The sequence below is a fragment of the Mus pahari genome, chromosome 13, assembly GCF_900095145.1.
Source record: "Mus pahari chromosome 13, PAHARI_EIJ_v1.1, whole genome shotgun sequence".
NCBI lineage: Eukaryota > Metazoa > Chordata > Mammalia > Rodentia > Muridae > Mus > Mus pahari.
Genome location: NC_034602.1, coordinates 37990400 through 38062122, shown reverse-complemented (window position 1 = coordinate 38062122; position 71723 = coordinate 37990400). Strand labels below are relative to the sequence as shown.

The 71723-nt window shown below is 44.5% G+C and overlaps 2 protein-coding genes across 2 annotated transcripts; one reads left to right on the top strand and one right to left on the bottom strand.

Moving 5' to 3' along the window:
* Window positions 1-13029: 13029 nt before the first annotated feature.
* Window positions 13030-23961, bottom strand: Clrn2 (clarin 2). The gene is made up of 3 exons (XM_021211310.1): window positions 23649-23961; window positions 17741-17920; window positions 13030-13498 (listed from the first exon to the last, which is right to left on the bottom strand). Exons 1-3 carry the CDS (start codon window positions 23899-23901, stop codon window positions 13233-13235), a joined length of 699 nt encoding a protein of 232 aa, XP_021066969.1. The 5' UTR covers window positions 23902-23961; the 3' UTR covers window positions 13030-13232.
* A 3220-nt stretch (window positions 23962-27181) lies between these two features.
* On the top strand, window positions 27182-43552 carry Qdpr (quinoid dihydropteridine reductase). Its single transcript, XM_021210795.2, has 7 exons — window positions 27182-27394; window positions 29778-29870; window positions 32650-32746; window positions 33610-33750; window positions 38174-38282; window positions 39661-39744; window positions 42915-43552. The coding sequence occupies exons 1-7, from the start codon at window positions 27299-27301 to the stop codon at window positions 43018-43020; spliced, it is 726 nt and encodes a 241-aa protein (XP_021066454.1). The 5' UTR covers window positions 27182-27298; the 3' UTR covers window positions 43021-43552.
* Window positions 43553-71723: the final 28171 nt, after the last annotated feature.

The following is a 71723-nucleotide window of genomic DNA, read 5'->3' as shown; positions in this document are numbered from 1 at the left end:
TGATACAGAGTTTAGTGTTCGGCGTACTTTGAGTATCTGAGAGAACTTGGTGGATGTAGCTGACAACGGCTGTGTCTGTGAAGGTGTGAATACAGCACCGTTGACTCTGGCTCATCCTTTCCACCCCACCCTATAATGCTGACACCTTCACAGTATTTTTCAACAGCAGCTACAGCATCCGTGGCAAACATGTACAGTTGTAACTTCTACCAGTATTACAGTTGGTATGGACAGCTGTCTTATAGACATATATAGAGTCTCAAGGGAGGAGAGTTTGCTGGCATTTTGTTAACATTGGGGGTTTGCATCAGCTTAGATGTTTCTTGGTCTTGAGAGCATGCTCTCTTGTCAATGTGAGTCACAGTTCTCCGCCGTGGGTGGCAGACACTGGAGATCAGGCCTCCACACTTGGGAGGCATTTTCTTTGGCTGCAGTTCAATAGGCAGTTTGCACTGCATTCTTGTCTAGCCTGGCGTGTTGCTTGTGCAATGGGAATGCTCACAAAGCCAGCCTGTCTTGGGGGCTGTTAATTAATCCATCTTCACTCTTTGGGAGGTGACCCAGGAATGTGTATGGAGTGATTCTTAATAGGCAGAACCACATTTCTCAGAGGAAGCCATGTCCAAAAGCATAATTTCACTCAAGTGTTTACTGACTGACTTTCCAGTTTCACCCTAGCCCACTGTTCTGAACCTCTAAAGTAGCCTGGAAATCTGCTACTTTAAAATATTTTGTAAGGCCAGTTTAATACTTGTTAACTCTGTCCGTAGTTCTGTAAACTCTGGTTCTAGTTAGAAAAATCAGTGCTGGACAATGTGAGTGGAATACAGCCATAGACAGAAGCAATCACTTCCAGCTATGCACGGATTCAACCCAAGGAAAAGGGATGTGTGTGCGCATGTGCGTGTGAATGGTGTGTATCCAGTAGGGCACACTTGGCACAGGGCAGGCCTGACTATGTTAGAGCACAGGAGCATGTCATCTGGCCTCTGAAAAGAGACAGGCTCAGAAAGATAAATAAATTCTATGTTTACTAGTTACCAAGAAGAATGCAACCTCACACTTCCCTCCTGGGCCCTTGAGATCTGTGCGTTTGGCTGAGGTTCGTACTAGAGGAGGCTTCTGGTCACTTACAGATTTCGGTAACTGCACTTAGATTGGAACAAGCAGGCTGAGGGTCGGTCCTCCTGAGTTTAGGAATACGTTCATCACAGGCATCCTTGGTATGGCGCACAAAGCACTACCCTCTATACTAAGGCAGTACCTCACAGGTGTGGGGAGACTTAGAATACCTAACTGCAAGGAGGTACAGGTGTTGTCTATTGGTCCTGTGAAGATACACTTTCTGATTCTGTAGGACTGGGGTGGCCCTGAGATGCCTTTACAGCAAGTTCTCTGCTGCCATTGCTGCTGCCACTGTTGCTGCTGCTGGCTCAAAACCTCACTGAATAGTGTCCTTGCTTCTTCTTTCTCCTTCCTTTTAGCATTTCTTGCTGTTTTCCTCCTTTGCCCATTGCCCCCACCCCCACCCCGTGTACATCTGTCTGTCTGCCTCTGCCTCTGTCTCTGTCTCTCTCTGTGTCTCTGTCTCTCTCTCTCCACCCCGTGTGTGTGCAGTGTATTTTGAATGCACCCCTATAGTCACAGGTTCAGAGACCAGTGCCTTCCTCTTTCAACCCCCACCTTAGTTTCTGAGACAGGATCTCTCAATGAACTATAGTTTGTTTTCAGAAGCATTTTGCTGGGACTGGATGTAGTTTAGTGGTGGTTCAGAATTTGGCCAACATGAGCAGGGCCTAGTATTTGGGTCTTATAATCAAACTACTCCTGATAGATAATTTTGAACTTTAACCGGGGCACTTTGAACTTTGTTACTGGAACAAGTTCTTGTGCTTCCATATTGATTTCCTTACTCTCCCCAAATGATGAAACATATTGACTTGTCACAGTAATTTAGGAAACTGAGAATTTAAGAAAATAAATAAAAAATACAGGCAGTGCTTTAATCTTTATTTTTTCTTTTAATTTTGCATTTTATTAGTTTTGTATTATTAGACTGACAGGGACCCCCTCCCAAAAGGTGGACATTTATAGGCAAAATATTGAGCCCTGTCATTTGTCATTATGCCTGATGGATTGTCATTTTAGGTCCCTCTGTTGCTGCAGAAGATCAGAAAGACTTTTGTTACGTACTGATGACGAATAAGATGTCAGATCTCTACAGTCCTTTTTCTGACCCCATGGTCCTGCAACACCTTGAGAAATGACCCCCTACTGTACATAGAAATAGTGCATAAAGTGTAAAAAGGGTTTTCCTTATTCAGTTGAGACTGGAAAGTTTAAGTTAGCATGTTAGAATTATGGTCTATTGGTCAACCAACCATCCTGCAACTAAGGAACTAAGGATAATGGATTGATAGGCAATAGTCTGCTTCCCCCTAGTGGTGAAGATGGCTCTGGTACTTGAGTTCTGCATGTGTTTAAGACCCGAATTGTTTATGAATTATTTTGAATTAGTGACATGGATTGCTTTTATTATGACAGTGACTGTGTGTGTGTGTGTGTGTGTGTGTGTGATGTGTCATAATGCCGAAACCGTTTTGCAGTTACTTAACAACCAAATCAATAGTATCTGTGGCAGTCAAAGGTCGTCGTGACCCATCTAATTTCTTTCTGAATCACCATCTCAACTCATAAAACAAATGAATTCTGATTTGCTGCAAAGTAATCTCAAAGAAAGAAATTCATGTGATTGTGTTATTTACTGTCCTAGTAGGTAGATTTGTTACCCTGAAGTGCAGTCACCCAAGAGGAGAACCTGAACTCAGGACTCTCCTTCCCAACCCTTTTCCTTCCCCAGTCAAGCTGGTGTCCGACGTTACTTAGGGGAGGTTTGTTATGCTCTGTCCAGCTGACCAAGTTCCAAGAGGTGGCCGTGTTTTCACATGTTTATCCAGTTTCAACCTCACTGCAGTAACTGTGCCCATCCTTTCTAACTTTTAAAATAAAATCAGTCAAGCATTTCCATACTGGCAATTTCTCTGGAAACTCTCTCTTACCCTGGCACATGGTTACTGCTAATTATTTCATTTTTAAACCTACCACTGGCAGAGCAAGGCTGTGTCAGGGTGGGGTTGGTCCAGTGCCCAACCTTTTGCTATGAGCCAATGAACTATTTGTGCTTCTGCCTCCAAACAATGTCATATTCATCTTTGTATCCTCAGGACCCAGCAGCATGCAAGGGATAATGTAGTGCTCCCAAGATATCCAGAGTGAATCTTAAATAGTTGGATTTAGGAGAGAACAGAGCATGTGCAACACAACACACATCTGATGGCATTACATTAAGATCGGGTTTGCTAAAGGACAGGGAGAATAGGGTACAGGGTTCAAGGTTTGGCTGAAGGAAGAACAAATCAAGCTGATTGCAAACATAGTCATCGGCACACAGACTACATTGTTGCAGTCTCTCTGCTTTTAACTGTATTCAAAATGTTCCCCCAGCAAGAAGTAAAAAAAAAAAAAAACGAACCCACATCTGTTTGAGATCCCCAGGCGCAAGAAGGAGTCTGTGGAGTGATAATGAGCCAGGATGTCACTTCTGCCTGGAAAAGCTTGTTTACTTTGCATTTTGTCACATGAACCCTTTGTGGGGAACAATGATTATGATACCCACCTCTTCTAGGGGAGAAGCCAAGATGAGGGTGCTGACTGCCTTGGCCTCGGTTTCCAAGGGATAAAATCCCCATTCAGCTGTGAGAAGTAACAATCAGATCATAAACGGAGCACGGTCATGAGTCACCCTTTGGCTCAGATTCTGTAAACTGATTCCTCTTTAACAATGGCCGGAACAAGAGATCACAGGAACTGATGGTGTTGCCTGATGTGAGACGCCTGGAAATTTCCACTACAGGGGGATGATGTCATGGAACTTGATACCAAATTTAGCCATTAAAGAAATTTAAGGATGCAAACTACATACAAGTGAGAAGTAGATTTGATGTTTTCTTTCATGTGAAGAGACTAAAAATAAGTACTTGGTGTACCTATAGATGTGGAATACTGTGACAGTTTATCTACACGAATCAAAAGGTTGAGGTATACAGTACTACACCAATGGATGAGCCTTCAAAGCATTTGGCTGAATGGAAAAGTATAACCATAAAAGGACATACTCTTAATATTGTATTTCTCTGGAATGCCAAGAATCCTCAGACCTATGGAGGCAGCTAGAAAATGAATGGTTGCCAAGGTGTATGGAGAGAGGAGAGGAGAGGAGAGGAGAGAGAGGAGGGCAGGGGAGGGGAGGGGAGGAGAGGNGAGAGAGAGAGAGAGAGAGAGAGAGAGAGAGAGAGAGAGAGAGAGAGAATATGAGGGTTTTTGTTTGGGGGTGATGACTATGATTCTTGAAACACACTGAAAGTGACCGAGTTGTCCATTTCATTTTAATGTAGTTTTTAATTATATCCTTGCATGTGGTCCCTATGGGGTGTACGAATCTAAGGAGAGTTGCCTCCAGAGTCCAGAAGATGTTGGGTTTCCTGGAACTGGAATTGCAGGTGGTGGGGAAGTTCCCAACATGGGATCTGAGTGCTGAACTAGAATCCTCTGCATGCACTTGATACTGACGATGGTGAGAAAAGTAGTCCATTGAAGAAACGTGGCTGTGCCACTCAGTGAATGTCAGTGCCACGACGAACTGGAGGCGAGGGTTCTGTGGGTCTTTTGTAGGATGGGCACAAGTCACTTTGCAGATAGATGTCTGTGCCAAGGATGCAGTCCAAGTCTGAAGGGGAAGAGCAGGAACTCTAAACTGAAGGACACCCTATTAAGCAGATCTGTATTATTAAAAAAAATCAAGGTCATCAACAATGATCCAAGGGCTTTTATGTGTAAAGGAAAGGAAAGAACTGCACAGCCTAGGTGTAACCTGGTCCCTTCATCAGGAGAAAATATATATAAAAAAAACCACAACCCCACAGTTGAGGCCATGGCTCAGTGGATATTGTGCTTAATACGTAAGCCTGGGGACAGTTAGGATCTCCAGCAAATTGGAGAAAACGCTACAGGTAAGAGAACAGAACTGTGGCAACATTAATTTCTTGAATTTGATCATTGCACTGTATTTATTTAGCTTTTAGGAAACACAGACTGGAGTATTTATGGGTAAGTAACATCTGCACTTAATGCTCAAATAGTTCAGTAACAAAGGTGTGTGTGTGTGTGTGTGTGTGTGTGTGTGTGTGTGTGATGCACAACCACACAACACAAGAAACACTATCCTTTAAAAATCCCTGTAGATTAGCCTGATTGAAAAGCCGAAGTGCCCCTTAACAACACAGCAGGGAGACAGCAAGCACATGAAGAGGCACCTCCTAGATGGGACCCAGGAGGAGAACATCCCCAGCATACACAGACATCCCCGAGGACAGTGCATTTCTCTCTCCAGAAGTGCCAAGAAGCCTGCTGTTCTCATGGACATCCGTGCACGCTCTCCGCCCCATCCCTGCTGCACCGCACTACTAAGGTTGTAGTCTACCATGTCTGGACAGCTTTCCGAAGCACAAAATTTTCTAAGTGGGGCTTCCTCTTCTCTGCTTGATCTCTGAAATGCCTCTCCTTGCAAATGAGTTATCCCTAGAACCTTAAACCTCAGCCAATGAAAAAAATCCCCCTAAGGAGAATCCCTTCCCACTTTCAAATGTTTATATAGCCCTTGATTCACCCCAATAAAAGGCAGGCACATGAGCTTAGTTGACTAAGAGAGCTGTTTTTGGTTTGTTTGTTTGTTTTTATTAAATTATTTCATTTATTTACATTCCAAATGTTGCTCCGCTTCCCAGTCCCCCCTCCCATAGTTCTTCACCTACTCCTACCTCTCCTTTGCCTCTGAGAGGGTGCTCCTCTAACCATCTCCACTCTGCTATCCATCCACTCCAACCTTATCACTCCCCCAGCATCCCCCTTCCCTGGGGCATCAAGTCTCTACAGGATTAGGCACATCCTCTCCCACTGAGGCCAGACAAGGCAGTCCTCTGCTATATATGAGCCTGGTGCCACAGACCAGCCCCATGTATGATCTTTGGTTGGTGGCTTAGTCTCCCGGGGCTCCCAGGGGTCTGGGTTAGTTGATACTGTTGTTCTTCTTATGGGGTTGCCCTCCCCTTCAGCAAGAGAGCTGTTTTTTTAAAAGAGCTGTAACACTGAAGAGCTATAACTCTGAAATCCTTGGAGACCTCCTTTCCTGCAGCATTCACTGCCAGATAGGGATCCTGTTGACACAACCATTCCTGACATCGCTTTCATTTTTTCCTGCCTGATGTGCTTCGAACCTCGGCCACTTCAGGGAAGAGGTGAACCTTGGAACTCAGCTCTGCCCCATCCTTCCCCACTTGGTGTGCAGCAGCATCCTGACATCCCGAGGGAAGAAATGGAAAAATGGAACCACACCTACCTGTTGAAGTCTCTAAAGTTGAGAAAATTGTTGTGAAATGAGAAAAAGACACTTGGCAGCCAATGTATATTCTTATCCAAGAGTTCAAGAGCAGAAGAAAGATTGCTTTTGTTGGACAGTCATTTGTCATTTAGATTACTATCCTGCTTCATTTCCCCCACCTTAAAAAAAAACTCTGGGGAAAAATAATTTCATATGTTTTTATATCAGCTTTATTAAGCCAAGAACTCAGCTGTAAATATTACAGACCATATAATCAATATATAATAGAGATGATGGTGGGAATCTTCCCACAATGTTGAATTTCCAGAACTTCCCTCTTCCTGTCCCAGATTTTGCTAAATTTCATGTAAGACTTTCTCCCATGGTATTTATGAGAGATGCTCTTTCAGATTGAACTTGATTCTCTTTGGAATGTTCGAAACTTCCCAGAGGTTATAGATGCTTCTTTCATTCTTTCAAAAGCTATAGGTCCTGTCACTAGAAACTCATGGAAGCCTGCATTCCCACACACCAGAACACATCCACCTTGATGCAAGCCAACCCTACTTCTAGTCTTTGAAGCAGAACTGAGTTCACTTTGCTGCTTTTCCCATAAGGTGGTATGCACATGTCTGATGGCAGTGACTAGTCAAACACCAGACCAATGCTAACTTTCCTCGAGTCCTGGCACTCCGCTTATGAATGAATTGCCCCGCCCTCAAAGAATGGGGATTTTGGAAGGTAGAGACTTGTGCTTGCATGTTCACTGCTGTGTGCTGACTGTCTAGATCAGTTTCATGCTTGTTGAATACATGGCCCTAGACCCTCAAATACTTACCACATAAACTGTTTTCAGATTCTTCTTTGTTTATGTTTTTTGTTTGTTTCTTTAAAAAGCCCTGGTCAACAGATTTTTGCATTCAATATAACATTTCCTCTTGTTTTCAATGCAGTATGGCTGTCTGTCTTAGTCAGGGTTTCTATTCCTGCACAAACGTCATGAACAAGCAGCAAGTTGGGGAGGAAAGGGTTTATTCAGCTTACATTTCCATACTGCTGTTGATCACCAAAGGATGCAGGACTGGAACTCAAGCGGGTCAGGGAGCAGGAGCTGATGCAGAAGCCATGGAGGGATGTTCTTTACTGGCTTGCTTCCCATGGCTTGCTCAGCCTGCTCTCTTATAGAACCAAGATTACCAGCCCAGAGATGGCACCACCCACAAGGGGTCCTCCCCCCTTGATCACTAATTGAGAAAATGCCTTACAGCTGGATCTCATGGAGGCATTTCCCCAACTGAGGCTCCTTTCTCTGTGATAACTCCAGCTGTGTCAAGTTGACACAAAGCTATCCAGTACAGTGCCCATTGCTTTCTTTTGGATCCCTTTCTTGTCAGAGTCACTGTCTCATCTAGCCATCTACCAACTGTCTGTCCATAGAAAATACAAATAATATTGAACTCTGGACTGGGCTAGGGATGGAGGGATAGAGAGGAGTCAAAAGCATTTAGAACAGAGAAGAAACCATGAAATCTTCCTGAAGTCTGGTAGGACTCCACTGCTAAAGACACCCTGTGCTGTTTTCAGGAGATAGGGAAATCAAGCTGAAATTGTATCGAAAGCTTGTACCTCACAGATGCTACCTGTGACGGCTTGACTGAGATTGTCCTCCACAGGCTTGAATGTCTGGATGCTGAGGTCCCAGTTAGTAGCAGTGTTTGGGAATGTGTAGGAGATGTGGCCTAGCTGGAGGAAGTACTTCACTGGGGCTGCCTTTGAGGTTTCAAAGCCCCTGTGCTGTTTTTAATTTGCTCTGTCTGCTTTGTTTTATCACAGGAGTAGAAAAGTGACTCCTATACTCCCATAGTGCTGGAAGGTGCTTTAAAGTTGCTGTGCATGAGCTGTTGTCTTACCCAGCATGCAACACTACTGAGAGGCTAGTCAAAATGCTCCCGCTGGTATAACAGCAGCAAGTCTGTGTTTTCAGGGATAACCAAGCACTCAGTTCTTAATTTGAGGTCCACTTCACTGGAGGGAATCTCCATCTGGTTCTGCTAACCTACTCAAAAGACCGTGGCTTGTGATATCAAAAGTCCTAGTGGGGAAAATATTAATACGATTTTGCTAACTAGATGTCTTGTGGCCATCAAATTACTTTCTAAAGAACCAAGTTTATACTGAAAGATTATTGTTGCTGTCAACTTTGATCAGAGAAGTTTCACTATGCAATGAGCGTCAGTGGCTACAAATTCTCATAATTGGCCAGTGTGATGAGAATAAATAAATGACAGCTTATAGGTGAACATTTGATCACTTGTATCCTATGTCTCAAGACACAGGGATGCTCACAATACAAGGGAATCCTAGTTTGTTTTCTCTCTCTCTCTCTCTCTCTCTCTCTCTCTCCTAACCCTCCCTCCCTCCCTCCCTCCCTTCCTTTCTTTAGATTTATTTACGCATGTGAGTACACTGTAGCTATACAGCTATGAAGGTAGTGAGCCTTCATGTGGTTGCGGGAATTGAATTTTTAGGACCTCTGCTTGCTCTGGTCAACCCCACTTGCTCTGGTTGGCCCAACTTGCTCAGTCCCTGTTTGCTCTGGTTCAAAGATTTATTTATTTATTATACATAAGTACACTGTAGCTGTCTTCAGACACACCTGAAGAGGGCGTCAGATCTCATTACAGGTGGTTGTGAGCCACCATGTGGCTGCTGGGATTTGAACTCAGGACCTTCAGAAGAGCAGTCAGTGCTCTCAACCGCTGAGCCATCTCGCCAGCCCCCATAGTTTGTTTTCTATAGCTATGATAAACCAACTTGGGAAGAGTTGGGTTTTTCTTTGGGGGGGGTGGCTTTTTTTTTTTTTTTAAGCTTACAGTCCATCATGAAAGGAAGGGAGAGAGGAACTCGAGGCAGGAACCTGGAGGCAGGAACTGGAACTGAGATTGCAGAGGGATTCCGTTTACTGGCTTGCATGGCTCAGTCAGCCTGTTTTTTAATACGATACAGGATCACCTGCCCGGGGAGGGGATGCCATCACCCACAGTGGGCTGGACCCTCTTACACTAGTCTCTAATCATGAGAACGTCAGACCTGCCTACAAGCTGATCTGATGAAAGCGTTTTCTTAGTTGAAGGTGTCTCCTCCCAGCTGACCCTGGCTCATGTCAAGTTGACAAAACAAAACAAAGTAAACAAAAATTAACCAGCACAAAGGAGAGGGAAAAATTTAAGAGTTAGAGGAAGGATGAAGGGTAGTGTGGAATGGATGGGTAGGAATAGACGGTGATTACCACACAAGATCCGTGTAAGCCTGAACCTGCCAACATCCTGTCATGGAGGGGGAGGAGCTCATGAAACCTCTCTGCTCCCTGAGGACTTTATATGCAGTTAATGGATGTCAAGGGAGGGAAAGATGTTTGCTTCAGTGGCATAGTCACTGGTAAGGTTCCCGAACTCCTGCAAACAATTCCTCCACTCTTTTATGAGCAACCCTAGTGTAACTCACCATGTCATCAAAAGACGAAAGAAATCATGTCAAAACCTTAGTAATATTAGTTGGGTAGAGGAAGTGGGTTCATGGATGTGGGAAGGGGCATGAGAGAGTGTGACCAGGAGTGAATATAATCGAAATGCATCATATAAATGTGAAAATATCGTAACAGGATCCAGTACATGTAACTAATATTTGCTAATAAAAAATCATTTGGAAACAAGAACAACCAAATTATAAATAATAAAACAAAGCAACAACCACCTGGAGCAACCATGTACAGACTTCCTGAAGTCATCAGGTAAGGTGTGAGTTTGTTTTTTAAAGAGGTCGGTAGTTTGAGAGACAGATAACCTATGCCTAGCCCAAAGGTAGGATACTGCAAATATGGTCATCCTAGCTAGGTTGGATCATTGAAAAAAGATGAATGGATATAGTTAATAGTAAAGCTTCTCCAGAAAAATAAAGCCAATAGTGTGTGTGTGTGCATGTGTGTGGTGTGTGTGTGTGTGTGTGTGTGTGTGTAGTCAAACCGCCATATGTACAGTTCAGCAATAACGCATTTAGCCAGCCATAGATCGTAAATGGATTTGAGTCTGCCATGATTGTGTCTGTACTGAACAAATGCACATTTTCCCTTTCTCTTCATCCCTTAAGGAACACAGCATGACAAATGTTTACAGGGCAGTTACATTTATTAAGTATTCTAAGTTACCTAGAGAAAATTTAAAGAATATGCAAATATATGAGGTTATATGTGAACATTATGCCATTTTATATAGGCCATGTGACGGAAGAGATTTGGATGTCTGAGAGAGATCTCAACTGATCGATTCTTAGGAATGGGTTCATACGATCATGGAGGATGATGCATCCGAGCTCTGCAGGGTTTGCTGCTGAAACCAGATAGGTCAGGAGCTAAATGTGAGGGGTCCAAGGAAACGACAGCTGGGTCGTGGGAGTTTGTCCCTGGGCAGGCTGGGAGTTAGCTGTCAGAGAACCAAGGAAACAGCACAGATCTTGGTAGCTGTCTCCTGATAGTAAGAACTCCGCTTGGGTGTGTGTGTGTGTTAAATACACCACCTTCTGTTCTTTGTTCTATATAAATAATCGAGTCACTTGGGCACTTCCCTCCATTGACACACACACACACACACACACACACACACACACACACACACACACACACACATGCACATTATGATCTTCCTTGCAGCTTCCAAGACTACCATGGGAAGAGTTACCCTGCAAAGGAAGGTTTGGTCTCCCATGATTTGGGACAGAAAAGAGGTCATCTTACCCCCATGAATGTAACATCCACTTCATAAGTATTTATAAACCTCCAGTGTTTGACCTATAGGGCGGCTCCCTCCTTTGGGATGGTATACTCCATTCTCTGTTTGGAGTATACATATTACTGTGCTTTGTTAAATAAATGCCTGCTTAAATTGTCTGTACCTCTTCCTCGAATCCTTTGCTTGAAGAAGACAAGAACTGGGAAGAGAACCTTTCACCTGGTAACATCAGTGGCTGGATGGAGACTCAGAGATCCAGTCCAAAGGGAGAATTCTCTCTCCCTTAGGGGAGGTCAGGTTTTTTTCCCATTAGGGCATTCAATTGGCTGAACGAGGTTCTCAAACTTGTAGAAGGTTAGATGCAAATGTTAACTTTATCAAAAAGTATCTTCAAAGAAGCATCTAAAAGTTTGACTTGTTACGGCCTATGTGAGTTAACAGAGTAGATTAACTCTCGCAAGCTGCTTCGAAAACGTCACTCAAAACAGGTCCATGAAGGCCACATTCTCATCCCATGCCTGGCCTCCCTGGCACTTCATTCCCGTGTTTTCTCTCATTACTGGTTCATCTTGGGATCCTTTATCAACCTTGCATCTCTCACCGCTGGAAAAGGTGTACTCATCTTTCACAGTTCAGATCAAATGTTAGCTCAGAGACACTTCAATGCCGCACTCCAGTCAGAAGGCTTCCTTCCTTCCGGTCCCTCTATGCTGGGCTAGTTTGCATTCTTACATTGCCTCCCTTGTACACCAAACTGCAGATCATCAGCATGGGTTTAAAAGTATAATGGGATCTCCTGAAGGTGGCAGTTGGAGGGAACTACTGACCCCAAAGAACAGGGGGAAGACATTAAAATTGTGAGAACTTAGAAGCTCAAAAATGGGTTCCATGAAGCTGAATGACCTATAGAAATGGCTACCGTTGGTCTGGTTCTGGTTTGCCCAGCCTTGCTGGATGGGCCACACGAACCAGAGACCCTGACCTAGAAAGAGTGGGCATCAAGATGTTGAACACACCTTACCTGTCACAAGTATCTAGAGGTGGGAAATTGTAAAGATATTTTGCTTTGCTTTGCTAGCATGGATATATACTTTGTTAGTATGGATATGTATCTTCTGTATTTTCTTCTGTCTTTGCATAGCTTCTACAATAATTGAAGTAAGAGCTTATATTATTTAAAAATAATATAGATTATAGTACTGGACTTACTAAATTTCATTCCTCACCTCACCCATTTCATATAACGCATCTGTACCTTGGTTTTCCCATCTGTCAAGTGAAGCTAGAATGGCACTGGCTACTTGGGAATATCAAGAGGATCTAGCCAGTTAACAAGTGGGAAAGTCTTAAAAGAGTGCTCTGGGCTATTCTCAGAGTGCTTGCTTTGTGTAGGCAAAGTATCATCGGCATCATCAGGAACCCCGTGCCCCCCCTCCCCAAAAAGTTAAGCAATCAAGTCAGTGTCCAACACATGGTAGCTGCATAGAAACTCACACTTATTCTGTTCTTTGATGCTTGATTTCTGTGTCATGTGAATACATTATTACTTTTCAAGGGCAGAGACATGATCATCATGGTTTTCTTTGCACACCTCCAATACTATAGAGAACAGAGCAAGGTCCTACTGAATCTTAATGGGGTATATATAACTTATTTGCAGAGAGCCATGCTTGATGCACCACCTGCTGCACCGCTGGAACAACAGAGCATGCAACATTGTTATTACCTCCACTTTTGACAGATGGGGGAACTGAGAATTAGTGAGTGAGTTGTCTGGTGTCAGACACAGCTGACGAGTTCAGGAGTCTCCAGTTCATCTCCAAGGGCATCAAAAGGAAGCACAAGTACCCTGGTCATCAGGAGAGGTTTTTTCCTTTCTGGCCCAACCACCCCTTTAGTCCCTCCATAGCCTTCTTTTTACTACCAAGAATGGGGACATTGTGGAATGAGAAAGCTGGAAAATGCAAACCTGTTTCCCATTGACGTCATGAGGTGTATGCAGGAGTCAGTTATCAGTATAAGATGTCCTCCGGGGTAACTGTGGCCTCTTCCATTTTAGTCTTGATTTCTGGAAGGGGAATTTGACTGATTGCCACCACAACCAAGTTTGCTGCGTGGGCTGCGGCGCTGGCCACGCAGATCCAAAATGATTCTTCATACTGTTCTTCCACCACTACAAACCGAAAGAGCCTCTCCTGGAAGTTGGCGATCCTTTCCGTCAGGTCGTGAAATTTCACCGCAGCCATGAAGCTGCCGATGGCTAGTGCCACGACTCCCCCTGAAACCCAAAACATATTTACTATATGTCTTTGCAGGTATAAGGTCTCTACTGAGGTGGCACTTCTATGCCATGTGAAAGAAAATCGTTTTTTTGTTTGTTTGTTTGTTTTTGTTTTGTTTTGTTTTTTGAGACAGGGTTTCTCTGTGTAGCCCTGACTGTAGACCAGGCTGGCCTCGAACTCAGAAATCCTCCTGCCTCTGCCTCCCAAGTGCTGGGATTAAAGGTGTGTGCCACCTATCACACGAGATGCACTTAGACACCGTGATTTCACATAGCCAAGCTGTAATCCCGGCAGAAGCTCTGTGATATTCACTGGGAAAAGTCTTGTATGACAAGGCTATCTAAGATGGAACTCGCTGTGAGACTCCTTGGCCGGAGAGATCTGAGCTGAATATTCTCATGGCAAATTTTGCCTGTGTGACTCTTCTCTGATCTGTTCCTTTACTTACGAGATGTTCTTGATAGCTAGAGGTGCGAGCATCCAGGCGTGAAGGTTCACTAGGAGTTCATCCTTTGAACTACAGCACTGGCCATGATTGCCTTTAAGAAGATCCCCTGCTTTGCTTTTGATTAATTATACATTTATTATTTAAATACATTGGAATAATAACCTCCCAACAATATATATATTCATATGGCTATAAATGTGTGGATAAAGAGGGTTTTGACACTCTGGCATGAAAAGCATCAGTTACCAGTTTTAAAGTGTGCCCGAAGACTCTCAGTAGAAGGAAGTTAGGTGATAAGGATCACAGATGGATAGTCATCAATGGAGCTTAGACCCAGGGACCTTAACTGAATGTTCCTGCGAACTTTTGAACCTTTGAAAGTTTATCTTTAATTATGGATGTAATTACGGATGTTCTGATTAAGAGATGTGATGTTCTGTACCTGTTCTTCGAAGTCTTTGCCTGATTGATTTTGTATTTTCCTGTGCCAGAAAATTTAGTTAATTGCCAGTTTTTCTGTATATAACTGCCTGCCTTTGAACAGTAAAACGCATTCAGACGCATATAGCTTTACTGTGTGTGTGTCTGTCTGTCATTTCGCACCGTGACCAGTGCCTTCCTGCATACCAAAAGACCCTGCTTCCCCCACGGGTGTGTGCTTTGACTGAGTCGGTCCGTGGCACCACCACTGCCTCCAATTGGGTTTTAAGAACTGGTTGAGCATCATACATTTGAATTCGAGATTAAAAGCCGTGGATAATTGACACAGTGTGAAAGGCAAGAGTGTGGGTTTTCTGAGAATAAGAATGACGACTGATTGACTTGCATCTACCTGTCTCTCACCTCTCTTATCCAGCAGTATCCCCGTTAGAAGGCCACTCTCTAGGCACCTGTACCTCTGTGTAGATGGTGAGTTGCAGGGTGAGGTTCACACTCTGGCTCACTGTTCTATGGAAGGTGGGAAGTAGCAAGGGAACTTGGGAATTCCGTTTATCTCCCTAGCAACTGAGGAAAACTTTGAAGTTGTTGGGTAGGTCTGTTCCCCCCCATTTTGATTTAAATTGATAACCAAAAAAGACATGTTGGATTGAGTCTGGTAGTGCATGTCTGTCATGGCAAGGCTTGTGATACTAAGACAGGAGGATGGCAAATCTGAGGACAGTTGACCTATGTAAAAAGAATCAGACAGAAAAAAAGAGAGGCTGGTCAAAGTGGTATCCAGATCTCTCTCTCTCTCTCTCTCTCTCTCTCTCTCTCTCTCTCTCTCTCTCTGTTTGAGAGTAGCTTGTAGCTTGATCTATAGAGAGAGTTCCAGGTCATCCAGGTGGTGAGACCCTGTCTTGAAAAAAACAAAACAAAACAAAAACCCATTCTTAGCTGTGTGTTTAGGCTCAGACCTGAATGTTAACGCTTGGGAGACTGAAATATGAGTGTGGCCTTGAACTGGCAGTGATGGTGGGATACAGGGTAAGACCTTGTCTTTAAAAAAATAACAGTATGACCAGACATAGCCTTTGTGTTTTTAAAAGGTTGTTACATAGTCACTAAAGAAAACTTGAACAACAGAGACAACTATAAGCACCAGAAATTCAAACTTTGTTTCACCCTGAAGGCCAGACATACTTTGTACACATTAGTATATTTCTTTTCATTTCATTCTTTTTAATACAATTTAAAGTTCTCTTAATTAAAATTTAAATTTGGTTTCTTTTTCCCTTCACAGAGACATTTTCCTGTTTTGTTAAACATCCCATAAAGGCATGACTTTAAAAACATGTACACTATCTTATTCTTGAGCCTTACCTACTTCTTTGAAGGATGGCCTAGCTTCTAGGACTCTAGATAATATGAACGGCTGCTGCAAATCTTGTATCCTATGTATCTCTGTATTCCCTTCCTTCCATTTTCTTTCTATAAGCAAGGAATCTCTGGAATTCTAAACCCCATTTATCTCCCTAGCAATTAAAAAAAGCTTTGAATTCCTATATGGGATTCTTAAATAAAAGAATCTAAAAACATAAAAGTCTATCTACATCTTTACTTTTTTTTGACAATGTTTCCTCTGACCATCTATTTGTTACAATCTCATCAGTGAAGTTAGGGCAGTGGTTCTCAACCTTCCTAACACTGACCCGATAATACAGTTCCTCATGCTATGATGACCTCCAACCATAAAATTATTTTATTGCTACTTCATAACTGTAATTTTGTAACCGTCATGAATCATGTAAGTACATGATATGCAGGATATCTAAAATATGACCCCCCCAAAGGGGTTTCAACCCACAGGTTGAGAACTCCTGAATTAAGAGAGTCTCTGAGGAAGGACATGCATGGAAATAAGTATTTATTTAGCGAGTAGAATACTTTTTATGCTGAGAGTCTGCACAGATAAAAGACACCTGCAATCCTGGTGACCTTTGTGCACAAAGGCAGATACAGAACAGCTGATGCACTGTAATATATATGTTATCAAACCAGCACCCGCCTTTATACTTTATCGTCCTCTTAGACAAAGCAAAGCACGGGAGAGGTTGTTACCACACTGGAACCTTGACCATCCAATATGGGTTTTTTGAGAGAGTTCTGTTTTCATGGGCTTTTGTTATTTTCATTATAGATGATTTATTAAGTACAAAATTAAAGGTAAATTCTTTGCTAATTATTATTAATAAATTATTAGCTAATCAATATGAACACATACTGATATACTGCCCCTTTCAGCAGAGAAAACATTCATTTCCACCAAGGTTATGGACCCAGAGAGATGCATAGGAAGGGGTGGAGCATAAATATTTTAATTTCTTCCTACTTTACACCCAACTACTTATGTTTCAGTGCTTGATGGCCTTGGAGGCCATTGAGGTGGACCCTTCCTTTGTCGTCAGTTTTGGACGTCCCCTCTCCTGGTTGTCTTTGCACCTCTGTCTTCTGTCTCCCTAGTAGCACTGGAAAGGGAAGATTCTAAATGGCTTAGCATCTAAATGGCCATATGGGCTGAGGTACTCAGTTGAGACCCGTTAAGGGAAAGCCACTTTTTTTCTGATCAAAAGAATAGAATTTAAGTTCTACCTCTGGCCCTGGGTGGAGATCTGTCATTCTAAATTACCCCCGAACATTACATTTTAGTGTCCCTTCAGGCGAGGAGTTATCCTGCCAGGCCTCTCAGTGATCCGATTAGATGTCCACCCTTCCATGTCCCTTAGGAAAACTGACTTCTGTGAGAATCTGCTACTGGGATGGAAGAAGTAATTGTCTCCTTAATTAGATCATTCTCTTACCTTTCCCCAAAGCCTGTGTGTGTGTGTGTGTGTGTGTGTGTGTGTGTGTGTGTGTGTGTGTGTGTAGTCACTTACGCAGCCTGCCCACCCTGCTGAAAATGTAACCTTTCCCCCCTCTTTTCACTGTTTGGATACTGACCACTGCCAAAGGCCTGAGCATTCTTGCCAGGACACCTTGGGCTATCTCCGTCATTCTCTGAAGGTCCCCCTTGGACCACACAGCTTACTGACCTCCATGGCTGAAGCTGCTTCCTTGGTATCATGGACTTTCCCTTCTCCATCTCCCACCTCCTGGCAGCTGCCAAGGTTTACAGCTTGTCTGCTCTCTCATTTTTTCTCTTCCAGACCACAATAAAAGTGCCCTTTAGCTTCCTTCTGAGTCTGTTCTTAAATTCTTTCATTAACAAGATTAAGAACTCCCCCAAAGAACTCCCAGATTCCCTGGTTAACACTTGGGAGCCCAGCCTAATGGCGTGGACACCAGTTTCTCTCTCTTGGGGACTTCTTACCTGCGAGGACATTCCAAAGGCAGATGCCACCAGGGCCATTGACTGCTCTGTAGGGGACCTGAATGATGTTGAGAATAGCAAAACCCATGCTGACCAGAGCCAGGGCCAAGGCCAGGAAGAGGAGCATGAGAATCGTGACGTGGAGGCCGGCATTGAGCTCCTTCACCAGATGTGGGAAAACTGCAGAGAGAAATGATATTTCAAGGTCAGAGTGTGGCTCCTTTCACAAATGCCAGAACTTGCATAGCCCAAGGTAAGTAAGTAGAGGGTGAGAGCAAGACACAAGAATGCTCAGTGTTCAAAAACCAAGAGACTTCCTGACAGGTCCTCGGACCCTAGAGCTGCCACTTGTTAGCTGACCAGCAATCTTCTCTGTCTTGGAGTGGACACAAACTCTGGATGTGCCTCACAGTTGACATTACACTGACCCTGCAGTTCTGGGATCTGATGTCGACTGCTGCACTTCCCACAAGCCCAAGGCATTGGCTTGGCAGAGTAAATGTTATTGTCACCAAATATCAAGAACACATAATACTCTCCTTGTGTACTACTTCATGAAAATATTGATTTTCCATATGAATGTAGCAGGAAGGTTTAGTGAAATACTCATTTGTGTTTTGTTTCTCTATGCTTGCCTCTGGTGCTAGTAGAGAAAATGACATGATGTACTAAGAATATTTCAAAGACTGCCCAGGACAATCTGTTCTCAGAAATGGCATCTGTAGGTATTGCTGTCATTAGTCTTTACTCTCTAACTTGGGAAAGGCATGTGGCCTCTCAGAGCCTCCTGTCGTTGCCAGTACATCTAGTAATGGTTGTGTGGGATACAGTTTTGCTGAGCACAGTTATGGGTTGAGTGAGCTCGTTAGGGTCATCACTTCATTCAGTGTTTGTGATAAGGCATCTGGTAGCGGTTCCCAGCTCCCTTCACCCACAAGCTTGACGATATGAAGTTCATTGTCTTTGGGCAAGGCAACCCTGAACCCTACATAAAATTACAGGCCCATGCATGATGTGGTATCAAGAGTTTAAGGTCAGCTCTTAATGATTCTATATGGGAAAGTTAAAAGGATAAATACTAAAGAATCCCTGAGCACACTCCAAGGTTGGCATCCCTCAAGCCTGAGAACCAGAGTCTATTTTGACCATTTTAGACAGGGTCTCATCATATAGCTCTAGCTGGCCTGGGATTGGCTGTGTAGACCACGCTGGCCTTGAACTCACAAAGATTCACCTGCGTCTGCCTCCTGAGTGCTGGAATTAAAGCATGCACCACCACACTGGGCAGGAGTGAGAGATTTAGTTCTCACTCCTGTACTGAGTCCTCCCCATCCATCTGTTTCCAGCCACTGCCCACACTTACATCCTAGGTTCTGAGTCAACTTTCTTTCCAGTTCTGTTTCCATTTGTCACTATCTCTGCACAGTCATTCCCATGACTTTGGAAACTTTGTCCAGGAAAATGGGCTCCTTTCCAAGGAGTTTGCCTTTCTCAGGCATGTCACTCCTTTTGTTTCCATCCCAACTCCCTCCTCTCGGAGACCCAACACCCACTTTTCAAACCCTGAGCCTCTTGTTAGTCCAGATACAGTAGCTTATACCTACTTGCCTGTCCCATCCTCCCCTTTTCTTGATCCTGAGGTCCCGAAGACACGACTAGCACCGCAACCCTCACTAAATCCTGAAAATCCCAATCAGTCACTCACATGATTGGCAAAGTTCAAAACTCCTCGTTGACGGCGGTGTAGGAGAAAGGCACTCTGGACTCATGTAGGGATGCTTATTCCTACCTCCCCATTAAAAAGCAACTTGATCAAGGGCAACATCAGGGCAATTTCATTGGTCGTTATTGTTCAGACCAATGTATTCAGTTGAGTATATAAACTGGCTATTCATAACAATAGCAGAAGTTTGAAGATAGAGTAATTCCTTCAATCAACAAACTGGCTGAATATATTTAGGTACTATATCCCAATGCAGACTTCAGAAAGAACCAGCCATGAGCACATGATAATACAAACCTATATTTGGAGTTGACGAAATGAGAAATTGAGAGTAAGGAGGTAAAGAGAACCCAACTCAAGCCCGGCGTTGAAGTGTCTTGATTTCGCGTACAGTCTATTAGTATACAGTGAATCTTTCTAACTCTCACACTCATAGATGGTTCTTCTAGCTCAGGACCCCCCCCCCATGGCTTTGATTACCTTTTATATATTACCACTTAGAACTTCAGGTGTTTCTTTGGGAGTTTCAATGCAACAGCCCTTTCCATTAGTTTTTGAGAGGAACTCTACATTGGACTCTGTTGTACAGTACAGTGCCCAGAAAGCTGTGGCTCACTCACTCTTCTTGTGTGTTTGTCCTACTACCAAGAGTTTTAGGCATCTCTAACATAATGAAATTGGAGTTTAGCTTGTAGCTTGGAATCCACAGCTATGAGTACAGCTGGTCCATGGCTCCATTGATAATCAGGTATAAGCTCTGTGCAGGCAAATCATACACATTCCTTCTTTTGCCTCTCTCTCTGACTCTGTCTCAGTCCGCCCCCCCTCTGTGTGTGTGTACACATGAGTGTGTACATGTATGTGCTCGTGCATATGGAGGCCAGAGGTCAGCCTCAGGTTGTGCCTCAGATGCTCTCCACCTTGTTTTTTGAGAGTCTGTCCCTGGGACCCAGGGCTCTCCTATTTAGTCCATGCTTGCTGGCTAACCAGCCTTAGGGACCCTCGCATCTGTAGGACCCCAGCACTAAGATTACAAAGAGGCATGCCACCATACCTGACTTTTTACATAGGTGGTGGGGACAGAACTGATCATGACTGCATGTGCTGACTGAGCTCCTCAGGTCACCCTCTTGCATTCTTACAGATGAAAAAACCGAGGCCCAGGTGAGTTAAATAGTTTAGCCAAGACCACACAGCCAGGAAGTAATGCCTTAACTATTCTGCTAAAGGGCTGGCCGGAGAGAAATCAGAAACCTTAGATAAACAAGAGTTTAAAAGTTTAATCACAATGCAGTTCAAATTCTAGAGGGCTCACTTTGACTTTAAACTCTTTTTTTTTCTTACATATGGAAGTGATATCTTGCTTGAATATCAGAACTGGTTATGCTACCAACATCTAAAGCTTAGATGGTTTGTTTCTTCCTGATTCCAGGGACTTATGATCGTTTGCTCTGGCGAGATATATAAACGGGCAAGGAATTGGGAGTCTACCCAGGTTTGAGCACTTAGGGGAATGCTTCTGGGGTAAGCTATAGGGAGGGGCTGTAGATCTAAAACTGCAGCATACTACGTGTTAGGCACATCCACAGAATCCTCCATGTCTTGGTTTCTCTGTTTCCCATCTTTTCCTTTAATAAAATGTTATGATAAAATCAGGACAGAGGAAATGAACCACAGAGGTGGCTTCAGAGAGGAATGTGTCATGTCTCTAGTAACTAGAGTCTAATTCAAGTATGCTTCATGACTCTTTTGCCACACAGCAGCCTTCTCTGGGCAGGCCCTGGTCTTCTCCATTCATCCCTCTCCTGGTGGTGCCTGGCTTGTATCTACTGAACAGTACACCCAAAGGCCTGCACGTCATTACTTAATTTAATGTTTGTTGCTTTCTTTCTGCAGCCACTCAGACATTACTTATTTCAGATGTTCTAGATATAAAAAGGACCTCAGTGGTTGGTGGTGGCAATTTTCTTGGTTTTCCCATGACTAATGTGGGAGTTGAGTCTCTCAGATGAATCTCCAGGTAAGGCAAGCAGTTGCATGTAAATGAGACTCAAGAAAAACCTCCCTATTATAAGGTTTATAATGTGCTTGCACAAACTTCTCTCTGATGATTTGCGTACAGCCTTGAGAGCAGGGATCTGTAGACCTTCAGAAAGTGGGAAATTCTGTTAAGGGTGGGAGATGCTAATATACCCCATAGCTACTTCGAGTTTACATTGTACTGGGCTTGAGAGCTGTGACCCTGAAAGAGAGGTAGTAAGACATACAATGTCCTTAAACTACAGCATGCAAAGTGAGCTGGTTACAGGAAGAAGCTGCCTCAGGCTTCCTGAGACCTTTCAAGCATGGCTTCTTCCAAGGTACTGGTGAATGAACACTTACTACCTCCTCTGGGATGACCAGAGGGTAGCTGAAAAGAGCTTTCTCAAATATCGCCGAAAATGAAATACCTTCTATACATCTCACACAGCTGTGATGCTTAAGACCATACTAGGGGAAGCAAGGATGTGGATATCTTTCTTAGAAGGAAGGAGCAGGAAAGAAAGAGACATTTGAATTTTCCTAAAGGGCAAACAGAAGGTACTCATTGTCACAGCTCCCACTAGAAGCGGCTTAATTTCTGGGAGCTGAGGGTGGCAGGGCTTTACCGTTCAGGTACCAGTAGCACGTTAAAGGACCACAGACACGTGGCTGCCCTGCCATCCTCCGACATATTAAACTTTTGTAAATGTCCAATAGATGTACAGCAGAGCACACATAAAGTACCATCATCATCATGGTCTCCTTTTAACATATCCTTTTCTTTATTTGTTTGTGTCATTATTTTTCAGTTTAGACGTGTGTGTGTGTGTGTGTGTGTGTGTGTGTGTGTGTGTATAGTTTGCATATCGGTGTGTGGACTTTCAGAGACCAGAGGTAGACATTGGATATCTTACTATATCAATCTTTGGCTTACTACTTAGAAACAGGGTCTCTCACTGAAGTCAGAATCTGTCTGTCTCCATTCTCGACAGCTCTGGAGTCCCAGGCATGCACGCGACCATGCCTGAGCCACCCCGCCAGCCTCCTCCGCTGTGGGAATGATGAAGTTATTTCCCCAATACTTAAGCTCCATTTTAATCACTGGTGAATAGAAATATACTCAGATTGTTTTCTCAATAAACATAATAAATGTGTATTTCCTTTCTATATAGATATGAAGACCATTTATATTTTGTAGTCAAGGAGTACGATGTTCTATTTTTATGTATTTAATGAGATATATGCCCTGGCCAGGTTTTTAAACATTGCCAGAGTTTTTGAGGCACAAAAAAGCAAGCAATGGGTAAGATTTCTGATCCCCATGTGCTAAGAAGCCATCGACTAGCTATAGTTTTATTGGACTCTACTCCTACTAGTGATCTATCCGCTTGATTCCAAGGGCGGCCGAATATTGTTTTGCTTGTTTTGTTTTCTCTTTCCCAACCCTTTTTTGGACTCCTGCCTTAAGGCTTCATGGGACGACTCTGTTTACCTTCTGAGGAGCTCTGAACGCAGGCCAACGCTGCTGGCTGCTCACCTTTAAGCCATCAAGTGCCTTCCCCAGCCTCCCTGCCAGAAAATGTGTCAGCTTCTCAGTGCTCCCAGAGAAGTCCCTCCGACATTCCTCGGGCTACGAAGCTTTCAGACACATGCTTGTGGGAGGAGTTACCATGCTTCCTGGAGGTTCCCTTCCGCAGGCTGTCTGCGCCTGTACACTATTGCGATCAGGTTAAGACTATCAGAATAGTGGCATGGGTCTGGCATCTATTTTCCTGCAAGAACGAGTGACTCCAGGTGAATTATGCAACTTCCCAAGACTCAATGTACTCTGCTGAAAAATGGGCACATTCACCATGCTTCCCTTGAAAGTGTGTGGGAGAAACTTAAACGAATCAGGCAATGTGCAGCTTCTAGTGGGATGCCTGACACATGAGCACGTGATATTTTACTAGTTACTATTACTAGAAGTAAACTACAAAATGCACAAATTCCTATTTCTCGTATTTTTATCTCTTTTAGAAAAGAAAGTTCTCATTGCATCGCTGTATAGGAGATGTTGGCTGCCCCATAGACTTTGTTGTTATGTCTTACACAGGCAATACTAAGTAGCCTGTGAAACAAAAAGTGCACACACATCAGTTTACACACCCCAAATATACTCACTTGTAAACTGGGACTGGCGTCCCCCAAGTCCACATTGCCGCACCTTGCATCCTCGGAAGAGCCCGTAGTAAATGTCCCCGATGAATTTGACCAGTTCCGGGTCTGTGGCATTGACCAAATCCACTCCAGTCTGACACAAGATTTTCCCGCTCAACCAATGAGGCAGAGATAAGGCGACGATGATCAGAAGGAAGGACGAGAAACTGAGTAGAGATGCCAGCCCGTACCACACCTTTTTGAACCATCCAGGCATGCTAATGAGTGCAAATCATCCCCCAGGGCTCTGGGCAACAGTTGGACAAGTGGACATCTTTCAGGCAGTCTGTGATAGCCTGCTCCATACACGCTAGCTCATCCTCCCTCAGTGCCTGACTCCTCAGCTTCTGTTTACTCCACGCACATCCCCAGGCTCTGCAGACAACCTTCTGCTTGCTTGATATAGCAGAGTGTGTTACCCAAGGAAGTAACCCTATATCTCTCAACAGACTAGGGTTTCAGCAGAGGCTTTAATTGTTCCTCCGTTCAAGTATTTAAGTAATCCTGCTGTGGACATCCTAATGACCAGAGAGTTGCTATCAAGCAAAATCATGTAGAACTTCTGACAAAGAATGATAAGTAGACTTTGAAAAACTGCGTGCCAGAAACAAAACAGAAACGGACCCATTAACGCTCACGTGTGTTAGCAACAATATGGGGATCAAATGTCGATCTCTTCCAGGCGTGCCCTGGCATTTCTTTCTCTAAAATGTCACTGCTGTCAGTGTCCCTGGAACTGTTACTAATACTGTGAACTGACCTCAGTTCGTAAGACTTAAATTGGCATGTATGAATTAAAACTGTATGGATTAAATGTATGAATTAAATATGTATATATTGCTGGCTGAACTATAACATAAAATCTATTGGTTGTGGCTGCAGGGCCATCCTCTCTCCTGATTTCACTTTTCCATGGCATCTGACACGAGTCAGACACTTTTATTTATTTTTGTCTTGATGGATTCTCCCTATGCCTCTTGGACCTTGAATTTGTAGTCCTCCAACCTCAGCTTCCTGGGTGTTGGGATTAGGGAGTGAGGCTCTTGTCTGGTTGAAAAGTTATCATCTAAAACTCAAGATCTATCCATCTATGTATCATCTATCTATCTATGCGCATTTCTATGTATTCATCTATGCATCATCTATCTATGTACATCTCTATGTATTCATCTATGCATCTATCTATCTATCTATCTATCCAGCTTTTTATGTATGTATCTATATCTATATCTATCTGTGTATATATGTATATCTATCATCTATCTGTGTATTATGCATGTATGAATGTATGTATCTCTATCTATCTATCTATCTATCTATCTATCTATCTATCTATCTATCTATCTATGTGTGTGTATGTATGTACCTACATCTATCTATCTCATTGGTGACTTCATACATGCATATAATGTTACTTTGATCATACACTTCATCCCTTTCCCATTCTTATTCCCTTCCCACTTCCTCTGGATCCCTTATTTCCAGCAAGCCCCCTGGTCTCTTTCTATAATCTGTAGACCCCGGGAATGAAATTTTTCTATTCTCCATCTTATACTTAGGCTTTTAGAATTGTGACCTTCACTGTCTTGCTGAATGTAGGGTCCTGTGAGACTGGCAAAAGCCACTCTGTGAAAACCTTGGGGAGCAAAACTGGGTAAAAGCAGCACAGTAAACTCTCCAGCGTTGTCATCAATCTCGGGAGGGGCTTCTCAAGTTTCATTGTTGGTGAGCGGGAACCTTGAGATTCTCTCCTGGAGACTTGTGAGCATGTTATAGGAGTGACACAATTCCCACTAGCGAGGGGACTCGCTACAGTGGCCTCTCCATAAGGGAAATAAAGAACAGCATTTCTGAAGCTTGTTTGGGGGGCTCTACCAGATATAAAAGACTTTAGCATATAATTTAGCATCTCTGATGCTCCAGTGACCACGTGGGCCATTGTTTTCCTTATGGGCAAAGCAATGCGGATGCTGGGCTGGAATGCAGGTCTTCCAAGTATGGCAGTTCACCTTTCCCACAGTGGCCTGGAAATAGAAAATGTTTATTTGCCAATAAATGAGACAGTACACACAAGAGCCCTGGAAGACTGCCGGGCACATTAATTCATGGCAAATAATGTTAGCTGGCATTCTTATTTTAACTCTCGGAATGTCTTTAGAGGATAGGATATACTTAATGCCTTGGATCTGAATTAAATGATGAACTTATACCAAATTTTGATGTTTTGAGGTTTTCAGAAGAATTCTGGGGGGTAACACCTGAGTTCTAGCAAGCTCATGCCATACTGACTGAAGTGGTGGTCAAGAGGACCTCTTAATTATCGAAGACCTGGTTCAGGGTTGGTCTCCTTAGGCAGGTGTCTGCGACTCCCAGCTTTGGTTTTTACAGCCAGCCCTAGGATTGTTGTGTACAGCAAAGTGAACTTGCACACACAGATTGTGTGAAGCAGTGCCTGACCTGTAGAGGGCACTGTACCTTTCTCTCTCCTCGGACTTCTCAACAATTCTACCTTGGATAGCACAGGTCCCGACAGTGGAAATTTGTGCCCCTACCAGACCAAAGGCTGTTGTGCTATATACTAATATTATTTTAAATATAGTAGTAGCTCTTCTTCGTATTCTTTCTTTTAAAGGTACTAATTCCAGTAATGGAAAGGTTTAAACTTCAGAGCACTACAAATTTTGCATCACTGTTTTGGCAGATTTTCACTTTTAAATGTGACCCCGTTTACACAGTTGTCTTCCTTTTGAACAAATGGAACAGACTTCTAAAATGCTCAGTGAATTTTAATAACCAGTATTGATAAGGCTAATAGCTGTGCACTACTGGATGTACCTTTTACACTCTTTTCTCCACCTCTAGGCACAGCCTATTATTCACATTTTATTTGCTAGAAAACCGAGGCACAGCACAAAACAATTGAAGGCGCTTAGGCCATACAGCTGTTAGACAATGGGGTCAAAGTTCATGTCTTTCTTGGGAGTTAAAATACTGTGGTGTTTGTATCTGTAATTTCTTTCACTAATTTGAGCCCAGCAGCTTCTGCTCGAATAAACCCTTGCTTCTGGCTGCGTGGTGGCGCTCCCGAGAGCTCCCTGCCTGAGGGCGGAACTTTGCAGCGGTCCGCGCCCTAGGTAGGGTTCACCGCGCTGCAGAGAGCGTGCGGTGCGCCAACTGGGCTACAAGAGGAGGCGGGGCGGGTGGGCAGGGCACAGCTTCGAGCACGCGCCTAGGTTGCTACACTCCTATTGGCTTCAGGGCGGTGAAGGCGGGGCAGATGGGCGGGGCGCAGTAGAGAGCGTGTGTCTCGCAGCCTTGTTTCCGAAGGTCCACAGAAGGAAGGCGTGGTTTACTGTATCTTAGCCTTAGGGCGGGGAGGGTAGGCGGGGCACAGTCGGGATCATGCGTTCCGGCTTTCGCGCTTCTATTGGCCGAAGCAGGAGGCGTGGCCCCGCAATGTCTCCGTCTCCGCCTCGGGGCGGAGCTTTGGGGGCGGGGCACAGACAGGGGCGGGTGTTCTGGGCAACCTTCCTGAGTTCCTCCCAGGGAAGCGGCGAGCCTCCGAGTGCGTTTGGGCTCCGCGTTCTGTACCGCGGGAGTCTGTCAAGAGCAGGATGGCGGCTTCAGGCGAGGCGCGCCGGGTGCTGGTGTACGGCGGCAGGGGCGCTCTGGGCTCGCGCTGCGTACAGGCCTTCCGGGCCCGCAACTGGGTAACACTGCGAGACGGCCGCTGCCAGCGGCGGACTCTAGGAGTAGCGGGGGGGATCGGGGACTGCCGGCCAAGTGCACGCGTGATTAGGCTGCACGCGCACGCACCGGTCTGCTCTGGGCCACAGGTGCCTGGCCTTTGCCCTGCAAAGAGCGTGGGGTGTGGGTGCTCCCGAGGCCTCCTCCAAGCCCGGAAGGTCCAGCGTGACTTGGGAGGGAAGTGAGCGAACTGGGAGGGGAAAGGCAGAATGAAGACTCTGGAATTGGGCTGCCCTAAGTTACTAGCCGAGTGACCTTGAATTGATTTCCCCAATGCCCGCTAGCCTCAGTTCCCTTGTAAAATAAAATGGCAATAACGTTCCTGTTTATTCTTGGGCCAATCGTGGTGAATAAATGAGATAGTTAGGTAAACGCCGTTTACGTGCTAGCTGTTACCGATACTGCAGTCTGTGTTGCAGGCAATATTGCTTAGCCTTGTTGGAACTCGTAGTCGAAGGGGTCTGCACCCACAGCTGCTGACATCTTTGCTTAGTAAAGGATATTTCACCTACTTGGTCGAGTCAGGGTGTCCCCTCCCAGATGGTGGCAAGGGAGTGTGGAGAGCTGGTCGTGGCCCCAGCCTCTTAGCAGGGATCAGAATGGCTCAGCACTAGACACTTCTAGAGTAAGCCCTGGCGTTTGGAGCACCTTCCTGAGAGTTTAGTTAGCCGAAGCAGCAGCCCGGGCAAAGGATCTCCTGGGACTACAGAGAGGGACACAGGATTTTGTTCTGGATTCAGTGTGGTACAAGAATAATACCACGACCTATTTAGATCCTTGGAAGTCTGGGATGTCTTCCACAATCTTCGAAGACGGGTGTACTGGAGAGTGGAGACAAAGGCGGCACTGAAGGTGCGGGGTGTGTCCACCTCCACAGGGCACTGTACTCCTACATAGCGCTGACTCTAACTTCATTGATTCTCTTGAGCTGGTTGACTGTTACTGTCACCTTGACAATCCAGAGTCACCCTGAGAGGGACCCTCAGCTGATGAATTGCACAGGCCGATTTGCCTGTGGCTGTAGCTGTGAGAGCTTGTCTTGGTGGATGGTTGATATTGGAAGACTTAGGTGGCACTTTGGCTAGGAAGGAGCTGAACAGGAGCCAGGGGGCCAGCCAGTAAACATTGTTCCTCCTTGACCTCTGTACTGAGTCAGATATGCTGATTTACCTGATATGCTGGGGACTCTGTCCCCCCCCCCCTCCTCCCTGGCACCCAAGGGAGGGCTGGGTGGAGCTGACTTTGTATTATTCCCCATGGTTTGTGGTATACAAGTAATGATTGTTGAGTGAGGCTGTAATTGCTCCTAAAGGTAGATACTGACATCTGGGTCTTCACTCTGAAGGACCCGGAGGTTTCTGAGGTAAAACTCCGGGATGGAGGGTTGAGCATCCACATCATTTTGTTTTCACTGACCCTGTTAATCAGTCACCCCGCTTTCTACGGTGGAAAAGATTGCCACGTTAATACCTCAGTCAGATGTCCACACTGCTCATCTGCCTCTGCTGGAGGGCAGGGGTCTTCCATAGACCAGCCATCGTCTCTACGAAACCAAGCTTTGCGAATTGCGAAGGGTTTTATATTTTGAAATGGCTTTATAACACAAGGAGAGTAACAGCACATGGCACGTCTAGTTTCTATTTCGGCATCTGTCATTCTCAGGATGACCCATCCCTGCCCCTCCAACTCCATAGTGTTTGTAGCTGTCTCCCATGCTAGCAGGTTTAAGTATTGGTGGCAGAGATTAAATGTCTCTCGATACATGTAAGGGTTGGCCTTCAGAGTCCAGCAGGGAAGAAGAAGGGGGAGGGGGAGGGGAAGGGGAAGGGGAAGGGGAAGGGGAAGGGGAAGGGGAAGAGGAAGGGGAAGGGAGGTGTTCAGAGTACCCTGGGCTGCAGTTGGTGGTCCCTGGAGGATGCCTGGGAGGTCACTTGTTAGTACCTTTCTCTAGTGGGTTTTTGTTTGCGTGGTAAAATCTGAAGATCTGAACTGTTTCTAAATCCTGAGCTCCTAAAGGGCTATATGACACCGCAGTGGGAAGTTTCATGCCATGAAACCTGTTGCATGTTCAAGATTATTAAAAGTACTATGCACAATTACTTTTAGATTGAATATACACAGTATATTAAACATGTGGATTTTGTGTTTAGACTTCAGTCCCATCGCCAAGATAAGTATATGCAAACATTTCAGAGTCCCAAATTGCAAACTGGAAACACTTCTGGTCCCATGTATTTCAGTTTTAAGTCTCTTCACTAAATTTTCTTTGCTCCCCTTTCTGGGGGTTGCTCTTTAGAGAAGTCACAAGCCACCAAGTCTTGACCAAAGCTGTTTTTCTTGCTCCAGTGGGTTGCCAGCATCGATGTGGTGGAGAACGAAGAGGCCAGTGCCAGCGTGGTTGTTAAGATGACAGACTCATTCACGGAGCAGGCAGACCAGGTAATTCTAAGATTCCTCATTATGACAGGAGAGGCCCAGGGAAGGTTCTGCTGGCTGTTTTCTTTGTCTGCCAATTCTAAGATCCTCTGGGGGACCACTTAGAAAACCTGAAAAGCAAATGGTAAATGCTAGGCTCTATTTCTGACTGGCTGATTTTGGCAGGTGTCCTTGTCTTTCCTGTGTGTGTCCTGTGTTTTCTTGCGTGTCTTATGTTTTACATTTGATAGTTAGATTTTTAAAAAATTTACTCTTTAGTTTAAATACTTCATCTCACTTAAACACTTTGCTGATGTATAATATTTTATTTTGTCGGTTGGCTGTGGCTTACTTATTTTTCCATATTGTATGCTTCAGGTTTTCTTATTTAAATTAATTTGTTTTTACTATTTAATGAGAATAGTGTGGTTAAATATCTTTTGAAAAGTGAAGTTAAGATAGTTCAAAACATAAGTACTAACAGAACATAGTATTTTCAGTTATGAAATTATGGGCAAATTATAAAACAGGGAAAACAATAAAACTCTGGAGACATGTAAATAAATGGTAATATCACCCTTCTTCCTATGATGCCACTACTCCTCAGAAGGGATGATATTGCCCATTTCATGGATATCTTGAGTATTTTAGAGTTCTTAAACAGTCCTGCCTCTGGAGCAACCCTTTGACCCACTGCCTGGAGGACTCAGGCCTGAGTTCCCACCCTCATTCCAAAGGAATCCCCAGCCCCTTTCTGCATTAGTAATGTTTTCAGGACTACTGGATGGGGAGGCAAGTGGGGTCACTCGGTTTCAGCCAGTGAGTCTGCAAAACTAGTTGGTGCTACAGCTAGGGCAGCAGTTTCCCGACACAAACTTAGTCTGTAAATGGGTCTGCTTTGTTGTGCCTTCTCCGGTGGTCTCGGCACTGGCTGATGTTTCATGATCCTTGACTGTTTTAAATCCCAAATGTAGGAAAGATCTTCGCCTAAAGTTGCATAGGTAGGAGAGTGGCATAGGTAATGTTTGAGCCCGGGCAGTCGGCTTTATGGTTATATTCTTCTGTAGTGAGCTATACTGCCTGGAAACAAAATAACGTCATGTGAATAAAGTAATAAAAGGCAAAACTCATGGGAAGAGCAACGCCTGGTCTTAGAAAGGTATAGCTCTTCCAGGTGAGGGTTCTGAGTTTAGAGTCTCCTCAGTTCTTGTTAAGTATTCGTTCTGATATCAGTGTGGGCTTATCTATTTATTATCGTTATTGTTATTATCAGAGAGGGGGAAGAAGAGGAGGTGAGTGAATGAATGAGACTTATTGTGGGCGCTCATGCCATGGTGGATGTTTGGAGACCTGAGGGTGACCTTTGGAAGCCGTTCCTGCCTTACACCACTGGATCTAGGGGTCTAACTCAGCTAACAGGTCTGTGCAGGAAGCAGTTTTATTTGCTGAGACATCTTGCTAGCCACCGTATAGGTTTTTGAATGTCAAAGTTGTCTCCACCCAAGACTTGGCTATATAGAATGTATTAGCAGGGCAAAATGCCTTATGATAATCTATAGCTTTTCACATCTCTTCTTCCTTCCATTCCATTATGAATTTCTGAGTCAACTATATGATACTTGGTTCTGAATTTTGAGGTACCGGAAGAGGAAATTTTTATCTTAGCATGTGTGAAATTGGTCTCCTGGTCAAGAAATTGAGCTAGGGACAAGGAGTTCTAGAAGTGAGAAGTGAACTGAATCTCTAGGAGATCCTTGGGCAGAGGGCAAAATTTAAGAGGCTGGGATTTGGAATTGCCTTATCTTAGTGTAAGAATGAAGAAAGGTGTTAAAAGCATTGATGTGCTTCTTAAAGAGTAGGTAGGATGGCATGGATACTGGGCCCATCCATATGTGAAGAGTGGATACAACCTCTGGCAGTCAGGGTCCAGGTTCTGACCAGAAAGAAGGGAGGAACTTCTAGGATTGTTCAGGGCCATAGGAGGAAGATCAACAAATAATATACCCGATTAGGTAAAAGGCACAGGGGTCTAGAATCTGTCTAAAAGGAAAGCATTAGGTGTGGCGTGCAGGAAAAGCTTGTCTTTCATTGGCTGAGCATTGCTTTTAAAGAAACAGTAGCCTTCAGAGAAGAAGTAATGGCTCCATGGAGAGGCCACTGGAGAGATGTTGGGTCTTGGTATGAGTTTTCAAAAGATGGAGCATTCTGAACACCTCAGAGGCATTACTTCAGACATTCCAGCAAATAAGAGCCACAGTGGCCAGCCAACATGGCCTGTCTGCCAGACTGCCCTTTTAATAAACGATAATGAGAGTGTGTGGTATATTCTCAGGGCTTGAAGATTTCAAACATAGAGACCATTGAAATGAACTCTGTACTCAGACGTGCTAGCATTTTGTAGTTGACTGTTTTTTACACCCCTCTTTTGGTTTTTAGTGATATTTCTTTTTTAAAGTGTTTTTTGTGTGAGGTGGGGTAGGGTGAGTGGAATGAACCTTCTCAGATCATGAGCTTGTGATTACTGAAGAAAATCTGGAAAGGCAATACCAAAACTTCACCTGTTTGTCACAAGGCCCTAGGGATGTTCTTAAAAACCCTTTCCCTTCCTTTCTTTATTATTTGATTTCATGTAGAGGCACTACTTTATGGAAGCCAGATGGAGAGGCGGTTGGCTTCACCATCTAAAAACATATGGAACTTCTCCCATCTAATATTCCAGGCCAATTGCTCTGCTGGTGAACTAGCTTATAAAGAAGGAAACTCACCTTCCAGTTTGTACATCTTTTTGCTTCTTTTGTTTAAGGTCACTGCTGAGGTTGGAAAGCTCCTAGGTGACCAGAAGGTGGACGCGATTCTCTGTGTGGCTGGAGGATGGGCCGGGGGCAATGCCAAATCCAAGTGTGAGTCCTACTCCAAGTTAATTATTGCTCTGCTCTTTGTCTAGCTGACAGAGCTCTGGTATACATGAGGCGGCAGGCCAGCTGCTTTTCTGTTTGTCTCTCGGATCCTTGCCACAGCTCTGTCTCTTTCTTTGGTTTGTGGTGATAGCAGTGGGTGATTTGTAGAGACTGACTGATCATAGGTCTACAGGCTGGGAAGTCCAGAGCCACAGGCAGGTGTCTCGTGGGCATTTTCTTCCAGCATCATGCTGTGGTGGAAGGAGGGAGGTCAAGAGAGCATGAGAGCTAGGGTGGGGGAGGCTGACAGTGTGACAGTGTCACCACCTGTTCCTTCCCAGTCTCTGGCAGGGCCAGAAGACCAACACAGCTGTGAAGTGGTCACTGTTTCAGTCCTCTTTTACAGACTCTTAAAGGCTCTCATTAATTTTATCCATGAAAATGTAACTCTGTAAAAAACCCTTTTTATGGCCGTAGGGTAGTTGTTTCATGGTTTTTATCATTGGTAAAAGCCAGAATAAGGATAGGCGTTCCTATTATTAATCTAAGCATTTTTATAAAGTAAAACCATTTTCGAAGCCATGACAGTCTGGTGAATCTGTTGACCCCAGTTTTATTTGCTAAAGTCTCTTGGCTAAAAATTAGGCAGTTGGTGGGTGAGGAAGCTGAGCCTTGGGAGACAGCATGGCCTGTCTTTGAATTTGCAACTCCGACCATTGAGCCCTGTGCTGTTTTTATTAGATACTCTGGGAGACCAGCAGGCTCTGGAGGGGCCCTGTAGTGCATGCAGTGTGAGTTGAGCTTGCCTTCTGGGTTCTTCTCCGGAAATGATGAGCTCATGTTTTGTTTTTTTGTCCTGTTCCCAGCACTCTTTAAAAACTGTGACCTGATGTGGAAGCAGAGTATGTGGACATCCACTATCTCCAGCCACTTGGCCACAAAGCACCTGAAGGAAGGAGGCCTCTTGACCCTGGCGGGGGCCAAAGCTGCCTTGGATGGGACTCCTGGTAAGCCTTCATTTTCCATGTGTGCAGTGTGAATGATTCTCCTGCTGTAGCGATGGATACAGCCTGGGCTGAGGAGGTGCAAATCCCTTTGAGCCACAGGAACTTTACTGTTGGGTGGATTTACTACCTTTTGTGCCGAATCTTCTTATGAGGAACACTCTTAATCTTGTCCCAGGGAAATAATCTTGGCAGGTGGATTCTTGACCCGGATTCCTGGTCAAACTTTTGCCAATTTCTTAATTGCAAACTGTATTATCTAACTTAAGAGCAACCACAAAGTTGCTGACATATAGACATATAGTGCCTACCACATGTTAGGACTTACTATATTCACATGAACTATCAAGTATTATTATACATACTTTCCACTTCACACATGTATTTATGGAATCCTGGTATAGGCTTCTTTATTACCTTTTCAATTCCTTGGTTAGGAAAACGAAGTTTAGAGAATTAAATGAATTGTCCATAACTATTTAATTACTATATAGTGAATATACTTTGAAGCAAACCCCTGATTGTTTCTGGTATGTGCCACCACAAAGACCCTTTCTTTTGCATTTCTTATTCCCTGCATGTGCTTGTTGGGACTGCCATGCCTTGGCAAACACGTTTCCTAACAGCTCTAGAGGTGAGATATCTAAGACCAGGATGTTGGTAGGTTGGTTCTTAGGCCTTACCCCTCACTCAGTGGCTTGTAGATGGCTGCCTTTGTGTACTTTAGATAGTCATTGCCCTGTGTGTCTGTGTCCTAAGTTCTACCCCTTAGAAACACTTTGGTCATTCTAGATGAGGGTCACACCCTAACAATCCCACTTTAACTTAATTACCAGTTTAAAGACCTTGTCTCTAGATACAGTACCTTTCTGAATTTAGGATTAGGACAACACACACTTGGGGGATGGGTCATTTTATACATTCATTTTGGGCCAAGACTAGAGGGATTTAAGTAGGTGACACAGAGCCGTGGAAAACAAGTCTTATCTGTACTACTTGGGTGTAAAATGTATTCCTTTTAAAATCTAAGTGGTAGAGATCTTGGGGCCCCTTCTCAGTTTTAAATGTAACTCTTTGAACCCTGAGTCTCTTGCTAGTTAGTAATTTCTTGCTGCTCATTGCATTTCGCAGGGCACAGGAGCTAACAGGTCCGTGGCTATTGCAGTAATTAAAGCTGTGTAAATGTTAGGTGTCTGTCTGCTTGAGAGCTGCTTTTTATTAAACGGAACACAGGGCAGAGACACTAGAAAGTAAACAGAGAAATGAGTAATAGGTTGACATTTCAAAAACAAAACCTCGGGACTGAAAGACTAATTTTTCTAAAGGACAAAGCAGGTTCCCATTTCCTTTTGTTTGTAAGTGCAGCTAGTTCGACTGGATGGTTCATCTTAATGACCCTTCTGCTCTTGCTTTGTAATCATTCTGTGCTGTATTTGGAAGCCACTCTTAAGGGAACGTAATAATATGGAACGTATAATTTGGAAGAAAGTGTTCATTGTAGTTGTACGTACTTTTAAAAAAAGTATTTTGCAAAGGACCTAACCAAGACAACCTCGTCGAGTCTGTGTAGTCCTGTTGAATTATTCTAGGGTTGCTCCGTGCTCATTTCTGTCCTCTCAGAGCTTCCCAGCTGTTACAGTGTTGGGAGTGGAGAGGTAGAGCGCTCCCTGTGCTTTGCAGAGTTTGTTGTAGTTTTAAACCATTGGCTCCCTGCCCTCTGCTTAGACAGAGAATGGAGGATGGTGAAATCTTTCTCTAAGTAACCTCTTGAGACCTTGACCCTCTTTGGCATTCTGATGTTGCTGAAGCTGATCACTGATTGGTTCCTGGACCGTGCTGTGAATCCCACCTCCCTGGACTTAGGATGCCTCTTGAGCTATTACACTTGATTACCATCTGTGACAGAGCATCTCTGACTTCAGCTAGAGCCTCAGTGAGTTGTGGGAGGAGAGGAAACTGAAGGAGGCCTGTGTACTTGTGTCAAGATGTGCTCAAATGGGACACCCTGAACATGTGCAGCTTTTCATGCACATTACAACTTGGTACATTTATTTTTGAAGTATAAGATTTTAGGCATTCTGTGTGTAATGTTCTTTTATTTACCAGAGAGAGAGGTACCTGGAAGATATAAAAGTGACTGTCTCTTGATTACAGTTGAGATAAACCTGAGTGATTTTAGGTGGCTTTTCTAAGACCACCTGGCTGGGAAGTGAGGTTTGAGCTGGCAGATGGCAGATTGATCTGGTTCGTATATTGACTGTTGACAGTGTGTTGAGGGCCTGTCACAGCAGCAGGGAGCAGGGAGCAGGGAACTTGTGCTACTAAATTACTTTCTAAGCAAATACCCTGAATGAGTCAAGGGGAGAAATGGGGGAAAAGAGAGAGTAGAGAAGGTACTGTCCCTGGAAATGTTGTATGGAGGAGCTGATGTGACCAAGGGATGAGTAGAACTTAAGGAGAAAGTGGATGGCAATGTTTTCTTTTTATTAGTGTAATTTTATTAGCTTGTTTTCACCAGCATCTATAGGAAATGTCACATGGTGCTGAAAGACACACACTTAGTAGGGAGGTTGGCGCCTGCTCAAGTGCCTGATCCCTACAGCACTCCTCAGGTATAGTTAGTCACAGACTTCGGGCATCCAGAAGCTTCTGTATGTGTTCTTGTGTGCATCCAACAACACTCTCTTTCTAGTCACACATTTTTATATTAAAAGCATTTTTCATTTTTTGGAGTGGAGTTCATCCTGTGTATCTTGGGATGGACTTGAACTCATACTCCCTTTGCTGGGATGGGGGAGTGGTATGTGCCACCATGACTATCATGTTCATATAAATAAAAATGTATTGAGGGCTGGGGAGGTGGACTCTGTGGGAAAAGGCATTTGCCACCAAGCCTGATGACCTGAATATCTGATCCTTAGGACTCTTGTGGTAGAAGATAAAAAACAACTTCCACAAGTTGTCCTCTGATTTCCATACATGTGCTATGATGTGTGTACGTGTGCACAGTCACACACACACACACACACACACACACACACACACACTAAATAAACACAAACAAACAAACAAATAAATAAATAAATTAGTTTAAAATATATTGAATGCCTCTTTCTGAGGTTGGGCATGGTGGCTCATGCCAGTAATTCATAGGCAGAGGTAGGATAGCTGCAAGTTTGAGGCCAAGTGTATTCTACATAGCTGGTTCTTGTCTAGCCAGAACTACATAATGAGAACCTGTCTCAAAAAAAGAAACAGAGGCTGGAGAGATGGTTCGATGGTTAAGAGCACAGGAAACTCTTGCAGAGACCTGAGTTGGGTTATCAGGCAGCTCCCGGCTCTGTGTAACTCCAGCTCTAGGGGAACCGATGTCTCCGGCTTTCAGAGCTCCTTGCTGGTGGCTGGTGGCTGGTGGCTGGTGGGCTGTTGATTGTCCTTGAATCACAGTGCTGAGGAATCAGTGACCTTCAACTTGGACCCTAGGTGTTTATGCTTGGAGTCAGAGCTGCCTTGCACTTCTTCATGTGCTTAGCACTGACTCAGGGATTCATGGTCAGATGAGGCTCAGTGGCATATGAAGGTTAAGTGTGGGTTGGTGCCTGGAACCAAGCAATCCCGTCAAGCACTAGCCTCAATAGGCAGCAGAGTGACAGTGATGAGCCAGAGTGACAGTGATGAGCATGAAGATCAGAGAGAAATAATACCACAGTCTGAGCTGTAATAGGCAGCTGTGTCGGAATACACAGACTGCTGCCCTGCATGTTGGATAAGGAAGGGAATGCCCCCAATGGACAGTAGATGCCTGCTCCACAGTGGGAATAACTGTATGCTAGTGAGGGTGCCATGAGAAGTGATGAGTAAGAGTCAGAGTGTGGCAAAACACCTTCCTCTATGCTCCTGGGCAGGCAGCTCAGTGAAGCCACCCAGTGCAAAGCCGAGCCCTCAACAGCTCAGCAGTCGCTCGCACCACCTGTGCCCCCTGTGGTCTCCCTGGCTTTTTTTGGCTTTTTTTGGCTGATGTCTTCTTTGGTCCTCAGTCAGCCTTGTTGATGGTTAAGGCTGAGTTATGACTTTCATGTACACATAAACAACCAAGGCTAGAATCTGTAACCATTACTGTCATCAAGAAAGCAGAGGTGAGAGCCCCACTTTTGAAGTGCTCACCCTAGGATACTTAGTACTCCTCCGTGTCACCTGAAGAAGGGGAACGGCTTGTGGCACCGTGCCCTTTAAAAACTTGCATTTTTGGAAACTGGCCGGAGGCCACACCCCTGCCTACCTGTCCCACCACCTCCCTCTATTTGCGGTTATTCTGGCAGGGCTAGTGAAGGTACCATGTTGTGGCTAGAGTTCTAAGGAAACAGAGAGGTTGAGGAGCTACAGCATCCAGCGTTGATGTAACCAGCTTTTTTCTCCTCTTTCCCAGGGATGATCGGCTACGGCATGGCCAAGGGAGCCGTCCATCAGCTCTGCCAGAGCCTTGCAGGGAAGAACAGTGGCATGCCCCCCGGGGCTGCTGCCATTGCTGTGCTCCCGTAAGTGCCTGGGACGGGAGTCCCATTGCTTACTCCTTGCTCACCACGGGGCGCTGACGTTTTGAGAGGCTCTTTCTACCAGGGCTTTGAGTGTGTGACACTAAAGACCCTTAAACTCCTGTCTATATTCTTGCTACTGTACAAAACACCCTAGGCTGGGTATTTTATAAGCCACAGCATTGCACTGATCCCAGTTGTATAGGCTGGAAAGTCCAAGGACAGGGTGCCAGCAGGGTTGGCGTCTGGTGAGAGCCTGTTCCTAGATGAATGACATCTTCTCTGCTGTCATATGGTCCAAGGGGCTCCCTCAGGCCCCTCTGTGGGTGCCCCATCCATCGGTGGGGCCACACCCTGACCCAACTATCTCTTAAAGGCCCTACTCTTGTTACCCTGCAGGCTCAGTTTCAACCTAAGAATCTGACCTGGGAGGCACATTCAGCCTGTGGTAGTATCTCAGACATTCATCTGTTTTGAGGACAGATCTATCTTTTTTCATCTTTTGTGCCTTCTTTTCAATCCCACTCTTACTTTTCAAGCCTCTACACACTTTATTTTACTTTATACAGTTGTCTTTTCACATTGCTATAAGGTCAGTGTGCGTGTTGAGCCAGGCATGTGCATCAGCCTGGGGAAGTTCTGTAGGAGATTGTGGGAATGCAGGGGGACATTTCTAACTGACAGGAAGCAAATCCCCAGTCAGCTGTCTGGCTCAGGCCGAGGCTGCCACCTTGGGCATGGCGTGTTCTTTCTCAGTGGAAGAATTCTAGTGTCAGCTGGCTTGCCTCTTGTGTTCTGTGCTGTAAGGGCTCCCGGGGCAGCGCCGGGACTGGCTAGCTTTCCAGTCCTTCACTCGTGAGGTTTTAATGGCTGAGCTGCCCTATGGTTGTTCTGACTGATGGCCGAATGTGCTGAGCCAGTTCTGTATTCTGTTCCTGAGAATCATACATTTCCTGGAAGGCAGCCATATGCTTAAAAATGACATTTTACCATTTTGATGTTTTAAGGAATATTATTTTACATAAATCTTTAGAAGTGAGTCTGCCACATTTTAGAGAGTATTGGAGGACCTAATGAGGCACTTGCCTTTGATAAGACTGTGTTTGACGTAAAGGTAAAATGCTACTTGCCCTGTTTTCTTTCTGTCTGCCCCCAGTGTGCGTGACCAAGAGCCTTATTGGATTCCCCTCAGCTGTGATTTTTGTTAACATGGACAGCTCGCTGGTCTCTGATTATCTTGTCTGATCGCTCCATGTAAATGTCACTCTCAGTACCAGAGGCGCCCTGTGGCGGTGCTGTGTTTGTCTTTTCGTGGTCAAGAACCAGACTCCTGTTATTACGAAGACAATGCACAAATGACACACTTATCTCTACATTGCAGCAATACCCTGGATACTCCGATGAACAGGAAATCAATGCCCGAGGCAGACTTCAGCTCCTGGACACCCTTAGAGTTCCTGGTGGAGTGAGTATCACAGGAGAGGCGGTGACTGAGCAGCCCCCAGGCTCTGTCCCCTGACCTTTGGGGACTCTCAGTGACCATGGGGCTCTGAGGGCCTGAGGTAGCTTGTCTAGGAGAAGAGCAGTTATATGAAGGGGTTAATAGCCCTGATATGAGTCCTGACTCCATTTCTTATCCCTGTCTGACCAAAGTATGCATATCTGTAAACTGTCCTAGCACACGGACTTCTCGCCCGTGTAATGAGGGTCTACGATGACAAGGAAGCAGGATCATGTGTGTTATACACTTGGCAGTGTGTGACCCAAGTGTCCTGTCAGCCCCATCTCCTCCTTATAATCTGATAGTGTATCCAGGAGCAATTCCGAGGCAGGAAGACAGGAGGAAGTCATAGTCTTATGACTCAGTCGATGCTGAGCCACTGATGTATGTCTTCATTTCCAGAATCCTAGTAAACTGTCAGTGACCCTGGATACCGTTTGAGAGCTCACTGGAGAAGGGCTAGGGCTTTCTTTCTGGTGTCCCTGTGGTCTCAGTTCCTTAAGGCCTGCTTTAATAAATCTAGGTTCACTGGGCACCTCCCACAGCCAGGTGCTGCCTGGACATGAGATGGCTAGGTCACCGTCCCTACAGGAGACGGCCTTCCCATGGTGCCAGTGTCATAGCTGCTTGGATGTCTGTACTTGGTGGTTGCAGTTCTAACCTACTGTTAGCAGTCATTTAAGTTAAATGGAGAGAACTTCCACTTATGTTTAACCACATAGTGCTAGCTCTATGCAAAGCACTATTCTAAACCCTTCCTACTATTGTGTATGTGTGCGTGTGTTTGTGTTGTGTGTACATTCATGCATTGGGAGTCAGTGATCAACATCGGGTGTCTTCAGGCAATTTCCATTTTTTTTTTTTTTTCGAGACAGGGTTTCTCTGTGTAGCCCTGGCTGTCCTGGAACTCACTCTGTAGACCAGGCTGGCCTCGAACTCAGAAATCCACCTGCCTCTGCCTCTCAAGTGCTGGGATTAAAGGCGTGCACCACCACGCCCGGCCCATTTTTTTTTAAAGATGTATTTTATTTTTAATTTCTATACGTGCTGTGTCTGATTGTGGATGTGTGCCCATGAAGGCAGGTGTTGGGAGGTCCCTGGGGCTGGAGTTAGGGGGAGAGACTGTCCCTGGAGCTTGAATCACAGGGGGTTCCGAGCTGTGGGATGGGCATGCTGGGAACTGCACTTGGCTCATCTACAAGAGTAGTATGCGCTCTTACCCACTGAGCCACGTCTGTAGCCCTCCCACCTCAGTCTATGAGAGTCCCTCAGTAACTGGCAGCTCACTGTTCTGGCTCTACTGGCTGGAGCGCACACCAGAGGGATTCCTGTCTCCACCTCCCCAGTACGGAGATCTAAGTTAGATCCTTGTACTTTTGTGGCAAGCATTAAACCGACTGAACTGATTCCCTGCCCCATGCCCCGCCCAGCCCACACACTTCCTACTACTTTATTTAGTGCTCATAGAAGATTCTTTTTATTTAAGACTGAGTAACCTGTCCAAAGACCAGCAAACCCAGGCTCCTACTTAGACAGTCTGACTGCAGGACCGTGTGGGCCTGCAAACCCACAGTGAGCTTGCAGTCACGCTTTAACACATGACTGAGAAGAGAAGCTGGGAAGACACTGTGTTTTGGTTTGTGGTTGCTTTTCCATTTCTCCTTAAAGGCCAATGTTCCCACAATGCTTGAGTGACATATTAACCTAGAATGTAGACTCTGGACCCAGCACTGAGGCTCCTCCTGGGCCTGAGTTCCCAGTCACGACATGGGGTATCAGGCACCCTTTGCTCTAACAATCAGTTTTCCCACTTGAAACTCGTTTGACAAGTTAGCGAGGAGTTTGTCTGAAATGCACAATACCTTCTGTACCCCCTGTGGTAAGCATGCCTTCACTCTCACCCCCTCCACACTGCTGGGAAGGCAAAGGCAAGACAGACATGTATGATGAAGATAGAAACCCTCAAATCCCCAAATGTCACTTTTGTTTTCCCCAGACACCCAGCTCAGCTCTAGCCCCAGAGATGGGACCATGATCTGTGAGAGTTTTTCAGGGTGTTTTATCAGTGCTTTGGGTTTGAGTCCATACACTTTCTTGGCTTGCACAATATCAAGAGAAGATACCCGAGTGTCTGGCCGCTGACTGTCTAACCTAGTCCTCAGGGTTACACACTGGGACCACAGTGTCCCAAGAGCCAAGTGCTTCCGGTTTAGGTCCTGATACTGAATCCTCAAGTGGATGGGACTCCAGTGTAAATGCCTCACTGATAGAAATTGTCACCTGCTCTTTGTTTTTTTTTTTATACAAAATTTTGAGCCTTTTTTCTCCCTTGTTTTTTTAAATGTCATGGACAGGGTCTCCCTTGTCCAGGCAGACTTAGTTGCCCCTCCACAAACAGCCGGTTGCTTTAAGTCCCAATGCACTTTACTATAGCAGCCTGCTTTGTACAACTTGTTTTGGGCACCCAAGGCATGTTTGCTAAAATTGAAGGATGAGTTTGTTTCTTTTTAAACTTGAGAAGGAACAGAGCGTAAGCTGGCTTTCTTCTCTGTGCGTTCTCATGGCCACTTCAACTAACTTCACATCAAACCACTGGATATGCTCAGTGCTAAATAGGTAGAGACTGCCCTCACCCCTGTCGCCAATCCCTAAAGATAGTATTGTTTTAACCACTGTTTATTACATAGCACATGTGTCGTGTAAGTGACTGTCCATAGTCTGGAGGTGATTTGGGGAGCACCTGGGAGAACGTGTGGGTTATATGCAGATAGCATGTCCTCTTACTTAAAGGGTCAGACTGACCCCTGGGATGACAGAGTCCTCAGCAGTCTGGAAAACTTGGAGGGACACCTGTCTCTTACAGTTAGTCATCTAAAATTGTCTTGTTAGTTAAAATCATACTACTGTGTCATGAAGCATTTTGACCATGTAGAAAAAGGCAAAAGTGAAAGCTAAGATTACATTAATTCTGAGTCAGATACTGAGCTCTTTGGGGACCTGTATGTGTCTGATGCTTAGTGGCTTTCTCACAGTCCCTTCTAGAAAGCACCCTTCACACCCAAGGCTACCAGTGTGAATATTAGCATGTGCCCAGAGAATGCTTTAAGAGTATAAAATATCTCTTGTTATTCTAGAACCTTCCATGACTGGATCACTGGGGACAAACGGCCAAACTCAGGAAGCCTAATCCAGGTGGTCACCACAGATGGGAAGACAGAGCTAACTCCAGCGTATTTCTAAGCTGCATCTCAGTGCCTGGGAGAGCGCTCTCGAAACACCGCTAACCCGTCTGCGTTGCCGCATCCGGCCCGTGTTTTCTGTATTCCTGTTTGTGGTTCGAGATAACCAGTCTTGTTTGTTTCTTACATGGCATTCCTTTGTTGTCCTGGGATGGTGAGGTATGTTTATGGGAATGTAGGTGGCACCATCAGTGCTGAGGGCCCAGGGAGGTATATGCGCAGGCCTGCATCACAGCTTCCTAGACTTCTTTGGAGACCTGTTTGATAGTATTTTCATTTTTTTGGCATTTGGGGCACTTTGAAATCCAACTTGTTTTTAAGTTCCATGTTGGTGCCATAGATGCCGTTTTTACAGCCTGAAAAATAACTGCCATGAACATTTGGTGATGTAAGCAAGCAAACCCAATGGACTCTGTTGTGTTATCCTTTCGTGTTCCCGCCTAGGCTGAGTGTTTGTGAGAACCATTTGTGAGTGTTTGGAGTGTTCTTCCTAATAAACACACTTCATGTCTTGTGTTGTCTTTTTCACTCAAGTCCTGACTTACACACAGGGGTCCTGGAAGAACGGAAGTATGAGGTCTGAGGGTCCTTTCTCCTGCTTTAGTGAAAGAGGGTAGAGTGGATCTGAGATGAGTACATTTCACATAGCGACACAGGCTCCAGCCTGCCACGTGCACATGACTAGAGGGTGGGATGGCTCTGTGAGGTCAGAAGCAGCTCTCCATGTGACTGATTTACACCCTTCAGGTTAAGGACTTGGGATGTGATCCAGTCTGGTCAGTTTACAGATGGGGAAACTGCAGCCCAGAAAGATGATTAGCATTGTCATTGCCCCTAGGACTTTCGTGAGCCTAGAATCCCATCACCAGATGGTCACAAATTATAAAGACCTTTAGTTTGCTTTCTCTTTTCATGGAATGAAACATGACTGCCATTGTAAGGCAAGGGCTTCAGCATTTAGGATACAACAACTCTGGTGTATAGCCATCACCTCTAGTTCTTAAGTATTTTCATTGGGCAAAATCAAATTCATGGTCCTTACGAAGTTCTCAGTGCCCTACTTCCCCTGGCTCTTGGCCACCACCCATCTTCATTCTGTTTCAGTGGGTTTTTCTGTTCTGGGTATTTCACCAAGAGACAGTTATCTGATGTTTTAAGTCTGTCTCACCCATGGCATGGTCTCCATACTCTCTCTCTCCAGACCGTGCCCGAGTACATCTCTCCTGGTGATGGGTGGATAGTACCCCCTTGTATCAAGACATTTTGCTCATCCAGTTGACACCTGGGCTGCTTCTTCCCTGCTGCTGTGACTAATGCTGTCAACATTCACACACATGTATTCGCACATGGTCAGTGCAGGCCATGGGCTGACTAGAGCAGAGAGGAAATAAGCTGGTAACTGGCACTAAAACTATGCTGGGAAGACCAGGGATTGAGTTTGCTAAAATATACAAAATAAAATTAAAACTAAAATATATAAAATAAGATTTCCAGGAAGGGGTTAGAAAGATGGCTCAGTGGTTAAGAACGCTGAGGACCTAGGTCGGATTCCCAGCAACCATCTGTAACTCTATTTCTGGGGGATCTGATGTCTTCTTTGGGTACCAGGTATACATGTGGTACACAGGCATACATGCTAGCAGAACACCCATTCACATAAAAGTGAACTTAAGAAAAAAACTAGTCAATCTTGTGCTACTGCAATAGAAATCCTAGAGGCAGGGTAACTATAAAGAGACAAGGTTTATGCTGCTAACATTTCAAGAGGTTCAAGGGCTCTATACTGGCTGGTTTTGTGTGTCAACTTGACACAAGCTGGAGTTAGAAAGGAGCCTCCCTTGAGCAAATACCTCCATGAGACCCAGTTGTAAGGTATTTTCTCAATTAGTGATCAAGGGTGGGAGGGCCCATCGTGGGTGGTGCCATCCCAGGGCTGGTAGTCTCAGGTTCTATAAGAAAGCAAACTGAGCAAGCCAGTAAGTAATATCCCTCCATGGCCTCTGCATCAGCTCCTACTTCCTGACCTTGAGTTCCAGTCCTGACTTCCTTTGGTGACGAACAGCGGTGTGGGAATGTAAGCTGAATAAACCCTTTCCTTCCCAACTTCTTGATTGATCATGATGTTTTTTGCAGGAATAGAAACCCTGACCAAGACAAATTGGTACCAGCATAGTGGGGTATTCCTAAGACAGGCTTTCATGAACTGTGGGGTTAAGCTTCAGCATGCCAACAGTTAGGAGACACAAATCATATCCAAATTATAGCAGACTGGGTTCTTATATCTCTACTTCCTTCCAACCTTTATTCCACCCTAATCCCTTACAACTCCCCCACCACTAGGTAGGGGAGAAAGAAGATTGGAGGAAAAGAGGGTGTAGGCCTCTTTTAGCCCACAAAATAAGACTATTTTCTAATGATCAGGTGTGCAGGGTTCCTGGAGGCAAGCATAATATTCATCGTCAGGATATCTCCAACTTCGATTCAAGCGGCAACAACAGCAATGATGAGCAGCAGCCTCCCCGGACCACCCCCTGAGGCTCTCTCATTCTTATCCTCTCCAGAGTTCCCAGAATTAAATTATATGCAGCTGGGAAAGGTCACACCCCTGCTAGTGCAGGAGGCAAATCACAATCACCGCTGTGAAGCAGCCTCTTGTCCTACACCTGGGATTAAAACAAAAACTGTTATTCACATAACAGAACTGGGTTTTTAAGCAACCAAAACTCATTTCAAACATGTCAAAGAGAGGTGGATGGTGGTGTTAAATACTGCTGAGAAGGGTATTGAGAGCTGGAAATTAGCCACTGACAACTTCATTGGGGTCTTAAGGGGAGGCATCAGGTATGAGAAGAAGTGAGCCTTATATGAGTATAGGAATTGGTGTACAGATACCCATACCTCATACCAGATAGGCTCTGTGAACTTAGTCCTTGCATATAATCTAGAAGTGTCTACCAGGGTCCGTTTCTGCTTTGTTCCTAGGTAGGCTCTACTGCTAAAGTTTATTGAGGAGTCGATATGATACATGGGCTTTGAATTCTGGCTTATTGAACTTTCAGGTTCCGTCAGCCTGTCTGGAGTGTGTCCCCCTAGGTGCTCATTTTCAGTCAGATTGTTCTCAAAATGGGTTTTGCTGGCTGGGAGGTCAGCCTGTGAGTTTCTGGAAGCCCAGCTTCTTCACAGCTTCTGGGAATGGTCAGAGCTGTAGAGTGCTAAGGAAGTGCCTGTTGTGGTCTGTTGAGTAAGCAATTGAGATTGAGTCTAACTCACTCACAGCAGTGGGATGGAGAACTAGGGAGTCTGAGGAAGGTGTTCTGCATTGGGATTCAGTTGTTCCACTTATTTCTGTATAAGCCTGAGACTCTGCACTTTTCTTATGTTTCAGTAATAGGATAAGGTCAAAATGATCTCCAAGGATGAAACAATTGTAGGCTAAGGGTCTGGCATACTCAAATGCTTGGAATGTCATGCCATCCATGTGATAGTGTGTATCAACAGCTCATTGTGTGTGTGTGTGTGTGTGTGTGTGTGTGTGTATGTGTGTGTTTGTCTTTCTGTATGTATGTGTGCATGTGCACGTGTATGTGGTGTGTGCATGCATGCGCATACACATGTGTATGTGTTAGTGCACATGTTTGAGCTGGTACGTGAGCATGTGTGTGCACATATGGAAGCCAGAGATCAACCTCAGGTATTATTCTAACATCTAGGACCTGGGGTTCACTCATAGGGATAGACTAGCTGGCAAGTGAGCCCCAGGATCCACCTGTCTTTACCTCCCAGCCCTGAGATCACAGCAGTGCACCATTGTGTCCAGCTTTTCATATGGTGCTGGGGGTTGAACCCAGGTCCTCTTGCTTGTTTTATTGACAGTTATCTCACTGGTCTTTACATTTTTATTCATGTTTTTAGGTAGCATACAAAGCAATGCATTTCATGACACTTTTGTACATATATGTCACGGCACCTTGCTCAATCGCCCACCACTCTCCGGGTTCCCCTCAAATAGTACCCTTCTATTTTCATGTCACACACATGTATATATTATATGTATATACATGTTGGGAGACCCTGTTTTTAAGGTAGCAGTCCACCATGTCTGGATAGCTCTCTGAGCTCTACTTCCCCTACTCTACTGATCTTATCTGGAGGATGACCCTGCATAGAGCTCCCTGCAAACGCTGCATGTTTTGCCGAGGAGCGTAAAGAATAGAGAAGTACTGTCTCCCTCCCAACCCCCAGCACTAAGAAAAGAGTGAATGACTTGCCCACATCACACAGCTATGTCACATAGCAAAAGCCAGCTGGGTTTTCAGGGCGCTGTACCATATCAGACTGCAAATAAATAGTGCATTTAACTAGAACAACTGTACTAATAATGAACAAGATGGTGCTATTAACGATCTGTTTGAGATAATTCTTAGTGATATAAGAAAGTCCTCATCACACATGTCATAGGTGATGTCATCCCAAGCACACTAAAGCATTCTGTCATCATGAAGACTTCACTAGTACAGAAATCATTGCTGTCCTGTCATGGCTAGTGGGTCAGGGTGTGACTGGCAATGTTCTGAGTAATGGTGACTCTATAACATAACTGTTAGAGACTCAGTGAAATACCCTGTACCACAGATAGAAAAGGCTAGATGAAAAAATGAAAATATCAACATGAGCTAGGGGCCCCGTCATAGGAAGTCTTATTTTAGAATTATAATTTTTTTTAGCTTTTTATTGATTCTTGTGAATTTCATTCACATAATGCATCCCAGTCCTGCTCATCATCCCATCCCCTCATATCCACCTCCCCCCTCACACACACACACACACACACACACACACACACACACACACACACACACACACACACACACACACACACACACACACAGACACAGACACACACACACAGACACAGAAAGCATATAAAAACATCTCATCATGGAAGCTGTAGTATGTCACAGTGTGTCCCACAGTATGTTCCTTGGTCCACGCATCTTCACTTGCAAATGTTCATCATTGCAGTGAGTCAAGGTCTCTGGCTTCTGTGACATCATCAATATTGGATCCGCACTGGGACTCCTGGCTATCTGGTTGTTGCCCCGTGTAGTGGAGATGCAGAAACCTTAGGATCAGCAAGACTAGCCCTTTCATGCATCCCAACTCTTCACAGGGGATAGAGATTTGGGGTGGTTCAACTCAGAGCCCTGCATCTGGGTCTGGGTTGTACCCAAGGTAGTCGGCTTTTGGGCTCTCCCTTATCCACAACAGCAGGGCATGTTCTCCAGCACTGCTCCAGCTAGGTTACCCAATACTGGCAGAGTCAGTTCTAGAATTATTAATTTTTCAGTGTGTGTGTGTGTGTTTGTCTGACTGACAGAGTATATATTAAGTGAGTGCAGTGCCTTCAGGGGTCAGAAGGCGGCTCCAGATCCCCCAGGATCTGGTGTTACAGAAGGGTGTGAGCAACTTGACGTGGATTCTGGGAATGGAACTTGAGTTCTCTGGAAGAGTCCCAAGTGCTCCTACCTGATCAGCCGTCTCTCCCACTCCTGTGGAGGTTGCCTACGTTTATACACAAGTTCATCCTCAGTACTGTCTTCTGTTGGAGAAATATGATTCATTTAGTTTCTCCTCATTTAGTTATTTGTCCTCAGTTATGTATTGTTCATTTTTCTTGCCGGCTGATGATCAACAACAGACCTTGTTTATCTGATGGAACCCTGTGCCCTGGTGTTAAGTTATGGATGACCTAGGCAAATGGCTAGCAGGGCAGGGGCCATGAATTCTGACTCAGTGATTGACACTTTCTTTTACTTGTGAGTCTCAGGAGTGACAATGCCTGGGGACAACTGTGGGTCGTGTACTGTTCTAACTCCTCACCATTTACTCCATCCTCACGATGACCCTGTTGGATAGGCATTGTTAGCTCCCATTTCACAGATGAGAAAACAGGTGCAGTGAGGTAGACTATGTCTGTATCTGTGACTGGTAAAACCTACCCCTCCTAGGACAGTTTCACCTTCTCTCATTAGCCTTTCTGGGGTTTGTCCCTCGAGGAATCCTAGTGCTTTAAATCCACACATAAGTTTAAACAGCTGACAGGAAGCTCTGCTGCTGTCTGCTGATCCAGGTGCTGGGGGACTCATCACCAGCTTGGGTGAGGGGTGAGGCTCGACCACCCAGCACTGACCCCACTCGATAGCGGGATGTGTTGGCCCCCTGCCTCCTGCCTCCCCGTTTCTGTTCCTGGGTTTCCTGCCCTCAGACCTTCTATCTGAGTTCAGTCCGCCTGCAACCTTTATCTTTCCTGTTCCTCTTTGGAGGACGGTGGCAATGTAAACTACTCGATGACTGCCTTTGTCAAGTTTGCTAATATTGAATGTCTGACTCATCAGACGGCAAGGTCTTGTCAGCAGCGAGTGCTTCATCAGTCATGTGGTGGTTCATAGCTGTTTAGCTAAGAAAGAGAGAGGTCATGGGTCTGTAAACGGCCCATAGGCTAGGCACTGGAGGCTCATGACCTCCCTAATGAAATTTCTGTTTAATCTCCTTGAATCTACAATAACCCTAGGTAGCAGATGCCATTATTGCTCATTTCACACGTGAGGAACAAGGTCAGAGAGGTTAGGCCGCAGAGTCACATGGCTTTGGGAAGGAAGTACATCAATTTTGAGCTCTAGACCAATTCCCAAGTTTACTTCATCTGTTGAATTACCAAAAAACCACGGATGAGTCTTCTGGGAGAACACAGGCTTGTGGGAAAGAAGAGGAAGACTCAGGTGGCAAGGGCCACATCACAAAATGTGCTTAGCTAGTGTTTTTTATCGGGGCACATTGGACCACTATAACCAGTTCCTTCAATGGAGGAATGGATTCAGAAAATGTGGCACATTTACATAGTGGAGTACTACTCAGCTATTAGAAACAATGACTTCATGAAATTCTTAGGCAAATGGATAGAACTAGAAAATATCATCCTGAGTGAGGTAACTCAGTCACAAAAGGACACACATGGTATGCACTCACTGATAAGTGGATATCAGCCCCAAAGCTCGAAATACCCAAAATACAATTCACAGACCACATGAAGCTCAAGAAGAAGGAAGACCAAAGCGTTGATGCTTCGTTCCTCCTTAGAAGGGGGAACAAAATACTCACAGGAGGAAATATGGAGACAAAGTGTGAAGGAAAGGCCATCCAGAGATTGCCCTACCTGGGAATCCATCCCATATACAGTTACCAAACCCAGACACTATTGTGGATGCCAAGAAGTGCTTGCTGACAGCCTGATATAGCTGTCTCCTGAGTGGCTCTGCCAGAGCCTGACAAATACAGAGGCAGATGCTTGAAGCCAACCATTAGACTGAGCACAGGGTCCCCAGTGGTGGAGTTAGAAAAAGGACTGAAGGAGCTGAAGGGGTTTGCAACCCCATAGGAAGAACAACAGTATCAATCAACCAGACCTCCCCAGAGCTCCCAGAGACTAAACCACCAACATCTCTAGCTGCATATGTAGCAGAAGATTGTCTAGTCAGCCATCATTGGGAAGAGAGGCCCCTTGGTCTTGCAAACTTTATATGCCCCATACAGGGGAACGCCAGGGCCTAGAAGTGGGAGTGGGTGGGTAGGGGAGCAGGGTGGGGGGAGGGTATAGGGGACATTCGTGATAGCATTTGAAATGTAAATGAAGAAAATATCTAATAACATAATTAAAAAAAAAGAGTACACATGGTGGGACTCATGACTCTAGCTGCATATGTAGCAGAGGATGGCCTTGTTAGATATCAATAGGAGAAGAGGCCTTTGGTCCTGTGAAGTCTCAATGACCCTGTGTAGGGGAATGCCAGGGTGGGGAGGCAGGCAGGAGTGGGTGGGTGAGGATAGAAGCAGGGGGAGGTGGGAGACAGGGAGTTTTCGAGGGCAGGGAACTGGGAAAAGGGATAATATTTGAAATGTAAATAAAGAAAATATCCAATAAAAAAAGAAAGAAAGAAAGAAAGAAAGAAAGAAAGAAAGAAAGAAAGAAAGAAAAAGAAAAAAACATTTTGAAAGTTGCATGCAGTTTGAAACATTTCCACAAGGGGGCAGGCGTCGGCAACAGATGCACACGGTACTAGGCAGCACCCTTAAGGAACAAGGCTCCTTAGACTCAGACTCTATGCAGAGCTAGGATGACAAACCACTGCCATTGCTGGAGATCACTGCTGTGCATGCTGTCGCCTTCTTGTTCATGTGCCTCCCCCTCCCCCATCCTTCATGTTTTCTTCTTTCACCGAAATGAAAATTGGTTGACAACATAGCAGAAGCTTCCTAAACCTCTCAAGGAAGGTGCTTCTAAATGAGTGGTTCGCAAACTGCGGGGTGCAGCCCACTCGGGGTTGCATATTAGATATCTTGCACAACAGATATTTACATTACGATTCATAACAGTAGGCCGGGCGTGGTGGCGCACGCCTTCAATCCCAGCACTCGGGAGGCAGAGGCAGGCGCGGATTTCTGAGTTCGAGGCCAGCCTGGTCTACAAAGTGAGTTCCAGGACAGCCAGGGCTATACAAAGAAACCCTGTCTCAAAAAAACAAAAACCAAACCAAACCAAAACAAAACGATTCATAACAATAGAAAAATTACAGTCGTGAAGTAGCAACGAAAACAATTTTATGGCTGGGGTCACCACAACAGGAGGAACTGTATTAAAGGGTCATAGCCAGTGCTCTAAACCATCACTCTCGCCGGTCCTTAAAGTCCCTGAAAGAGAAACACAACACAGCACAGACAACGGCAGTAGCCTCCATGTTAGCACATTTCTCCAGAGTATACCCCAGCTCCAGAGAAAGACCCGGTCCCCGCTGTTTGTATCAGGATCCCTGGTATAGGTTCTGTCACTCTCCATACTTAGAAAATGGTAAGTGGCCCTAGGTTAACATTTATTGAGCACTTACTATGTGTCAGGCTTGTGTCCACCCTGAGAGTCTCGAGAAAAAATTCAGTTCCACAATTTGGAAGCAAATTTAAAGCAAGCTTTAATTAAATGCTGGCCAGGTAAAGGACTCTGGCCAGGTCTACCTCTGGGTTCCCAGGGAATGGCCACAAGTTACATTTTTCCAAGGACTTAAAAAGGCAAAACCCACAATTCATTGCATTTCCCATTAGTTCCAAACCGGGGGCTAACATACATCCTGACATATTTTCCTGCCTATGTATCTTCTGCCTATATCCAATCAAACACATCTGGTATAAAGAATTAAGTAAACTTGTTTAGGGGAGTCAAAACACATGGCCTGTTATTTCCCAAGAACCACAGCTCCCAGCATTCCAGGAAGTTATCTTGACCTTGCACAAGTGGGGCCTACATGTAAAATCTGGCTCTTACACTTGGTGCTGGCAAAACTAGCAGACATCTCTCCTCTCCCTTCTCCTCTCTTCCCCTCTAGCTCCTATTTTATCATATGTGTAAGGACGTTTTGTGAAGTAATATCCTGTACTGGCTAGTTTTGTGTCAACTTGACACAGCTGGAGTTATCAGAGAAAAAGGAGCTTTAGTTGGGGAAATGCCCCCATGAGATCCAGCTGTGGGGCATTTCCTCAATTAGTGATCCAGGGGGAGAGGCCCCTTGTGGGTGGGACCATCTCTGGGCTGGTAGTCTTGGATTCTATAAAAGAGCAGGCTGAGCAAGCCAGGGGAAGCAAGCCAGTAAAGAACATCCCTCCATGGCTTCTGCATCAGCTCGTGCTTTCTGACCTGCCTGAGTTCCAGTCCTGCATCCTTTGGTGATCAAAAGCAGTATGGAAATGTAAGCCAAAGAAACCCTTTCCTCCCCAACTTGCTTCTTGGTCATGTTTGTGCAGGAATAGAAACCCTGACTAAGACATATCCTACACTTAGATTCCAGGAATCAGGCTCCTTACATATTGGGGGCATTATTTTATCCTACAGTAGACATGGATGAATATACGGAGACATCTCCAAGTGAAGGTTAGCAAATACTGCCTATGTCACAGCTGCCTCCTTAAAGACCTTTGTGGGAGTCCGCACTCTCTTTTGAGACCCTTGTGGGTAAGATTTAGGCAGACGAAGACTTCAGTGTCTGAAAGTGAGATCACTTACTAGCAAGTGTAGGCCGTGGCATGAGATCTCCTTTGGGGGAACTGGTGACTTGGAGTTAAACCTGGAGGTTAAGGGTGCAAAGAGTTGATCTGTCCACACAAAGGTTTGAGAAGACTTAGAGTAAAGATCACACTCAGCTTTGCTGAGGTGGAACAAGGCTGTACACACTTGACATGCTCATGATTTATCCAGAGGGGTTTCATTTTTGCTATGCAATGTTTCCGTTACTTGGAAAAATTGTATACACACACACACACACACACACACACACACACACACACACACATGCACATCATATGTGCTTCAAAGAAATGACTGACTCCTGCTGGCTAAGGTTTTTATTCCTGCTCCCTTCCTGTCCCCAGTTAAGGGAAGGCAGATTTCTCTATCTGCATCCTGAGTGACAGAGAGCAGCACCCACCGGTGGGAAGTGACACAGACACAGGCAAGCTGAAGAGCAAACCTCAGGCAAACACGGGGGGGGGGGGGAGCCTAGTTCTTCCTCCCACTTTAACCCAGCAATCCTTATCATGACCCCTTGGATCCACAAAGACTATAACTGGCCTTGAAAGAGCCCATTAGAATTCCAGTCAACTCTGTGTGGCTCCAAGGCAGTTCTGGAATTTGCAACAGGTATGCTGGAGCCTGCTTATCGGGACCCGATAATCGATAATCGCAAGTCTTTCAAGGGCTTCAGCATTGTATCAAGTTGATCCTTCAGGGTCAAGCTGGGTAATTGTTCCCTGATGGTGGTTTGGTGTGGAGAATGGCTCTTGATGGGGTGTCAAAGGTCAACAAAACCAGACGCTGAAGTGTTAAGGACAGATTCAGTCAGCAACAGGCTAGCATAATGGGTGAAAAAACGGAACTTCATGCAGAGCTGACTAGATATTTTAAAGGAAGGATGAAGGGGGAGGAAAGAGTGGGGGAGCGGCAGGAGAGTCTGGACAGTGACAGTTTATGACGTGTGGGATGGAGGACTTGGTCTCTGTGCAACCTATCTAGGTTTGCTAACTGACACTTAATGAGGTCAGGCCCCTCCCTTCCACAGAGCGTGGGCGATGAGCCCTATCTTCAGAGACTCTTCAAAAAGGCAGCACATTCTTTTGGAAGCTTCTAGTTTTCTCTGGCAGTCACTGTAAGGTGGCTGAGGGTGATGAGCTGTTAGGAACTATGGAAGTGATTTTTTTTTTTTCAAGTCTTTATGGGTGAAGCTTGATATACAGTCTGGAAAGAGTTCAGAGCTTGGTTAAAATGTAGTTAGGGAGAGAATCTTGGTCAGGAGTATCTTCTATGCCATGACCAAGAGTGTTCCTTAGTATACCATGTGTCATGGTGGGACCAGGAGGCTATGACATCAAGGTATCACTGCCAAGAAAAATACCCAAATCTATCTATCTATCTATCTATCTATCTATCTATCTATCTATCTATCTATCTATCTATCATCTATTATCATCATCTATCATCTCTTTTTCCATCAATATATTTACCATATACCTATCATCTATCTCTAATATCTAATTCCTATTATCTATGAATTGATCTATATCTATATATATTGTCTATACCTCAAATCTGCACCATTTGTTATCTTTTTATCATTATTTATCAGGTATGCATGTACATATAAATTTGTATGCATGTATATATAAATTTGTATGCATGTATATATAATTGTATATATATATATAATTGTGAATGTGTATATGATTATATGCATATGTATATATGAATGTATGTGTGTGCTTGTTTACATGTATGTATTGAACTGTCCCTTGAAGAATTTCTCTGAGCCTCTAATATGTGCATTGTAAATCTCTAAGAGGGAGGAGTTTTTGAGGTCACTGTCTAGAGAAGCTGTGCCTAGCACTGAGCAAGTGTCCAGTTGAGTGTGTGTGGCATGAGTTAATTAGTAGATGTCATGGATGATTGACTTCAGGAGGCTAAAGTGAGGAAGCTGATTTCCCCCATAGTTCAGTATAACCTCTGCTATGGCAATGATTACATGTATAACTGGAACATTTTGGGTGAGCAGGAAAAGACACCCAGAGACTTGCCGCCTGCTGCATGGCATAGTGGGCCATAGACACACAGAGGCCTACATGCCGCCATGCCACGCAGTGTGGGCAGGAAAAAACTTCCGAGAGACCCACCCACTGCCACGCCACATGGGCAGACTGTAGACACACAGAGGTCTGCTTGCCGCCCTGCTAGATAGTATGGGCAGAGGAGGTCTCTCAGAGGCCTACTGTGTGTGTGTGGTCCACTGGCAGCAGGATCACTGCATGTCCACGTGGGAGAGAAAGAGAAGCAGAGATTGAGCTTTCAGAAGAAAGACAGAACTGGAACTGTGAGAGAAGAGAGGAAAAGCTTGTTTTGAATAGCTAGATTCGCTACCTGTGGCCGTGATGAAGTCCCAGCCAGTGCTACGCTGAGGGCCGTGTTTGGGTCTGTGGTCAGGCAGTGGCAGGCGTTGGTCCGCGGCTCATCTTATCACTAGAGACCATGGGGACGTCCCTGGTGTGGGCAGCAGCCTGGAACCACATGGATGTCCAAGGACTGTGCAGAACTGGCCCTGACCCGCCCTGGCTACATACAGTACAGCACTTAGGAGAGTGGACCCTGTCCCTTGCCTGAGCAGCACAGTAGGGCTGGCCCTGATGGTGGGGTGGGGGTGGTGTTGGGGTTGGGAGGGTACGGGGGTTAGGGTTAGGGTGGGTGGTATAGGTTGTTGGGGTGGTTGGGAATACGTGAGCCAGCTCCTAGTTCAAGAAAGAGAGCTGTTCCCACCACTTGTCTACTGTGATACGGCATGGGCATGGGAGTGATGCCCTCCCTTTCCCCTTGCCCCTGTGGCAGTTGGGAGAGCTGGCTCAGCAGTCATGAGAACAGAAGAGCCGACTCTGCCTCTCACTGGCTACAGCACTAGGGAGAGTGGACCTTGCACCTCGCCTGGGTAACACAGTGGAGTTGGCCCTGAAGGCAAGGGTGAGCATCCCTGAGGGCATGAGAGTGGAGAGCTGGCCCTGCTTTTCGCTGGTTCCAGTGCTCAGGAGAGTGGGACCCACACCTTGACTGGGCAGCACAGTGGAGCTGGCTCTGGTGATATGGGTGCAGGTGAGCTGGACCCCAAGATCAGGAGAGCTGGAGAGCTGATCCTGGCCTCTGCTTGTAGGCGGCACTGTGGAGCTAGCTTTGGCAGTGCTGGAGAGCTTGCCCTGGTGCTGCAGATACGGGAGAGGCCGGTGAACTGATCACCTCCATTACCAACCAGGCCCAGATCCAAGGCTCTCAGTTGGCCTACCCCCAAATCTATCTCATTTGTGAACTGTTGGGACATGTGAAAGGGCGGGTCCTGCTGATCCAACACTCCAGGATCTCCATGACACAGGGTAACAACAGGAAAACTGGGCAAAGTCCCAAGGAGGATCCACTAATGACAGCAGCGAGAGGCCTTGAACCAGACCAATGAACATTTGCAAGTGAAGCTGTGTGGACAGAGGGATAGATTGTGGGACACACTGTGACACACTACCGCTTCCACGATGAGGTTTTCTACGCGTTGTTTTGTTTGTTTATTTCTTTATTTGGTTTTTATTTTCTTTTGTGAGGGAGGTTGCAAAGGCAGAGAGAGGGCAGATATGGGGGGCTGGGGAGATGAGTGATGGGGTACATGAGGTGAAACTCACAGAGAATAAAAAGTAAAAACAAACAAACAAGCAAACAAACAAAAAAACAAAACTAACATTTGGGGCTAGAGAGATGACTCAGCAACTAAGAGCGTACTTGCTCTTTCTTTCTTTCTTTCTTTTTTTTTTGTTTTTTGTTTTTTGTTTTTTCGAGACAGAGTTTCTCTGTATCGCCCTGGTTGTCCTGGAACTTACTTTGTAGACCAGGCTGGCCTTGAACTCAGAAATCCGTCTGCCTCTGCCTCCCGAGTGCTGGAATTAAAGGCGTGCACTACCACACCTGGCTTGCTCATGCTCTTTCAAAGGACCAAAGTTTGGTTCCCCTCACTCATGTTGGGCATTGTACAACTGCCTAAAACTTGGTTCCAGGGGGATCTGACCTCTCTGACCTCTGAGCACCCCATCACACAGATATACATATAATGAGAAATAAGGTAACTATTTTAAGGGTGTAAGCATTCACTGTGCATATAACCGCAGTTTATAAAGAACCTATTGTGTGCTGGGGATGACGCTAGGCTTTCTTCGTTTGTATTTTTAGTTGAAATGGCATCAAGAAACATAATGAGTCATTTCACAGACTGATGGGATGAGTGTGTGTGGGGGGTCTCACTCAGTAGAAGTCATCGTCACAAAGCAGTTGTGATAGCCTGGGAAAGATGTCACCTAACTTGGTATCATATATGAAGGACCCAAATCCTGCTGACCCCCAAGCTACTTGAAAAGTATGTAATTAATGACAGTGAGATGTATAATTAGTCCCCAGCAGTGTTCGGCTCTTTGACACGTGGCATTTGTTCTGGATGTAGGTCTTTCCTGTTTCAGGGAACTGTGGTGTCTTGTATGTCATTAGGTGAAAGCAGGCAATCGGGTTAAACTTTAATTAAATGTTACTGTTACTTGGGAAAAAAAATACAGCTTAGCATTGATGTCTTACTGACTTTATCAGTGGATGGTATTAGAACATTTAGATATTATGGGCTGTCTAGTGCCTGTCTCACCCTACCCAGAAAGCCTTCCTTGACTTTACAACAAATTTGAAATAAAGAAAATGAATATGGTGAGGATATCAATGTAGGGAAGGCATTCTATCGTTTCTGGTTTTCTTTGACCCTCTATCAAGGCTTTGTGAGTGGCTAAGCACTTTCCTGAGCTGTGGGTTCCAAGTTGGAAGTCACTTCAATGGTCGATGTGTCTTGTCTTTCTGTGTAGCATTCATGGATGGTTGTCCGTGTAGGAAGTGAAATAGCCTTTCCTAAGTAGAATTAGATCCTTGAGTCCAGAGACATTGCTGAGAATGCTCTCGTTATATAGGAAAGTGAGCATAAGGCAGAATCGCCCATAAATCTAACACTGGCCAGGCAGCATGATGGGGACTGAGAACCAGAGAGGTACAATAACTGATTATGGACAGATTCACCATGTGATTGGCATTATGCCTATGGGTGATCGCTGCCTTTAAGGCTTTTAGATCCCAGAAAATGACCTACAAATGCACTGTGAGATAGATGAGAGTCCACGTCTCCAGTCCTCCGGTTTCTTTTTTTGTTTGTTTGTTTTTGTTTTTGTTTTTTTTTTTTTCGAGACAGAGTTTCTCTGTGTAGCCCTGGCTGTCCTGGAACTCACTTGGTAGACCAGGCTGACCTCAAACTCAGAAATCTGCCTGCCTCTGCCTCCCGAGTGCTGGGATTAAAGGTGTGCACCACCACACCCGGCAAGTCCTCGGGTTTTTGTGTGACCTCTGGCAGGTTACTTCTCCTTTCCGTTTTTTACTTCCTTATCTTAACAGGGAAGATTAGCCACTCCCTTCTGGGCTTGTCAAAACAGAAAGATACCATATTTAAAATTCTAGCAGAGTACTCTGTATACCCAGCCTGAGTATACCGTCTTCATTTCTCCCACTTTCTTTGTTTTCAGAGTAAATAATAACTTATGGCCAGGAGGGAGAGATGTATATCTGGAGATAGGTTATATAGTTGTCCTAGAAAAATGAAGATGCCATGTGATGAAGGAATCTTATCCCTCTTACAAGACTTGACTTTAAGCCAGTCAATAGACACCATTCTGGGTTTGGGAATGATCTCAGGGCAATGGGATTGTCCTGGCTATCAAATTATAGCTACAAATGAGTACTACATTATTTCATCTTTTAAAATGTAGATTGCATGGTTCTGTGGGCTGGTTCTGATCAGTAGGGGGATGGCCAGTCTCTGGAGTCTGTATTTACTAGCCACATACTTAGGAAAGGTTTATAGATGTTCTCAGGTTTCATGTATTTCATGTTAGGAGATTAAATTCCTTCTTCATGGGAGCCTTGTGGTAATGAAATGAGATAATATCTTAAAAATAGAATTCATCTTATATAATATACACACACACACATATATATGTATATAATATATTATATATATATATATATATATATATATATATATATATATACCTATTAATGATGCCATAACAAAACAATCAGGGTTGGATAGTTGGTAAATAATAGAGGTATATTTCTTACAGTTCTGGGAGCTTATAAATCAATGATCTTGCTGCTAGAACTTCAGTATCTGGGAAGGGCTGCTCACTGCTTCCAAGCCTGAGCATTGCTGTGTGTCTTCATGTGGAAGACAGCACGGTAAGAAGGACTCAGGCAGGTCTTCCAACCTTTGGTAATGCCATTCATTTTAATCATGAGGAAAAAGACCCTCCTCAAGGCACTGCCTCTTAATGTTGTGATGTTGGGATAATCATAGCATGAATTTTGGCAAGGTCATAAATGTCTACATCATAGCAATAGTGTTTTTTTTCTTTTTTTTCTTTTTTTTTTTTTTTTTTTTTTTTTTTTGCTTGTTTTTTTTTTTTTTTTTTTTTTTTTTTTTTTTTGCTTGTTTGAGACTGAGATGTACAGTGGAGCCCTGTTAAGATTTGGGAGAGTCTTCGAGATGGGTTTCATGCATTTCAAATTATGACAAGGTCATGAGACTACAAGAGCCTGGGGTGGAATGTTAGGATTTCAAGAGAGCCATTTGGGTTTCCAGTTGACCAGAGGATGGCCTAGGATGGTTCATTTTGAGTGGCCACTTGACTAGAGTCAGAAAGGATTGGAGCGTCAGTGAGCAGTTGAGGAGTGTCTGCTGAAAAGGAAAGGGGATACTTGGTATAGGGGGTTGGGAGAATGAAAGTTAGATGTAAATTCTGAGGCCCCATGCAAGCCACAGTTTCTGGAGTTGTTTGTCCAGACGAGACCGACTTTATCTTTAGAAACTGCCTTGCCCTAACTATCAGGATGCTGGCCATAGCGGGTGACTGTGTGTGGCAATGGCAGTGAGATTGGAAGAAGCTGGGGTTTCAACACAGTGGTGGGGGATTTCGATACGCCTTAGGGGAGGAAAGGGTCTTGGTCAGGGTCTGGCAAAATTTGCTCAAGGTTTCTTACTACAAGAGGGCATTTCCAGGGAGGATTAGAAAGACACGCCCCTTACGCCATCACCCACATGTCACAGACCAGAGCCCCAGACTGAATACAAAAGAAGGAAGGAGAGAAGCAGATGTCTGCCCAGATGTGAGAGGGTTCTGCCTCTAATGCTGTGAGCCCACTCCTGCTATGCCTTAGCTGATCAATGGGTCCCATCCCCAGAACTGTAAGTTCATGCAAGTGCTCACTCCCTCAAGAAGTTTCTTTTCAAGCCGGGTGTGGTGGCGCACGCCTTTAATCCCAGCACTTGGGAGGCAGAGGCGGGTGGATTTCTGAGTTCGAGGCCAGCCTGATCTACAAAGTGAGTTCCAGGAAAGCCAGGGCTATACAGAGAAACCCTGTCTCAAAAAAGAAACAAAAAAAAAAAAAAAAACCAAAAAAAGAATATATTTAAGAAGTTTCTTTTCAGATGTTTGCTTGCAGTGACAAGACTGGCCCACCGTCTCACAGGCATTTGTGAAAATTCAGTGACAAACAATGAACTTCTGCTTAAGGGTGAAGTGATAGCCATTCTTCCAATGTTAAAAGTATGCAAGCTGGAAAATCTATTTTAAAAAATAACTGTCTGAAGGTACAAAGGTCAGGCATTCATAGATTTTATTTCTTGACCAGACTGTATCAGTCTAGGCCAAATTAATTGAGCTGTGCATTCATGAAGATGTCTGTGTATGGGATATGCTTCATCAAGAACATCTATAAGAAAATGAGATTGGATATTAAAACTTCTGATTAAAAGTATGAGAATCAGGTATGGGAAGACACATGTGGCTACTGATTGTCTTTCTGTCTCTTAGGTGTGTGTGTGTGTGTGTGTGTGTGTGTGTGTGTGTGTGTGTGGTCCATTCCTGACCCCTACACTTGGCAGATCTGCAGCAAATAGAGAATTTTTTCTTTTTCCGAGACAGGGTTTCTCTGTATAGCCCTGGCTGTCCTGGAACTCACTTTGTAGACCAGGCTGGCCTCGAACTCAGAAATCTGCCTGCCTCTGCCTCCCGAGTGCTGGGATTAAAGGCGTGCGCCACCATGCCCGGCATGCAAATAGAGATTTTAAAACATCTTAGTTGAACTGAAAGCTCTACTGTTTCTTGGTGCTTCTTGAAAATATAGTGTTATCACCTTTCCAAATTGCCACTGGTGTGGCGATTTCTTCTCTATTATTTGTATCAAGTTGATTGGCTGGATGAAACCTTCCTTGTCATGCCTGTCTCAATCGTGCCAATAGAGTCATATTGGAGATATGAAGTCCTCAGGGCAAGGAGAAAACGGCCTGCTAAACTCAGGGCTGAGTTCAGACGCACCTTGACCATGATGCCAATGTATGAGCCATAGCCTGGCAGACACTCATTGTTACTGCAGAGGCACCTCCACACCAAAGTCAAGGGCGGCACAACCCCTGAGCAGGTGACACTTCACAGTTTATGGCTGAGCAAAGGGAGGAACAGTTTAATAAAAGTTGGCTCTCTTAAATAAAAGATGCATCAGTGTCTCTCAGAAAGGGCCAAACAGCTGAACCCTGCTCTCATCCAGTCAACAAGGGGGATCCTTCGTAATAAGTTATGTGTGACCCTTTGGAGGATGTGTCTTTTATTAAGGTAAAACTGAGGGCAATATTTTGAAAGTTGGCATTAAAACAGGAAGAGTAGGGCACTCTGGGATGGCTCTCAGCTTTGTCTCCCAGCCCTTCTCCAGTCCAGCCCACGAGCGCGCACATACACACACACACACACGCACACGCACACGCACACGCACACGCACACGCACACGCACACGCACACGCACACGCACACGCACACACTCACACATGTGCGCACGCGCGCGCGCACGCACATCTCAATGTTTGACACGCTGTGACTAGCTCAAAGGATGGGCACTCCTAAACTTTCCCCTGCTACCCCAGGCTCAATCAGGGAAGCAGCCAGTGGCTACTTACCAGAATACTTACATGGCTGGATGGTTTTCTCTCCTGCAGCTTTTACATCCTGTCCTTCTCCCCTGAGTCATGACGATCCGCCCCTTTCTCTCTCCCAGTTCCCATCCCAAGCAAATCTCCAAGTCCCACCTTAGTCTACCTGCCAACCATTGGCTGTTGGCTCTTTATTGATCAACCAAAAACCAATTGGGGACAAGGACCGTCAGCATTTGGACGCGGATTCCCAATTTGGGGGACTGGATTAATCCAAAGCATTAGAACCAATCCCAACACCCACCGTCATTGGATGGGTAAACATCTAAGCTACTCCTTTGACAGAAATGTCTTCTAGCTAGGGATGAGTCAGGGTTCTCTTCTGAAACCAACAGATAGGTTATAAAGGGAATTGGCTTATGTGATTGTGGAGACTGGAAGGATATTAAATCTGCCATGGGCAAGTTGGAGACCCAGGGGATCCAATGTGAGTTTCAGTCCAAAAGCGTAGGCTCGAAACTCAAGTAGAGCCAATATTTCAGCTCACATCTAACAGCTGGAAGAGACAATGTCCCAGCCTAGAGAGACTATCATAAGTTCCTTCTTTTAAAACACTAGGATTCTCCTCAGTGAATTGTAGGAGGCCCAGAACCCAGCACTTCAGAGAGGACCTTCAGGTTTACTTAGTCTGTGCATCCAGGATGCGAATCTCATCCACAAATGCCATAGCACACGTGCCTAGAAGAATGTTTGACCAAATGTTTGGCTTCCCCTGGTTATGTCAAGCCAACAGGTGAAGTTTGTCCTCACAGTGTATTAAGGGAAAGGAGGTCTCGTCTTCAAAAATATTTAGCTTCCACTTTGGAATTGTTTTGTCCTGTTCCCTAAATAGCATCACGTCCTGTTTGATCTGGTCATTTGCAGTGTTAACAAATAACTTTCCTAAGAGGCTGTATGCGCTGAGTATTGGGGTACTGTATTCACGTAGCCTTACTGGGTGGAGCGGCAGCAGCAACCACTAAACTGCTTGTGAGAATGGTGTGGATGCTGGCTACTGACAATGTGCATAGAATCACAGGTAAGATAAGGAAGGGGTTGGTCTCAACCAAAAAAACGTAAGAAAGCCTCAATTCATAACTTGCATTGATGTTTGCTCATAATTTTAGGACCCCCTCTCTCCTTCCCTCCCTCAGTCTTTTTCTCCTCTTCTCTCCTGTCCCCGTCCCCCTCCCCTCCCCTTCCCACCCCACTTCTCTACTCTCCTCTTCTTCCCCTCCATCCATCCCTCTCTCCATCCTTCCGTCCCTCCGTTCCTCCCTCTGTCCCTCCGTCCTTCCGTACCTCCCTCCCTCCCTCCCTTCCTCCCTTCCTTCCTTCCTTCCTTCCTTCCTTCCTTCCTTCCTTCCTTCTTTCCTTCCTTCCTTCCTTCCGGCCTGAAAGTCACTACATAGACCAAGCTGGCCTTGAACTCACAGAATTTAACCTGCCTCTTCCTTCTGAGTGCTGGGATTAAGGTGTGCTGCCACCACATTGGCTCCTGGTAGTCTTAGTTTTATTCTTCCATAAAATGATCACAATTGATCACACACCACATCAAAAATCATCTGAAGCTAAAGATCTGTCACTTCAGCCATGTGAATCTATCGTCTGGTTTACCTCAGTTCTATTAGCTTTCTGGTGTTTATTAGCATTTTTTCATTCTTATTTTATTTTCATTTATTATAAGAGAGTAAGAACCAGTGTTCTGCAAATTTTCCAAACAAAATAATAGCTGATTTTTAAAAAAAATCCATATGCTTACTTACTTGTTATAGGAATTTTATTGAGTGCTTATTTAGTTATGGATTTAGTTTAGTGTAGTTCTGACCGTGCTCCAAGACTCCATTGTGTCCAGTGACTTATTAGAAAAAGAAATTGGTGAAAAGGAAGAATACACACGGACAGGATTAGCTTGTATTTTTTAACAGAACTGTGGTTCCTCAGATGACAGCTCTCTTGATTACACTTATCACGCAGTACAGTGTCCAACCCTGGCTGTCAGCCAGTGCCTTCAAGTTCTACTTGATGTGAAGTGCCTATGGGAGGTTTCTTGTGAGCAGGACAGAGGGGGTTTTAGGATACCCACTGGCTACCTCATTTGACTTAGTGCTTTGAACCTCAGTTTACTTGACTAAGAAATGGGAGTAACAATAACCTCAAAGGGCCTCAAAGCAAGCAAGCAAACAAGAAAAATGAAGCCAATTCTTTGAAGAGTTGGTGTGGAACTTAGAGATCTAAATGTATCCATAGCACATGGGTCACCATTCTTTGCATTCATGTTCCTTTGGAGGATTTATGGAATTGTTAAAAGAATTGTTGTAGGTGCTGAGTTATATTAATAATCAGATTAAAAAAATAAAATTAGTTATTTTTTGCCATTGTTCTAGAGGTGTGGGGATCTGGGAGAACTGAGCCAATGAACGAGGTAAGACTAAAGTCTCATGCACTAGCAAACTTAGAGTGTCCGACGATTTATACCCTGAGGTTTGAGAGAAACCACATGAGTACAGTTCTCATTAGTTCAAGCTGTATACAACACAGGGACAAGCCACAGGCAGCAGAAGCCTGTTTGTACACATATAAAGGATAGTTTAACATATAAAGGATAGTTTAACATTTTAATTGATTAACAACAGCAAGTAATAATGAGTAATCTGAAGTAAGCTCACTCCTATCTGACTCACCAGGAGGAAGGAGCATGAAAACACATTCCAAGAACAAGTCGGTGTTTTGAAGAAACAGAGGTCACAAGACTCTTGTTTCCCTGGGGTGTTCTCACCAGCACTCAGGATTCTTCATACGACTCCATTCCTGAATCGTGTTCTGAGTTTTTTTTTTTTTTTTAGTTGGGAGAATGCTGAAACCTTTCAGGGTTAACTTTTGCTTTGTTTTCTGGTTAAGACATCCTTCCAGGTCAGATGTCTTGAAATTATTTGCCTAAATACTTTCAACCATATTGGAACACATGTGTTAAAGAAATAGACACTCACATAAATAAGGTGAGCGCTCTCTCTCTCTCTCTCTCTCTCTCTCTCTCTCTCTCTCTCTCTCTCTCTCTCTCTCTCTCTCTCTCTCTCTCTCTCTCTCTCTCTCTCTCTCCTTCCCCCGTCTCGTGTGCACAGCTTCTCAATTGTGTATGTGCCAGAGGTCACACAACTAGAAAGGAACCCATGAGAGGAGAAAAGAGAGCCTTTAAGGGAGCAGAGGAGAAGGGTATTAGAACACATGCAGTTGGAGTGTAGGAGGGGAAGTCCTGGGAAGGGAAGAGTTTAAGCAGGGACCAGAGTATAGAAATGGGAGAATGGGTGGGAGGAAAGTCAACCAAAACTAAGTTCTTATGAAAATGCCATGAAAAAAATCAGCTACTTTATAAGTTAATTAAAGAAAGAAGAAGAAAAAGAAAAAAAAAAGAGAAAAGAAATGAAAAGAAATGAGGGTTCGGAGAGAGAATTCAGTGGTCAACCACTGTTCTTGCAGAAGACCTGGGTTTCTTTCCAGATAGCTGCATCAGGAACTTGTAACTTTCTGTAACTCCAGTTACAGCTGACATCTGATCCAGATACGGGTGACTTTCCCTCATCTGGCCATTAGGAGAACCTGCATGTGTGGGGGGCACACACCTACAGTCAGGTGTGCCCACAAACAAAATAAATACATCTTAAAAAAAAAAAATAAGGTCATGGGTGAGAAAGGGGAAGAGTTGACACCTCTCTGCTCTGCGCAAGGGGCTTCTGCTCCCAGGGCATGCAGGGAACCCGCACGAGGTCTCTGCTCAGGTTCGCTTCTAGTGGAGGCAGCAAGCAGCCTCTTCTACTCGTTTGTTTCTGTTAGGTGCATGTCCTGGGTGGCTTTTCCAGGGGAGTGGGCTGATGGGAGAATCGCTGCGTGTGGTTAACTGATAAAGCCCCTGTGATGCTTTCTAAGTGGACATCAAAGCTCACCAACCCAGCGAGGAATGTGTTTCCCAGCTTCCTTGGAGCAAGCGAGAGGTATATGTGTGTGTCTGATTCTGCCATAGTGCTATGGCTTATGCAAGGTCAGTTCAGAGCCCAGGCACAGGGTACAACGACACGATATTCCCACTCGATTCAACTTTGTCTTGAGAAGTCCAAGTCTTAATGTGAGTGTCGCATTAATCACTGAGTCACATGCACTGTAGTTGCCCTGGAGAGCTGCTCTTATGTGTGGTGGACTTTTTTTTTTATTTTATTAGATATTTTCTTTATTTACATTTCAAATGCTATCCTGAAAGTTCCCTATACCCTCCCCCCCGCCCTGCTCCCCTACCCACTCACTCCCACGTCTTAGCCCTGGTGTTCCCCTGTGCTGAGGGCGGTGGACTTTTCAATCATGAGAAATAAATTCATATTGAAAATTGAGAACTTTTGAATGTATGCTTGTGCATCTCTCTCTCTCTCTCTCTCTCTCTCTCTCTCTCTCTCTCTCTCTCACACACACACACACACACGTTCAAGCCTTTTAAGCCAGTTGATCATAACCAGTATAACCTTTTAGAGCAGGTTTAAAATAAGCTTGGCAATCTACATGCTACTGATGATCTTAAGATTCTACCAGATAGTACTGTCTTAAATGATGGATGATCAAGACTCAGATAAGAGATATGAGGATGGAGATAAGAGACACATCACATTTAGGCAAGTGATATCAGAAGTGCTGCATAAAATGATGCCTGCTTATTTTTCAGGGGTTTGAATTAGCCAGTAATATTCCTACATTCCAGATCCACAAATTCTGAACACTTTGCCTCTTTCAAAGTGATTGCTCTGAAGACCACCGTTTTCAAAATGCCTCGAAGACTGTTCACGGCAAAACCCAGCTAAGTGTGTTAGCTCACCCTCCTGCAAGCCAGGAATAAGTACAAGATTCACTTTCACTTCATGTTAACAAATTTGGGTCAACAAATACAGGTGGGAGATTAGTTCACATCAATCCATTGTGCGTGGCTCCTGGGACAAAGATGAATGAGGCTGGCTTTCTGCCCTTGAGGTGCTCATTGTCTATGGGGGGCAAAAGGACCACATAGACAAAGTAAGTTAGCTCCGGGCATGAAAAAAGATGAAAGATGCAGAGTCCAGAGGAAGCAGAGATCTATCTTGATTTGGGTAAATAGGCACTTGAGCCTATTTACTATTACTTGAAGGACAACCAAGACCTTGAGAGTTTTCTGTGAGCTCTGAAAAGCAACTGGCCTTGTTTCTGAAACTTTAGGACATTGTGCTCCATGCTGCAGATACCCTAGCTTAGGAGGTGCATGAAATCTGGACATTTTCAAAACGCACATAACGGGAGATCTGGACTAACAGGGAAATAGTCATATTATTGTCACCGAATGCAACATTTTGTTGATGTATTTTTCTGAATCGCCCTTATCGAGTCATCAATCCCTCTGGCTTCCTGCACTATAACAAGAAACACTGCAGGTTTAACCCTCCCGTAACTCCATGGACTTGACTCTTGGCAGTCTTCCTGATGTGGTGGTTCTTTCCAGATGTGCTTCTTAACGCGTGGACTTTGGAATCTCTTATAACGGATGCATGTAAGAGAGACAGGAGACTGAAAACCAACTGTTTGTACCGTACAAAGATCAGTTTCTTAAACTATGATTCCATGGAACAGTTTTGGAAACATTGGTAGGTGTACTATATGCTAGGAGGCTTAGATGTGCGTGCGTGCGTGTGTGTTTTCTCAGAGTGCTGTTCCTATTTATTATCTCTCAGCTGCATACCCACCCTTTCGTGAAGCATAAAGGAAACATAAAGTATTTCTCTTTTGCGGCAAACTCCAGCTTTGTCAGTAGAGGGCGCAGGAGGAACATTGCAGGAGAAAGGAGCGGCTCCCGTGGCTGTTACTTGACTCCACACACTCAACCCCACAGTGCTCTCAAAGGTAGAGAGCTCAGCCCTCAGACTCGCTCTTTAGAGGATTTTCTATTTACCTCAACAGGGAGGATCAGGCCTTGTCTGGCATTTCAAGGATCTTCTGCAATCTGAAGAAGATCCTCAACCCTGCGTGTTTTAATTGTATCGGAATCCTTGCTTTGAGGGAGAACCCTACTTCCAAATTTGTCCTTCCTTGAGTACTTTTCCTTGGTCTTAGAGTAATATTTAGCATTCATTTTACATCGTTATAGTTGCTCTCTTGCGGTTAATAAGCGTTAGTGTCAAACTTGCTCTGCTCTGGTTCCTATACAAATTTCGTCTCCTTAGACTCGTGACTCACACCGTCAGAATACAATAATGACTCTCAATTACTTACCTTGGGGTCCATTTATATCCTTAAAGACCCCAAAGTGCTTCTGGTAGGTAGTATTTATTGATATTTGTTATACAGGGAAGTGGAACTAAGACATTTGAAAGACATTTTAAAGCTGATTCCTTAAAGGGGCAAAACCTATTACGTTACAACATTGAAAAAATTTTTTTTTCAACACACGTTAGTGAGAAGAGCTGAGACATTCATTTCTGCAAAGGTCTTCATGCCTGATGATAGAAGGCATCATGGCTCTCACATCCTCTTCCTCCTCTGCGAGGATAGGCCATGTAGCTCGGATTTTATGTAAGAAATCCCCAGCTCCTCACAGATTCGTAGCTATAAATGGAGAAGGATGTTTATAATCCTTTAGGTAAGTGTGGGCTGCTTCTTTGATGCTACATCAAAACTCAACTAGTGATAGTTTTGTTCTGATTGTGGGCCCCTACCTCCCCAGACCCCCATTATGTTTCAGGTCAAGCACAAGGCCACAGCGGTAGTATCTACCAGGTCAGTAGCGAGGCTTTATAGCTGAGAGGCTGTCAACAGAAAATCCTTGTGCTGGAAGCTTGGTTTCCAGTGTGGGAATGGGGAAGGCGGAGAGCTGTTCGCTAGGGCATGCTGCTGTCCTGGAGGGACGGCTCAAGACGGAAACTGAAGATGACCGGGAATCTCTCTGGATTCCTCTTTTGGGCTTTATCTTCGTCTTTCATGTGTTCTGTCACCCATCTTGAGGAATTTGTCAGAGCAAGGTGGAATTGAGAAGATGTAGGGGCTGTGCCCTTGGGACCTCCCAGAGCTGTAAGTGAAACCACTCTTCTCTTTATAAAGTCGGTTTGTGGGATGGAGAGCTGATCTAGTGGTAAAGAGCATCCGCCACTCTTCTGAAGGTCCCGAGTTCAGTTCCCAGCACCCAGATGGCAGCTCACGACTGTCCGGCGTCATCTTCTGGCAAGCAGATGTACATGCAGACAAGGTACCCATATACATAAAATACATTAAAAATAAATAAAATAAAATGCACTTTATTAAAAAGTGAAATTAGCTGGTACAAGCTATTTCCTTAAATTGAAAGTAAGCTAATTTAGCAACCACTCTGAAACTAAAGTCCATAAGTCTGTTTGGTACTCTGACTCTGTTTTTGCCCATGAATGACTATGATGCCATTTATTGGCCATTTGGAAAATACTGGTTCATTGAGTTGTACAGATGTTTGTTTCTTTATACAACAAAAAAACTAAATTCCTTCATGTTACCACTGATATTATTTTCAAAACCAAGTGTTAGGAGTTACTAAGTTTAGAGTGGCAGGAATATTTTTTTTTTCAAATCATCTAAGAGTATGTAGTTGATCACTGGTAAGAAAACATTTTCCAAACAATTAATTTCAAGTAATCACAATTTGTTTGTCAGTTGTCTTCTCAAATAAGAAGATAATTTTAAAAGGAAACAGCTAATCTGGCTTGTCATCAAATGATCCCTGTGTAGTTCCTCAAGACAAGTAAGTTTTTTTTTTTTTTTTTAAAGGTGGGGACATTGGTGAGATACAGGCATTTTTTCTTTAATATTCTTTTTTTTTCTAAAGATTTATTTATTTATTTTATTTATGAGTACACAGTTGCTGTCTTCAGCAACTTTGGATACTCACAAACGGTCTGAGGAGGCACAAGAGTCTACCGCGTTTGAGGACCACACTTGAGAACCGCTATTATCACTATGCCATGATAATGATAGGCTATGGAATTCCAAGGGCTTAATTCACTAGGGTTTTTACTTCGTGCTCATATTGCCTGCCCATTACGGGGTGTCTGTGTCATCCTCACGCCAGGACTCAGGATGCGGGACAGCTTGCTTCTGGATTACCGATGACTGCCATGACAGAGGGAAGGTGAGAGGGGCCGCCAGATGGGACTTAAGATTTCAGTCCATATGTTTCTACAGGAAGTATTATGTACCATTTATGCAGGATCAACTTATCAGTATTAGTGCTCACCCTTTAAATGTACCCAGAAGTTATCCTTTCTGTCCAGGGGGCCCCTACCACACAGGTGTGCCCATGCACACACACATATGAACATGGTTAGTTCCTGACAATTATAAACATAGTTATTGACTATGACCCAAATAAATCCCCCTTTCCCTCCAAATGTACACCACAGCCCACTCCACATTGACCATTATTCCTACGAGCTCTTGGTGTAGGTCTTTTTGTATTCTGTGATTATTCTGGGTGCCCATTTCCTGTATAACTGAAATGCTCACAATGATAGAAAAACCACATCTAACTTGCCCATCACTGCCTCACTTACATCCTGGGGCTTGGTAAATCATCAGTAAAGGTTCATTGAATGGATGAAGGAACACAAAAGGAAGCCTGGAAGTTCCCTCCCCCAATTCCATGACACTTTTTTTGTGCTATTTAAGTGGCCCTTATTATTGATCACCATTATCATAATAAATGGGATTTTTTTTTTTTAGAAAATGAAGCCCTGATTCAGATGGTGACAGAATATTTGACAGCATCATCTTATTAAATAGTAATGGATTTTTCTTACTCTCTTTACTGTTGTATCCAAACTCATTATAAACATAATCCTTGACTTCACTCATGATGAGGAGCTTCCTGTGCTAGGACATTTACAAAGCATAATTCAAGAAGTATGTGTCTTCTTAAGGTTCTCAATAGTGTAGTATCAAGTTAAGGGTTAAATAATAGTTATAGTTTGACCTGTAAGTGATGAAACAGACCCCGAGCAAAGATTGAGAACACAGAGCTGCCCTTAATTAGCAAGTGAGCCATCAGAGCCTGGCATGTTAGTAAACATGAAGTTAAAAGAAGGTTCTCGGATAATGAAGAAAAAATTGCGTCAAGATGGGGTCATTTCTTTCCCTAACGATTTAGTGTTTCTCTTGAAACTGCAATCAGAATCATTCCATAGTTAAATCTTTGTATTTCAATCACATACACACAGTAATACACATATATGTACATATTACATATATTATTTAGTTGTGTATATATATGTGTGTATGTAATATATTACATATATACTATATATACATATTTATGTATTATACATTATATAACATACATGTATATATACATATATAATTATATATAATATGTGTCTATTTGGGTGGAATAATTTATGTTGTCTGTTGTTGCTAAATCTGTGACAAATGAATACTTGATCATGCCTTTCTAAGAAACATTACACAATCATGA

Excerpts from the sequence above, each read along its gene's own strand:
- Clrn2 (XM_021211310.1), bottom strand. The coding sequence starts at position 23,901 with ATGCCTGGATGGTTCAAAAAGGTGTGGTACGGGCTGGCATCTCTACTC. Across the intron at positions 17,921-23,648 it reads ACGCCAGTCCCAGTTTACAA|TTTTCCCACATCTGGTGAAG; the intron begins GTGAGTATATTT and ends TTCTCTCTGCAG. Across the intron at positions 13,499-17,740 it reads CCTTTGGAATGTCCTCGCAG|GGGGAGTCGTGGCACTAGCC; the intron begins GTAAGAAGTCCC and ends TTTGGGTTTCAG.
- Qdpr (XM_021210795.2), top strand. The coding sequence starts at position 27,299 with ATGGCGGCTTCAGGCGAGGCGCGCCGGGTGCTGGTGTACGGCGGCAGG. Across the intron at positions 27,395-29,777 it reads CCTTCCGGGCCCGCAACTGG|TGGGTTGCCAGCATCGATGT; the intron begins GTAACACTGCGA and ends TTCTTGCTCCAG. Across the intron at positions 29,871-32,649 it reads TCACGGAGCAGGCAGACCAG|GTCACTGCTGAGGTTGGAAA; the intron begins GTAATTCTAAGA and ends CTTTTGTTTAAG.